General features: G+C 34.4%; 2 protein-coding genes, 2 long non-coding RNA genes and 1 pseudogene across 4 annotated transcripts; 4 read left to right on the top strand and 1 right to left on the bottom strand.

The window, feature by feature from the left end:
* Window positions 1-29,021: 29,021 nt before the first annotated feature.
* On the bottom strand, window positions 29,022-31,690 carry LOC120272485. The gene is made up of 3 exons (XR_005540206.1): window positions 31,368-31,690; window positions 30,546-30,598; window positions 29,022-29,209 (listed from the first exon to the last, which is right to left on the bottom strand). It is a non-coding gene; the product is annotated as an uncharacterized LOC120272485 (long non-coding RNA).
* A 2,114-nt stretch (window positions 31,691-33,804) lies between these two features.
* Window positions 33,805-36,242, top strand: LOC120272571 (SKP1-like protein 5). The gene is made up of 2 exons (XM_039279429.1): window positions 33,805-34,098; window positions 35,887-36,242. Exons 1-2 carry the CDS (start codon window positions 33,811-33,813, stop codon window positions 36,055-36,057), a joined length of 459 nt encoding a protein of 152 aa, XP_039135363.1. The 5' UTR covers window positions 33,805-33,810; the 3' UTR covers window positions 36,058-36,242.
* Window positions 36,243-37,534: 1,292 nt separating this feature from the next.
* On the top strand, window positions 37,535-40,009 carry LOC120272705. Its single transcript, XR_005540248.1, has 3 exons — window positions 37,535-37,727; window positions 38,648-38,699; window positions 39,836-40,009. It is a non-coding gene; the product is annotated as an uncharacterized LOC120272705 (long non-coding RNA).
* A 2,747-nt stretch (window positions 40,010-42,756) lies between these two features.
* On the top strand, window positions 42,757-44,632 carry LOC120271474 (SKP1-like protein 11). Its single transcript, XM_039278151.1, has 2 exons — window positions 42,757-43,019; window positions 44,427-44,632. The coding sequence occupies exons 1-2, from the start codon at window positions 42,780-42,782 to the stop codon at window positions 44,595-44,597; spliced, it is 411 nt and encodes a 136-aa protein (XP_039134085.1). The 5' UTR covers window positions 42,757-42,779; the 3' UTR covers window positions 44,598-44,632.
* An 8,708-nt stretch (window positions 44,633-53,340) lies between these two features.
* LOC120271612 lies at window positions 53,341-58,728 on the top strand (annotated as a pseudogene).
* The last annotated feature ends 12,844 nt before the right edge of the window (window positions 58,729-71,572 follow it).

Below are 71,572 nucleotides of genomic sequence, written 5' to 3' on the forward strand. Positions count from 1 at the left end.
CTATTAGTATAACTATCTCCGATGGAATTTCTGTGCAGAACATGAATATTGAAGGGTACTTTTAATGGTCATGGAAATTAAATTGGGTAAGGTGAAAAATAGAAAAATTGTTTCTTTTTAGGTTATATAATTGTTAGTAAAATATTACTAATATTAAAATTTAAGGTTGAGAGATATGTATGTTTGAATGGGGTATGTCTGAATTATAAGTCTGAAGAAATAGCTGGAGATTTAAATAGTACCCTAGATAATGTAAATTTCTGATATGTTATAGTCTTAGGTGTCTAAATTACTCAGAATCTTGAAATCTATCATTTGAAAAAGTATACATAAAGTTATGAGGGATTTAGTATTCAAAGGTCATTGGAATTGTTCAAATGCCCTTAGAGTGGATAATTGCTATTGTGCCCTCGCAACATCCATATTTGGGAGAGTAGAGTGATAGCTTGATCTTTGTATTTGTACACTTCTAAAATCTTTCTTACAAACCCATTATTATTGTAAAATTCATATTGTTGGTGAAACTAATAGGTTACTTCCCAATTTTGGGGCATAATGGAGGAAGTTGATTTGCCTTAGAATTCAGGTTGTTTCGGGTGTTAGTCAGGTAAGTAACACTGCATATAAATGTATATATATATATATATATATATATATATATATATATATATATATATATATATATATATATATATATAATTTCTAATTATCAACAATTTTGAATTAATTTAAATTCTTTTAAAGTTTGCTTATATGATATTAAAACATTTGTTGGGCTTTAATTTTGTTCTAGTTATTATTTACTTATTAAAATTTTGAATTATTTTTGTTTCCCTTAAATATTAATTCCCACATTGTGATCATATTTGTTAATCTTTGAACTACTATGCTTGTAAATTCTTTTGAATATATCTAGATTATTTTTACTATAAAGAAATGTTATAATGCTTGTTTGTAAGTTTGCTCGACATTATTTTGTAAATCTTGTTCTGCAAATCTTATTCTATCTGAAATTATGATATTTTTTTAGTTTTCAGAAATTGAAGTTATTTTGTCATAAAAATGTTTAGTCTCCAATAAACTATATACTAACCCTGTCACTAGGGGTTAGACACTGACCATGTCGACATGTAATTTTGTTAAGAGACAATAGTTTCCCACAGTTCCGTCAGTGAAGAATAATGGTCTCTGATATTCTGGCTTGGGTCACCAAGGGTAAACAAATAAACTCTGATATTCTGGCTTGGGTCACCGAGGGTATACAAATGAACTCTAATATTTTTGTTTTGACCATAGTTATTGGGAGACTTATACTATATTTATCTAAAAATTAGACTCTGTTGGGTGTTTTTGTTTTTTTTCTCTCAATTGTATTTTGGAAATTGTTTTGTTATATCATATTACTGATTTCTATTCTAATTTTTGAGACTTTATGATCCCAACATTTTTAGTGGGTTATTTACTGTGTAGTAAAGCTCATAATCAGGTTATAATTTTTTTTTCAGATCAGGAGTATAATAGCTTATTGGGAGTGAGCTAGTAGCATACCTATCCCTGGTCTAGTTAAGATCAAATCTTTGTCTATTTTGTAAAGTTTAAGATCTGTATTCTAGAAGTTTTGTATATTTTGAAACATGAATTTTGTAACTTATAGTATCATTTGATTGTATGTTCTATTTTGTAATAAGTTATGAGGCCTTGCATGCCTATTGTGCCATGCACTATGGATGTGTTGCCGTTTGTCAGCACACTTGGTCTGGCGAGCCAGGTTTGTGGCGAAACAGATTCCATCAAATTTGTCATTTTTCTTTTTTTTTAAATAAACTAATCAATCAAAAGACAATTATCTATTTGTTAATACATAAATTTAAATGTTAAAATTTATTTTTGAATTAAGAAATTGATAAGTTTTAATTAAAAATTTAAAATTTGACTACATCTTCAAATCCAAAATTACAATAAAAATTCTACACTTTGTATCTATTTATTTCCGAAGACCATTTTATTTAAAATTGTTTTATTTTTATGACATAGAATATCATACTAAAGTGACATTATTTTCCATCAAATGGACAACTGAAGTCTAAAAATGATCACTTCAACAAGTTGCACTTCTTTCTAAACAAATATAGAAATCATAGAAGTTATGTATGACATTTCTGACATTTAAAATGTTAATGATCTTCGATGCTTAAAAGTGTGTGAGAGTGAGCAGTTTACTACTAGTCGATGATGGAAATATGAAAGGCCTTTGAAAGGGGAAATCAAAGAGATTTTGCATGGACATATAAAAAAGCCTCTAAAAAAAGGAAATGAAAGACATGTATCAAATAGGATGAATTAATATCCGGTTCACTATGAGATAAAGGTCACTATTAATGAAGTTGTCACTTGCTAAAGAATAATGAAGTTGTTGTTTAATTTTGGGGAAAAAATTTAAAAAATGTGGTTTCCCGGTTTTGCGAAATAGCGACAGTTTTTCCCCATTTTTACACTATGTAGTTTCTCCTAGTAGTAAAAAAAAAGGAAAACCCCTTAATAATGTAAACTCACAGTGGCAAAGTCATCAATTCATTTAAAAATCATCTCATATGACATAATATATATATATATATATATATATATATATATATATATATATATATATATATATATATATATATATATATATATATATATATATATATTAAGTCAATAAATCTATCACAAAATTCCAAAAATAAAAAACTTCAATCCTAAAAATCAAACAAAATCATGTTAAAAATTAATTTTTTATGCCACATGACGGTTTTTTAAATGAATTTACTATTTTGCCCTTGTGAGTTAATACCGTTAATCTTGTTAACAGTTCGTATTAGTTGGAGAAAAAACATAATTCACCATTTTCAACTGTTTGCTGGAGAAACCACATGGTGTTTTTTTATTTTTCTTTTAATTTTCATTTAGTTTACAATTGATGTTTATTACTTTGATATGTACTTAATTTTTTGGTAGTAGTTCAATTTTTTTATACCTATATTTTTTATTAAATCTAAACATAATAAACAAATAATATCAACAAAAAACATATCAAAGAAACTATTTGATTACAATGAAAATATAGTCTTTGTGTTGAATTATACCCAAAGACTTTTTTGTGCATATTACGAGCTATTAATGTAAGATCCACGGAAAAGGGACTAATTTTCTTTTATTAACGCAATGATATCACCATCTTCACCAAATCTAGTAATGACTCTCTTTTCTTTCTTCTTCTTCTTTGATACCAAACATGTCTCAGAGTTCACTAGGAGTCTACCCTCGAAACAACTTTGCCAACTTGGAGCAAGAAAGATGTTTAGGACTAATGATGCAAAGAAAATTAGATGCTTGAATGTCAAAGTGAAAAGTTACTCACTGAAAGCAAAAGATCATGATGCAAAAAAGAGGAAACTTCTTGTTATGCTAATCCACAGAAGAGCTATGGATTGACGAACATACATATTCTCTAAACTTCTAATTAATCTAGTGTAAAGCAGTTATAAGATATGGAGAAAAAGATTGTATATCTCATTCAACAAGAAGGTTGGTGTATTAATACATTTTATGCATAATTCCCGTGATTTATCCACCAAAAAATGTAATGGCACCAAAAATAAAATATAACACTGCCAAAAATATAACGCTACCTAAAATAGAATATACACAAAATCACACAAACACAATATTTCGCTTAATCAAATATTCTATTCCTTAATACTCCCCATCAAGTTAGCAAGTGAAGATCTCACATGCCGAACTTACCCAAAAAAAAAAAATCAAACTATTGTCTGACCAAAGCTTTAGTGAAAATGCCTGCTAATTATATTTTAGATGACACATGATGCAAGATGATGCGACCTTCCTACAATCGGTCAAGAATGAAATGACAATCAATCTTAGTATGTTTTATCCGCTTGTGAAAGACAAGGCTCATCGTGATGTGAAAAGCTACCTGATTGTCACAATATAGCATGGTCGGCTCAATATGAGTAATTCCTAGATTAGCAAGGAAAGATTACATCCATATCAGCTCACTAGTCATCGTCGCTATTGATCAATATATTTTGCTTTAGCTGAAAACCATGATACTATACATTGCTTCTTTGGCTTCCATGAAACTACAATGTTTTGAAGCATAATGAAATACTCAAAAGTTGATCATTGTGTGAGTAGGCAACATCCCAATCTGAGTAACAATAAGATCGTAGCTTTAGATCACGATCAACTCATAGGAAAAATTACCTTGACCCAACTAACACTTCAAATAATGAACTACACTGATAGCTGCATCCATATGTTCTTGTCTAGGTTTCTATGAAAACTATGTTAAGATATGAACATCATAATAAATATCTAGACATGTGATTATGAGGTAGATCAGACAACCTACTAGATGTCTATAAATTGAGGGTCGACAGCCTTGAAGCCCACATTCAGCAATGATGTCAAGGGTATACTTCCTCTGACAAAGTGTTAGCCCATCAGAACTCTGGGCTACCTCAATTAAAAGAAAATACTTGAGTTGCTCAAGATCCTTGATGTGAAAACATCAATTTAGATAGTGTTTATATTGTATGCATGATGCCTCATTATTGCCTCCAAAATTAAAGTCGTCCACATACACAAGTTTGACAAGAAAAAGGTCACATTTATCGTAGGTGAAGAATGAAAAATCTGTGTGACTATTCAAAACCATAATCTCGCAAAGCAGGCAAAATCTTTGCAAACCAATTACATGATGCCTAATGTAAGTCATAAAGAGACTTATGCAATTTGCACATCTTTCTGATGGTCAAGGAGCCAAAACTTCGTAGAAGTTTTATATAGGCCTCCTTTTCTAAATCACCATGCAAAAAGGCATTATAAGAATCAATATGATGTAAGAACCATCCTTTGGTGGTTTCTACCACTAGAAAACACCATACACTAACTAACTTTGCTACAGGAACAAATGTCTCTTGAAAATCGATCCCTTCCACTTGTGTGAACCCCTTCACAACTTGTTCTGCCTTGTAGCATTCTATAGTGCCATCCGCATGATGCTTAATTTTGTAGACCCACTTGCAATCAATGGGTTTTTTCCATGCTAGTAAGTCGGTCACTTCCCAAGCTCCATTCTTTTATAAAGCCTCAACCTCCTTGCTGATAACGCCCCTTGCGTATGTCCCGCAAGTGCATGGGTTTGTCGTGTAATAAAATCCCAGGTGAGTGGGTATCATATCCACAGGGAGTAAGGAATAAAAATACTTCAATTTTTTCTTAACCAAGTGAAAGATGAATAATGGTTTTGTTAACAAGATGTAATGTAAACAAGAATAAAAAAGATAAGAAAGGGAAGCACAAGTAAAGGGGAGATAAGGCAATCGATATAAATGGGGTACTCGGATATTGTTCCGCCTAGGATGATCGGTTCAAGTATAAAACCCTCTATTATGCTTCCTAACTAATGCATTAATGAGTCGTGGAGATCCTTCAATACATGGTCCCAAATCTAAGGTCAACCATGCCTAACTCTATACATGTCCCGGAGGAGAAATCAAACAATCTCAACACCTCGCACTCGTATAGAATCGCAATGAGTTCTAGGGATTCCTAATGATAAATCCTCTTCCTAGATGTAAACCTAACCCTTTGGTCCAGGTGGAAGGTCCCTAGTCACAATTAAGCCCTAGGTGCTAAAATCACTTCAACGCTTCACTCCGTTGCCTCTTCAACTAAGCCCCAGCGGAAGGTCATCTCTTAGCCCATTCACTCTATTATGACCACAAAGAACTCAAGGAAATGGAGGTAGGATAAATCACACCAGAGGGGAAAGGGGATGCTCCACTACCTCTTGACTCACCCTCTCAACCCTCTCCAATCTAGTTTTGTCTAACTCTCGTGGTGTGTCACTCACTCACAAGGGTTACCAATAAGAACTCTCAACCCTAGTGTCACTCTAAGGAGTATTCGTTCAATCAAACATTCAAGATTGGAACTCAATTAAAGCATCAATTAATGAAAGCATAATAAAAGGTTTAATGAAATAAATACATCCTAGGGTTCACAAATCCAAGTACCCACTAGGTGGTTTAGCTCTCCATGGAGCTAGTTACAATCAACAATGAAATTGAATGTAAAAGCAAGTAATCCATAGAAAACCCCCTCCATAGTTGTGACGATGTTCTTGTGGAGAAGCCTCAATTCTTCCAAAGGTCCCTTTGACCGGCCTAGGATATACCTCGCCGGATCGATGACGGCGAAAGCTCTCCCACTAACCTTCTTCCAAATGGAGCACGATGTCGAAGCCATAGAACCTCTCTAAATCCCTTTCCAATACCTCTCAAAACCCTAGCCGTTGCCTTCTCTCAAGTTGGGGAAAAGATGGAGAAAAGGATTCTGAAATCAAGGCTGAAATCGGCCTTAAATAGGGCTGGAATCGGGCATCCTCATGCCCCTATGGATTCTCCACACGGGCCTGTGAGAATTCCACACGGGCGTGGATAATGTCTACACGCCTGTGTGGATTCTCTGAACTTTACGTTTTCAACCGACTGTGAACAGAACCTGCTATGATAACAACCCGAAACACTCCCGAATCCATGTTTTCATCAAGGTAACATAAACGGGCACACGTTTACGTCATAGATCGCCTTGCTTCTTCAATAAACGGCTTCATTGGTGAAGATCTTGCTATCAATGTACAAGCCGGGATACTTGAATGTGATTGCCTCTGTGCCCCTCCAAATCATTGTGCTAACTTGAATACAAAGAGGTTGGCACACATTCTTGCATCTTGAACCCGACTTATGACTTCGTGTTTGAACCCTCTCAAGATTTTCTCAAAATAGTGCCTTCACGACCTACATTGGCTTCTTTCTTTAACATTCGGCTTCACAACCTATATGCATGAAAGTAACATAAATGCACACATATTAGCGCTAAAACCTGATAAAAGTAATGCTCATCATAAGGAAAGAATAATTCTCATTCTTATCACACAAGCATTTATCACTTGGACATCGCCTCACACCACAAAGGATCCCATACAACCTCCTCATAGGTTTTAGGTTTAACATTAGTTGTGATAATTACTAAAAATTTTCTATGTGTAGGACAAAATCTATCATGTATGACATAATTAGTGAGTCATCATGCAACGGGAGAAATCTTGGAGGATCTAATTGTCTCAAATTGGTTTTATTGAAAACATTTGCTTCAAACACCATCACAACTTCGTTCCCATGTAAGCAAATAACTGGTGTCTCGACAACCCCTACTATGTGATGAATAAAACTTTGGTTTTCTTCTTTTTCTTCTTCTTCTTTTTATTATTATTATTGTTGTTGTTGTTGTTGTTGTTGTTGTTGTTGTTGTTGTTGTTGTTGTTGTTGTTGTTGTCGTCGTCGTTGTTGTTGTTGTTATTGTTATTGTTGAATTGGTGGATAACCCACACGAGCATATATTGAGCTATCCTATTCAAGGAGCTTGCATGGATATTGAGCTGCCATTCATCCTCACCCTATGTAATAGGAGCTTACTTTTCAACTGTGCATAAGGAAATATGTGGCACATCATATTATCTATGTGAAGAACTGCTGAGCACACTTAGGGAATAGTCATCTTGCTCAGAGTGCATGCTAATGCTTTATGGTCATGCTAATTTCTAAAATTGTAAAATCACAAATATTTAAGTTCTAAGTGCCACTAGTAAAGAACACGGACTAAGTATAGCCCAAGCACAATCATGCACTATCATTTTGCTGGCAATATAAATGATAAATGCTTGACAATACATATTTTTATATTGATTTGTATAGCGTGCATTGCTTGATCGATGATTAGTTTGATAAGATTTGGTGCTCAGTTTTGTTATTTTTCATGATTAGGGTCATTTTACAATTATTTAAGCAAAAGAAATCAACTTGAGAAATTTTTAGTTAGTGTCTACAAACAAAATGAAGAAGATGAATGAAACATGCCAAAGGAATACAACGGTGTTTTGATAGTATGGGTGCGTATATCTAGCCCGTTTTCCTGCTTGACAATTGCTGATTAAGAATCTGAATGGCTTAACATGCTCAATAAACACACCATGTTTAGTAGCCATGTTTAGCCTTCCAAAGACCCTATAAATAGTTGTTCAAGACCTATTTCAAGGGGAAGAAAAGGATTTTCTTGGAGCTTAGATAAGAGATTGGTCCTTGAAGCGATTTCAACTCTATCTATCATAACCTTGGCGAGAAGATTGAAGATCGAGAGAAGATTCAAAGAGGAGTATCAAGCATCAAAGGGTTCAGACTTATTCTTTAACTTCATTCTATTAATTTGATAGTGTTCTTCATGAAACTCTATTTCTTTAGTATTTTGACCATATCTTGTATGACATTTTCATCTATGCATGTGTAGATAGATACCTTCTTGGTGCTTGGATTTGATAGATATTGGTTATAATATGTTTTATTAACTTCTTTTAAATAAATCAAATTCATTTTTTCATTGAGATTCAATTGTGACAATGCATAATCTGTGAATTTTGTTAGTGAGAGCCCAAATTTGTGAATAGAGTTAATGAGTGAGAGCCTGATCTTATATTGATCACATGCTTATTTAGAAAGAGCCCAAGTGTGTGAACGATCTCCCAGAATTGAAAGAGTTTGAACTCATCTCCCAAAAGTGGTTCATGAAATCAAAACGCATTCAAGGGGAGAATGTGTGAAATATCTGCTCCACCTTGTTTAGGGGTTAGTCACTTAGAGATAAGGTCTAATCTATGTAAATAACTTCCAAGGTCTAATGATCATGGTGAATTAGGTTTAAAAATACATAAATAGTAGTCATTATCTTGAACAACCAAGGGAAATCTCATCCAAGCACCTTTCTCATTATCTTGATCTCTAATAGATTGTATTTGTGTTTCTTACAAGCATTATCTTGATTTTAATTAGTTTTCTTATTAAACACTTGAACAACAATTTGATCGGCTAGATAATGAGAGAAGATCTAGTATTAGTATTCAATATTCTTGTGGGTTCAACCTTACTTATATACACACTACTACTATTTGCGACAAGTGCACTTGAATCACTTTTGTCTTGCTTGAGGACCTCATCAATAAAATTCAACAATTAGATTTTTTGAGGGGACTTTGGCTAAAGCTCAAGAGGAAGCTAGGGTTTTGCTAGAGATAGAAGGGAGCCGATCTAGGAGAAATCCAAGATGACAATATCAATGTTTTACTACAAGATTGAGGACAAGAATCTTCTTTCTTTTGGCTAGCTAGGGTTTCATCCATTCAAGAGAAGAGAAGCATTTAGGGAGTTTTTAATCTATAATTTCATTTATGTTTGCCCTTTTGGGTTGTATTGCAAACCTCTTGAGCATGAGAAGTTAAATCTTTCCTTGGCATCTAGCATTTGGGGAACCTTGAGATGAATTTGTAGTTGGATTCCTATTTTCCTCTTATTGGTTATTGATGTGTTTCTTGTGAATCTTCAATGTCTGTTTTGAAACATTGTGTTTATACTGGTGAGAGCTTCTGACCATATGTTTGAATTGTATGATTAGGATTGAGAAATCGATCACATATAGATTTTGTATAGTTAATAGGGGGTTCAGTGTAAGCCTAGAGATAGGGTGTATGTTGTTGAAAATTTTGGATTAGGGTTAAACCTAATAGCAAGGTTCACATAACATGCAATGAAATCATAACGAGATTACATTTGTCGTATATGGTTAGGGGTTAGTCATCTTGATCTAGGATTCTCCATGGTCTAAAAACACTCAACACATAACCAATATAGAAAACTAATTGCATTCAATTCTCTAGTAGAACCATATCACGAGTGTCTTTCATTAATTTGGTATCCCCCTTGGATTTTATCTTCATCATTGTAGTCTTCCTTGTAGCTTGGTTAGTGGTCTGTAATTAGTTCAATTTATCAGCTAGATAATAAGAGAACAACTAGTACTAGGAGCATCAGCCTTTGTAGGATCAACAACTCTACCCTTGCGGTACAATTTTTTACTTATGTGCTCCGTATAATTGTGGAAATGGATGCATTGTTGGGAGCGTACAACAGGATTTCTTTATTCACTATTTTCATTTTATTTTCTTAATTTTAATTCTTCTTATTTAGGTGATAAGGCATTAGATAATGAAAATTTACCTAATTCATTAGGTTAAAAAAATCCTTAAATAACAAATAACTACTTTGGTCATTTTAAATATAATTTATTACCTGTATTAAAAAAATATTATGAATATTCTCACCAATGGTGAAATATAGATATAAAAGATCAATTCACTGTTTAATTGCCTAAGATTATATGCAATTTTTTTAAAACATTATGAAATCATAATTGGTTGATAGGTTTATATTTGTGTTAGGGAGAAAGGTGACAACGCCCCTTGCGTGTGATCTGCAAGTGTACAGGTTTGTCGAAGTAATAAATCCCAGGTGTGTGGGGTATCGTATCCACAGGGAATAAGGAATAGAAACACCAAGATTGCTACTTAACTAAATGGAAATGAAACAATGATGGTGTGGATAAAGATTGATGCAAACAAACTAAAGAAAATAAGAAAGAGAGGCACAAATAAATGAGAGTAAAGGCAATCGATAAAAGTGGGGTACTCAGATATTGTTCCTCCTAGGATTATTGCTTCAAATGCAAAACCAACTATTATGCTTCCTAACTAATACTTAATGAGTCGTGGACATCCTTAAATACACGGTCCTAAACCTAAGGTCAACCGTGACTAACTCTACACTATGTCTCAGTGGAGAAATCAACCAGTCTCAACACCTCACACTGTGTAAAGTTACAAGAAGCTCTAGGAATTCCAAGTGATAAACCCTATTCCTATATGTAGATCTAACCCTTTGGTCCAGGCGAAAGACCCCTAGTCACAATTAAGCCCCAAGTGTTAAAGTCACTTCAACGCTTCACTCTGTTGCTCGTGCAACTAAGCCCCCCAGCGGAGTTCATCCCTTAACCCTTCATTCTATTGTGACCGCAAAAAACTCTTGGAACGTGAAGGTAGGATAAATCACACCATAGAGGAAAGGAGACGCTCTGCTACCTCTCGACTCACCCTCTCGACCCTCTCCAATCTTACTTTGTCTAACCCTCATGGTGTGTCACTCACTCATAAGGATTACCAATGTAGACTCTCAACCCTAGTGTCACTCTAAGGGAGAAATCATTCAACAAGAATTCAAGATTGGAACTTAATTATAGAAATCAATTAAGGAAGGCATAATAAAAGGTTAATGAAACAAATGCATCCTAGGGTTCACAAATCCAAGTACCCACTAGAGGATTTAGCTCTCCATGGAGCAAGATACAATCAATATTGAAATCGAAAGTAAAAACATGCAATCCATAGTAAAACCCCCTCTGTATTCATGTCGATGGTCTTGTGGAGTGGCCTCGTCCTCTCCATAGTAAAACCGGGCTGAAACGTGGCTTAAATAGGGCTAGAATCGAACATCCACACGCCCGTGTGGATTCTCTCGAAACCTAATTTTCGGCCGGCTGTGAACAGTACATGCTATAGTATATTGCTGCAGTGATTTGCTATAGTGACCTTCTACAGTACTCCGCCAAAACACTCCCAATTCCACACTTTTCATCGAGGCAACATAAACGGGAACACGTTTATGCCGCTGATCGCAACTCTTTTTCAATCAAAGGCCTCATTGGTAAAGATTTTGCTATCAATACACAAGTTGGGATACGCAAATGTGACTTCCTTCGTGCCCTCCAACTCATTGTAATGACTTGAATACATGGAGGTTGGCACACATTCACGTATCTTAGAGCCTCACTTGTGTCTTCGCGTTTGTTCCTTACAAGATTCCACCAAATAGTGCGTTCACGATTTACTTTTGGCTTCTTTTCTTAATACTTAGCTTCACAACCCTAAATGCGCAAAAGAACATAAATACACATGTATTAGCACTTAAACCTGATAAACGTAATGCTCATCATAAGGAAAGAACACTTCGTATTCTTAACACACAAGCACTTATCAAACTCCCCCACACTTAAGCTTTTGCTTGTCCTTAAGCAACAATAAAACATTGAAGCATAGAAGAAGAAAAAATTGAAAGTTCTTGGCCTTAAGTTCACCAAAGCATGCAAGGAGAGCATTTTACAAGAAAGAGAACTTTCAACACTAAATACAAAAAATCAATGCTCTATCTAAAAACTTGAATAAAAAAGGACAACAAACCCGACATTGTGCAAGTGTGTGTAAACTCACTCAAGTAAACCCAAAGTATACTCCTCAAAGTTCTAAGTACAAGGGACTTATTTATCTATAAGCATAACAAAACAAAAGGATGGTAGTAGCTTCACACATCCTCTAAGGCAATCCTTTCTAAAGCTGCCGCTAAGGTGGTTTTCACACTTTCGAGGTGGTAGCTCTTTCTACCTGGGTGGTAGCTTTCACTTATCCCATGAGATAGCTCTTTCTCTCATTAGGGCATAACTAGCATCCGACTTATGAGAGTAGCTTCATACTTCATAGGTGGTAGCTCTTTCCATCCTTAATGCACAACTAAACAATCTATTTTTTTTCTTTCTTTTCGTTTTCCATTTTTTTTAGGAAAATAGAACAGGAAACAAAACTAATTAGTCCCTTAAACATTGAACTTGAGTTTCCAAAAGAGTTTCATGAGTGTGTGGTGCACAAATATTAATCAGGAAAAAATTCCTAGAAATTCAAGTAAAAATTAGAGCACGAGAACATTCAATGTTAAAATTTTTCCTAAACTCAAGAATACAAACATTACAACTAAGGTTAACTGCCATTGGCTACGTGAGCATGTATGTCAATCAAAACTTGTGTAAAAGACATGTGCAAAGTGAAATCCCCCCCACATTTAAGATGTACATTGCCCTCAATGTACACATGCAAGCACAATAGAAAGTATATAGCAATCAAGCAAATATGTGGGAGTGGGCAATTAAAACAATACTCCCCTAACTCTTAATGTTGCGTTGATGGAGCTACATCCATGGGAGTAAAGTTCCAAAGGGTTGTGAAGCACATAGGGCCCACATTGGCCGTGTCCATGACTAGTTCTCAATCCCATACTGACAAGACCATCTGCACGCATACACAAGAGGGTTCAGTGAAGCTCAATAAACAAAAAAAATAACTCGAGTATATAAAAATAAAGCAATGAAATACAACTCGAGACAAAAATAAAAGATAAACTCAGAAGGAAGATCTTTTCTGAGTATAGAAGTCCAAAAGATAGTATTGAAACTGAAAGATGAAAAATATAAACAGAAAGTAAAGCAAAGACGCATCAAGCGTCATTCTCCTCTGTGATCGACTCTACTACTGCATCTAAATCAACTGGTGCCAGGACGGGTGATGGTGGTGCTAAGGATGCCGAAGGGATCCGAGGTCTCATAACGAATGCTGATCCCACGTCTCGCTCTAGAAGCTGTTGTATAACGTCAAAACGCGCTATGAACTCTGTATGCTGTGCCCTCTATGTCACACGAACCTCCGCCACATCCGTCTGCAATACCCCTACCGTGCTCTCGAGCCTCTCAAATCGATCATTGGTTCGAGTCGGGGAAAATATCCGCACAGGTGGGGGCTCATACGCTGTAGAGGGTGCCACTGTCTGATCCTGCTCGGGCTGTGCCTCTAGCGCCAGCTGAGAGCCCTCTATTGTAACTCCCTCGGTCACAAATAGCTGTGGTGGGGGTACTTTCAGTGCATAAACCCCGTCCGAATACTTCTTGACCATGCCCATGAGCTTCATTGTCTCTAACCAGAGGGGTGTTGGCACTGTCGTCTTCTTGGCCCTTCTGATCGTGTCTCATAATTCCATCCCCAGGAGGAGTCTAGTGATGTATAAGCCGGAGAAAATGACACCAATCCGGGAATAATGTCCCTGATGTCTCGGGTACTCTGCTATGATGTGTCCTAAGTGAATCGGCTCGCTTCGCACCATGGAGTATAAGTATAGAAGTTTGTCTACTCAAGACTCCAGTACTGTCACCATGGCCATTCACTAATCTACTCAGGATGGCATGAAGATATCTGTAGCTAGGTCGAGAGAGGCATGTAGCCTTGGATATTCCCGGCTCATACCGACCCTGACCACACAGTATCCTATAAGCTTTCTGGGGGGTTAAGCTACCCGAAAAGTCAGTCGGCAGCTAATCGTACTCCTTAGTTTCAGTAAACGCCTCATCATATAACCCGAGTTTGACTGAGAACTGCGTGACGCTAATACTATGATGCTGTCCAAAAGCTCTGAATTGAATGGCATCGACGCTATTAAAATGGCGATAAAAACTGTCAAACTCAAATGTGGCAAGCACCTCCAATGTGAGCAGGCGGATAGCAGGATCACGGATAAGTAGCAGCCTGTGCCAACTACCCACTGACAATAACTCTTCAACCTCATCTGCCATGTCATCTGCTAATTGTACCTCCCTGAGCAAACTCTAATCCGGGACCCACGTCAAACTGAACTTGAGCTTCGACAGTCTTTCAAACCGAGCCCGATGCTCAAGAATGGCGAATTCCATGTTTTTTGGTTCAAGTGTAGGCTCTCGAGGATGCTTGCCAGTTGCTTTCTTTGTTCTGGGGGTCATACCTACAGCATTGAAAAAAATCGATCACAATCATTCACAAAACAATGCTGCAAGAATCGACATGGGCCTGTGGAAATTCCACACACCCGTGTGGGTCCACGGGGCATGGAAACTGCACGCTCCTTGTGCTCAAAACCCATAAATACATCTCCCAATTGCTTTAAAACCCATCCCAAAAAAATATCAACCATTTTTAGCACAAAAACAAGTCAAATTTTCCTATTTAAACAAAGAAATCAAAGAAAATAAAGAAATGGTGAAGAGAAGAGAGAAAAATAGGTTTACCGACAAGATGAAGTTAAAATTCTGTAAATCGGCCAGAAAACTCAAATGGAACTTCTCTAAACCAATGGTAGAAAGTTGGAAGAGTGTGAGAGAGTGTTCTCTGAGTGTTTAGACGTGTGAAAATGAAAAGGGCTCAATATATTTATAAAGGAAATCTTGGCCTTATAATTTCTGCACATCCACATAAGCGTGGGAAAATTGCCCACACTCGTGTGACACCACAGGAGAGCCTACAAGGGTAGACTCACACCCCTGTGTGCTCTTGTTAAAACACTCAATACTTATGAACGCAACCACACGGGCTTTCGGGAATTACCCACGCCCATGTGCCGATCCACAGGGGCAAACACGCGCTCCTGTGGTTCCTCTGTTTATCTGAGAAAAATCTCTAAGTGTTTCACACGCCCGTGCGGAAATTTCACATGGGCGCGGACCTTCATAGGACCAGCTCACAGGGGTACTTGCATGCCCCTGTGTATTCTCGGGATGAAAGAGAGCTCTTCTGCAAAGATCCACACGGGCATGCGGAAATTACCCACGTCCGTGTGTTTGTTACAAAACCATCTACAAGGGTGAGTCCACGCCCCTGTGTCTTCTTGGGAAAAATCTCTAAGTCTTTGTAGGATGATACACGCCCGTGCAGAAATTACCCACGGGCGTGGACCGTCACAGGGTCGTTCACAGGGGAGAGTCCAGGCTCATATGTCCTCTCGGGATGAGCTCGAAGTAGAAATGCACGGCCGTGTGAAAATTCCATATGGCCGTGCATTTTCTCTGGATACCTTAGAAAACTCTGCAGGCTCTTCAGAAAATTCCTGAACATAGTAATACACTCAGAGCATGCCCTATCATACAAACTATACCAGGGGAAAACATGAAAAACTCGCTTAAACGACCAATAACTTCGCCATAAACATTTATGCACACGATAATGCCAAAATGTCCATGAGAAAATCACAGGAATAGCATCTAAAAATCAAGACACCAACACTTAAAGCTTTATTCATGCAAACACTAACTAAAAACTAAGAATATAGTAAAAACTTGGGTTGCCTCCAAAGTAGCGCTTGTTTAACGTCACTTAGCTTAATGTACCTTCTCTTACCTCACAATGGTTCACGGAGAAAGAACAGTTCCTTTTCATCGTTACTAACCTCTCCTCCAAAATATAGTTTTAGCCAGTGTCCATTCACCATAAATGTACCCTTCTCCGGATGGATAATTACAACCGCACCATGAGGTGAAACATCGGTTACTGTGTAAGGCCCAAACCATCAGGACTTGAGCTTCCCCGGAAATAGGCGTAGGTGAGAATTGAATAATAACACTTGATCACTGACTTTGAACTCTTTAGGATTCTTGATATGCTTGTCATGCCACTTCTGAATTCTTTCCTTATATATCCTTGCATTCTAGTAGGCTTTTATCCTCCACTCATCTAACTTATTGAGACGAAGCATTCTTTGTTCCCCTGCCTTGCTCAAGTCAAAATTCATAGCCTTTATGGCCCAATAGGTTTTATGCTCAAGCTCCACAGGAAAATGACAAGATTTTCCATACACCAAGTTATAGGGAGTAATCCCTACTGGAGTCTTGTGTGTCATCCAAACGTTCTGACCAATCCCGCTTGCCTTGTTCCACAGACTTTGTTAAGATTCTCTTAAGCTCTTTATTCGTGACTTCCACTTGTCCACTCATTTGTGGGTGGTAAGGAGTGGCAAGGCGATGATGCACTCCATAGCGCTTCAATACTTTTGCAAGTTGTGTGTTGCAAAAATGGATCCCTTGATCACTAATGATAATTCTTGGGGTCCCAAATCAAGTAAACAATCTTTTTAGGAAATTTACCATGGTTCTAGCATCATTAGTTGGAAGAGCTTGAGCTTCCACCCATTTAGAGACATAGTCAACTGCCACCAGGATGCATTGGTTGCCATTGGACTTCGGAAATATCCCATGAAGTCAATGCCCCACACATCAAACACCTCACAGAATTGCATCGGATTCTGAGGCATCTCATCCCTCATTGATGGATTTTCGGCCCTTTGATGACTGTCACATCAAAGAAAAGACTGATAATAATCTTGGAATAGAGTCGGCCAATAAAAACCAGCAGCCAAAACTTTTTCAACAGTTCTACTTGAAGCGTAATACCCCCCAAATGGCCCAGAGTGGCAGTATGCAAGAATATTCCAACCTTCTTCCCTCGACACACATCTTCGAACCACATGGTCGGCACAGATATGAAACAAGTATCGATCATCCAAAAAGTAATTCTTCAAATCACTAAAAAACTTTTTCTTCTGTTGAAAAGTGAGGTCATGTTTCAGTACTTTCCCCGACATATAATTTGCAAAATCCGCGAACCATGACGTGTCTTCTGACTCACAATCTTGCACTGCATACAAATGCTCTTCAAGAAAGAAGTCATTAATTTCCTTACTAGACGGATCTTATCCTTCACAACCCTCTAATCTTGATATGTGACCCGCAACTATATTTTTGGTTCCTCTCTTATCTTTTATTTCCATGTCAAACTCTTGCAACAATAAGATCCAACGAATTAATCTCAATTTTGCGTCAACCTTGTTCATGAGGTAACGGAGTACCGAGTGATCGGTAAATACCATGACCCTAGATAAGATGAACTATGGCCTGAACTTGTCAAAAGCAAACACCACTACTAACAACTCTTTTTCAGTAGTTATATAATTCTCTTAAGCACTCGTGAGAGTCTTGCTAGCATAGTAAATCGGATGGAACTGTTTATCTTTCCTCTGACATAAAACTGCCAAAATAGCATAATCACTCGCGTCGCACATGAGCTCAAAAGGTTCGTTCTAATCTGGTATGGTTAAGATCAGTGCTTGCACTAGTTTTTTCTTCAACAAATTGAATGCGATCAGACAGTCATTCCCAAAATTGAAAGAAGTGTCCTTTTGAAGGAGTTTGGTTAACGGTTGCAAAATCCTTGATGACCCTTCTGTAAAAATCCGTATGCCCCAAGAAACTATGAACCCCTTTTACATTCGTAGTTGGAGGAAGCTGCTTTATGACTTCAATCTTCACCTTATCTATCTCCATCCCCACTTATGAAATCTTGTGTCCGAGGACAATGCCTTCTTGAACCATAAAGTGACATTTCTCCCAATTAAGAACAAGATTTGTCTCTTCACACCTCACTAGTACTCTTTCCAAGTTCTTTAGACACATGTCGAAGGAGTCTCCGAATACCAAAAAATCATCCATTAACACCTCCATTATGTCCTTGAGAAGATCATCGAAGATGGCAGTCATGCAGTGCTGAAATGTTATCGGTGCATTACACAACCGAAAGGCATTCTTCTGTAAGTAAAGGTACCATAGGGACAATTGAATATTGTCTTCTCTTGATCCTCTAGAGCTATTAGGATTTGGAAATACCCCGACATACCATCAAGGAAGCAACAAAACTGATGCCCTGCCAACCGCTCCAACATTTGATCAATAAACGGTAATGGAAAATGGTCCTTTTGAGTAGCATCATTAAGCCTTCTGTAGTCAATGCAAACATGCCAGCCCATGACTTTCCTGGTTGGAATTAGTTTATTCTTTTCATTCTTCACAACTGTCATTCCTCCCTTTTTCGAGACTACTTGCGTTGGGCTCACCCATGCACTGTCGGAGATGGGATAAATAATTCCCGCATCAAGTTGTTTGAATGATTAATTCTATGTAAGTTTAGTAATTTTGGAACTATATAGCGTAAGGATGATCAAGAACCAAATAGGATGGATTTTTTCAAGTCGACTCGCTATTCAGAGAGTAAAGGATGGTCAACATCTGAGGCTCAAATAGCTTATGTAAGATCTTTCACAAGAAGAATTTATTTATTTTTTAATAAGATTGCTTGTTAGTTAATATTTCTTTTTAATCTTAGGAAATGATGGAGGATAAATTAGCATTACTTGGCGAAGAAGGATCACAACAAGAAAACATTGATGCAATAGTTGATGAACTACTTGGTACTACCTCAGGATACATCAAAGGACTTGGATATGGACCTAAGCCTATTGAAAAAGTCTCAAATGCCAGCTTTGCTAAGTTAAAAGAAACTCTTACAGAGACACAAGATGAGCTCCAAGAATATAAGTTAAATTATGACGTGATTCGAAATCAAATGCAAGCTATGACTCAAGCTTTATTAGCTGCTGGAATCCAAGTGCCCATTCCTTAATTTTCAGGTATATGCATAATTAAACTTCCTTGTCTACTTTAAAGTTCAACTTTTTTTTTTAAATTTACCCTTGTTATGAATTAATATTATCATTTATTTGTTAAAGTTATTGATTCAAGGTCATAATGAGACAAGCTCTGATTCGACAGAAGTACCATCAACACAAGATTTAAACTAAGAGTTTGAATGGAGGCTACAGGAAATTATCTAGTTTGAATGCATCTTTAAAAGCTCTAAGTTTTTAATGTCATTAGGACATATTATGATATTTCAGTTTGTTAATCCATGTTACTTATTGATATTATTATTTTGAATTAAAATATTTATTTTATTTACTTATGATACATTTGACAAATTACTTATAATAATACAATGCCTTTAATATGTATTTGTAACATAGTATTATTTAATATTGACATTTTTATTAAAAAATTTTTTTTTTTTTATAATTGACATTATAAAATATTAATTTGTTAAATTTTCAAAACTACATGTGTCACAAAAACAAAATAGTTTGTGAAATTTAAAAATTATCAATAATAAGATGATATTCAATTAATTGTGACATCGCCAAAAAATTAATATGTCATATTATAAAAGTATCGCGAATGATATTATAGTCAATTTTTTATGACATTATATAACATTAATTTGTGACAGTTTTTAATAACTATACATGTCATAAAATATTTTTTTTGTTGTGACATTTATATTTTCGTCACGCTTGATCAAATAAAAATTTAATTTAATTACAAAAATATTTTTTATTAGGGACAAACTGTAATCATTACTAAAATAACCTCCAATTACTAACTATCATACTTTTTATGACGCTTTTGTTGTAAAATATGTGACAAACATTTGCGTCACTTATTATGTGATCATTAGAAAAATGTCACAAAATTTCAAAATTTTACTTCATATTTGGTGACAATGTATAACATTTTATGACGTTTTTGTAGTACAATATGTGACAAACATTTTCGTCACATATTATGCGATCAATGGAATAATGTCACAAAATTTTAAAATTTAACTTCATATTTAGTGACAATTTATAACATTTTATACCGCTTTTGTTGTACAATACACGACAAGCATTGTCGTCACTTATTATGTGATCATTGGAATAATGTCGCAAAATTTAAAAATTTTACTTCATATTTAGTGACAATTTATAGCATTTTATGACACTTTTGTAGTACAATACGTAACAAAAATTTCCGTCACGTATCATGTGATGATAAGAAGAATGTCACAAAATTCCAAATTTTTACTTCATATTTCGCGACAATTTATAACATTTTATGACAGATTATCATAATATTCTGTGACAACAATAAATGTCACAGATAATTATTAAATTTGTGACATGTCACAATTTTGTCATATAAAAGTTATGATTGTGTGACAACAATGTAAATTGTCACATTAACCCTTTAGCGACGGAGATTAGGCGACGACACGTGGTGACGGCAAAAAAACGTCACAAAATATTTTTAGTGACAAAAATATGTTATATAGTGACATTATTATGAATGTCCTTAATTTACAAATTTGTTGTAGTGCATGTTTGGGTTTAACCTTCTTTGGAGTTGGATCACATATTTATAATTATCCTCCATCAAGATTTTATGAGTGCAAAATGATGGATTGATGCCCTTGATATTCGAGATCTTCGAAGCAATAGCTGATTTATGCCTTTTCAACATGCTAACAAGCTTCTCCTTCTAATCTATAGACAAATTTGAAGCCACAATTATAGGGAGCTTTGATTCTTCCATTAAAAAGGCATACTCCAAATGTGCCGGCAAGGTTTTAAGCTCTAGTTCGTGTGGCTCCTCAATTGATGGGCACAATCTGCTTTCTTTCAATCTGTCAATTTCCTCAAAATTGCTCGCCTCCTGTTCACAGTCATTCTCCATCTCTTCCACTTGTGCATGTGCTTCTGAATGGTCTTCAACGACTATCAAATCCACCATCTTACAACTTTCCTTCCTTGACATTGACACACCCAAAGAGAAAAGTTCCTGTCTTTGTTCGTGATAAGATGAGTCAAACTGAGCAAGAACTCTCTCCAAACTTTCTTCTAAGTGATTATTATTAGATGCCAATGCAAATTTCTCAAACTGATCTAACACACTATCTAATTAACCATTCTGATCCTGAATTCTGAAAATGTAATCAACGATTGATTCTTCCACTTGATGGTGAATAGTGTATTGCTCTTGCAGAAGAAAACACGGCGTGGCTTGTACGGCAAACAGTTGAACTTTCTGTTATATTTATTCAACCATCCGCGTGATTGTGTCAAATAATTCGGGTATGTTGATCATTTTTCCTGTAATCAAAGAAAAAGAACAAATTAGAACAGTGGAAAAGTGAGAAGATGTGAAATAGAATGAATGATGAATAGTTAATATAACAAAGTGCAAAGTATCTTTAAATGCCTACTCGACGACAACGGCGCCAAAAATTTGACAATGCCCCTTGCGTGTGGCCCGCAAGTGCACGGGTTTGTCAAAATAATAAATCCCAGGTGAGTGGGGTATCGTATCCACAGGGAATAAGGAATAGAAACACCAATATTGCTACTTAACTAAGTTGAAATGAAACAATGATGGTGTGGATGAAGATTGATGCAAACAAAATAAAGAAAATAAGAAAGAGAGGCACAAATAAATGAGAGAAAAGGCAATCGCTAAAAGTGGGGTACTCGGATATTGTTTCTCCTAGGATTATTGCTTCAAGTGCAAAACCAACTATTATGCTTCCTAACTAATACTTAATGAGTCATGGACATCCTTAAATACACGGTCCTAAATCTAAGGTCAACCATGACTAACTCTACACTATGTCTCGGCGGAGAAATCAACCAGTCTCAACACCTCACACTGTGTAAAGTTGCAAGAAGTTCTAGAGATTCTAAGTGATAAACCCTATTCCTATATGTAGATCCAATCCTTTGGTCCAAGCGAAATACCCCTAGTCACAATTAAGCCCCAGATGTTAAAGACACTTCAATGCTTCACTCTGTTGCTCGCACAACTAAGCCCCAGCGGAATTCATCCCTTAACCCTTCACTCTATTGTGACCGCAAAGAACTCTTGGAGGGTGGAGGTAGGATAAATCACACCGGAGGGGGAAGTGGACGCTCCGCTACCTCTAGACTCATCCTCTCAACCCTCTCCAATTTTACTTTGCTAACCCTCATGGTGTGTCACTCACTCACAAGGATTACCAATGTAGACTCTCAACCCTAGTGTCACTCTAAGGGAGAAATCATTCAACAAGAATTCAAGATTGGAACTTAATTATAGAAATCAATTAAGGAAGGCATAATAAAAGGTTAATGAAACAAATACATCCTAGGGTTCACAAATCCAAGTACCCACTAGAGGATTTAGCTCTCCATGGAGCAAGATACAATCAATAATGAAATCCAAAGTAAAAACATGTAATCCATAGTAAAACCCCCTCTGTATTCGTGTCGATGTTCTTGTGGAGTGGCCTCGTCCTTTCCAAAGGTCCCCTTGTCAAGCCTAGGGCACACCTCACAGGAGCGGTGCCGATGAAAGCTCCCCCAATAACTATCTTCCAAGAGAACATAGTGTCGAAGCCATGAAACCACTCCAAAAGCCTTGCTAAATCCTCTCTAAACCCTAGCCGCCGGCCTCTCCCAAGTTGGAGAAAAGATAGGAAAAAGGATGAAAGATTCTTCTAAAATTGGGTTTAATCGCGGCTTAAATAGGGCTGGAATCGAGCATCCACATGCCCGTGTGGATTCTTTGGAAACCTGATTTTTGTCCAACTGTGAACAGTAAGTGCTACAGTATATTGCTACAATATTTGCTACGTTGACCTACTACAGTACTCCACCAAAACACTCCCAATTCCACACTTTTCATCGAGGCAACATAAATGGGCACACGTTTATGCCGTAGATCACAACTCTTCTTCAATCAAAGGCCTCATTGGTGAAGATCTTGCTATCAATGCACAAGTCGAGATACACAAATGTGATTGCCTTCGTGCCCCTCTAACTCATTGTAATGACTTGAATACATGGAGATTGGCACACATTCACGTATCTTAGAGCCCCACTTCTGTCTTCGCGTTTGTTCCTTCCAATATTCCACCAAATAGTGCGTTCACGATCTACTTTTGGCTTCTTTTCTTAATACTTAGCTTCACAACCCTAAATGCGCAAAAGAACACAAATACACATGTATTAGAGCTTAAACATGATAAAAGTAATGGTCATTGTAGGGAAAGAACACTTTGCATTCTTAACACACAAGCACTTATCAAAAGGCTCAACCATATACGTATATATATTCAGCAAATCATTTTATTTCTAAATTTTTAAAAAAATTATGATGATAATTCTGAATTATTTGACAAGATAGTTGAAAATGATTAGTAAAAAATGTTGAAGAATAAAAATATTGAAATTATAATCCAATAAAAAGCTTGTATCCTTGACCGTCGCAATAATCATTTTTATCCATAATAATTATTTTGTTCCTTAGTTTTTTCTACAATGAGGTTTAATATCATGTTGTGATCATTAGGACACTTGATCTGCAATGCTATTGAAATGATCTATTGTATTTCAAACGCCTCCTTGATCCAAATTGTATTAATTAAATGCCTTAAATCATAAATGGAGGTCTCATTTAAGTGATGAGTTTTGATAAGCTCTCATTCATGGTGATGAGTTCTTTCCTGTAGTGTTCTTGTGCTTTTGTTGTTTGTTCTGGTTCCCACCCCACCGTGGTGTTATCTCAAGACGTTGCCAATATCCCCTATCGATATCGCCAGATCAGTATCAAAGATTTGTTCGTTGGAAAGGTGATTGTAGATCTTTCCCTGGATCAAGTTTCAGGGGATGATATGGAGTGGACATTGGTGGACCGCTTCTTGTCAAACAGATCTATTAACTTTATTTCCATGCGCGTAACTTTACCAAATCTTTTGCGTTTGTTGAAAGTTACTGTTTAGAAACTCAATATTAGAAACGAAATTTATTCTGTTTGTAATTGCAATCAATTCACAACAAAATAACAAACATTTTAAATAAGGTCCTATTAACAACGACTTAGAAACGGTCATTTCAAAATATGATTTACAAAAATAATATAAAATGTCTGTTCCTGATAGAAAGGGACAACAAATGGATTAAAAAATTTATATTGTATCAAGATATTATTAAATGTAACAAAATGTATGTTTTCAATCCGTTCCTGATAGAAAAGGACTAGTAACAAATTAAAAAATTAATATTTTATCAAAATATTATTAAGTATTACGAAATGTCCGTTTCTAATAGAAAGTGAGTAGAAACAGATTAAAAAATTAAAATTTTATCAATATATTAATAAATATTACAAACTACACGTTTCTAATCCATTCCCAATAGAAAGGGACTTGAAACAGATTTAAAATTAATATTTAATCAAAATATTAATAAATATTACAAACTATCCATTTCCAATCCATTCCTAACAGAAAGGGACTAGAAACGGATTTAAAAATTAATATTTTATCAAAATATTATTAAATATTACAAAATATTTGTTTCTAATTTGTTCCAAATAGAAAGGGTCTTGAAATAGATTATAAATTTAAAATTTTATCAAAAGTATTAATAATAAATATGACAAGTTATCGGTTTCTAATCCATTGCTAAAAGAAAGGGACTAGAAATGGATTAAAAAATTAATATTTTATCAACATATTAATAAATATTACAAATTATCCGTTTCTAATCTGTTCCTAATAGAAAGGGACTTGAAATATATTTACAAATTAATAATTTATCAAAATATTAATAAATACTACAAATTGTCCATTTCTAATCTGTTACTAATTAAAAGGGACTACAATGGATTTAAAAATTAATATTTTAACCAAATGTTATTAAGTATTACCAAATGTCTGTTTTAATCCATTCCTAATAGAAAGAGACTACAAATGGATTTAAAAATTAATATTTTATAAAAAAAATATCTGAAAGATTTTTTAAATCATTAAATAAAATAAATATATGAAAATTTATGATAATCATTAAATTATTTTCAATTTAAATAAATATATTGTTATTATTTATGTTTTACTTAATTTTATACTTCGATTTACCTAATAAACAAAAATAAAAAATGCAGCAAGAGACCATTCCCCCCAAAAAATAAAAATAAAAAAATAGAAAATGCAGCAATAGATCGTTCCTGCTCTCCGTTCCTCAATCTCCTGCATCACCAACCCTTTTGTCTGTCTTCTCCATTTTCTCTTATTATATTGCATGTGACATGTGTGACATTGTGCCATACCTGACCATTGCTGCTTGTACTCTTTCATCCATTTGTAGTTAATCTTTTTCATGTTGTAGAAAGAGTTGTCTATTTGTCATATTTGTTTCTGAATTTGTGTTGCTTGAATTTGAATGCTTTTAGTTGCAAATGGCCTGTATTTGTGCTACTTGAATTTGAATGTTTTTAGATATGTTGTAGAGCTATCTAAATAAGTTCAGCTGAGGATATCGACATCATGTGAAGAACCTTTTCAGCAAGATGAATTAGAAGTTTCATCTATAGAAATCAATGTTAATGATAAAGAACAATCTCTAATTGATCGAAGTGGGGAATTGATTTAAATTGATGATGAAGACATCGAGATTGAAGATGATGCTATATTTGAATCCGAAAGAAATGATGAAGATGATGAGTTTGATGAAATTGAAAGTGGTAGTGCATAAATTAAGGTAATATATTTTATAATACTCCTAAAAGTAATGAACCTAAATAATAATACTTAATAATAATAATAATATTAGCATAAGTTGTTTTTTAGTTATTTTTATAGCATAAGTTGTTTTTTAGTTACTTCTGAATTGTATTCGTATATGTTCATATATAACAGTACTTGTTTAAGCACCACGAGAGGGACGGGTCGTAATGGAGGTTAAAGTTACAGAGGTTCACTCGATCAATTGAGGTATATGGGTTCATCCACAGATCAGAGGAGTCGACCTATACATGGTTAACATTATGACAATTTACGTTTGATAGCGCTTGATGCTCCAGCACCAGTTACGTCTGCACCTAATGTATTGCCGCGACCATTACAAGCATTTGTTGGCCATGCTTATGGGACATCATCATCATCTTCTGCTTCTAGTCCTTGTGCTAGTGGAGGGGTTACCCCTAATGGCAAGCCTACTATGCATGGTAGAGATACCCCGACATCATCCATGAATTGCTTGCCTTTTGCTTTTGATGAGTGAAGGAGACCACTCATAAAACTAATGAGTGGAATGTAAGTATTAAAATTGCTATTTTTTTTTATGTACAATTGTTAGTGATGAGCAACTTAATTTATTAATTGTCTTTGTATATTTGTAGGTTGCATCCCTCAAATGTATGTGCTCAAAAAATTACATTCATCTTTAAGGAAAGAATGGATGAGAATGGAAATAGTTGGAAGAATGTCTCCAAGGAGACAAAGGACTTCTATTGGAATGAATTTCAGCTATATTTATATAATATTTAAAGTAAATTTGTTTTCTTATATTTGTAATGTTTATTGAATTTGTAAATCCTTAACATGGTAAAAATAGAAAATTGATGTTGCTTTGTGGAACTAAATAAATTGAAAAGTTAATATTTTTATTGAATTATTAATTATATAGTGTCATTTTTCCTAGTCTAGATCTTGTTTGTAGGTATTTTTACTATAATTATAATTAGCAAAACATTAGTAGTTTAATACAAAACATTGGTTAGTATTTTTATTGAATTATTAATTTTATATAGTAAATTTCATTAGCTTAGAACTTATTGGTTATTATTTTAAATCTACAATTATATATAGTATGCATGTTTCTTTATGTTAAACTACATATATTCTTTGTATGGGATGAGTCAATGTCATCTGCCATTAAGATGGCATGGCAACGTAAAGCTGTGGAAAGGTATAGAGCATTGATGTGCAGTTTGAGAAAAGGGAAAGAAAAATCGATGCATGTGTTTGACTCTGCATTGGAAACATGGACCAAGGATGCCGGAATTTAAAACTCGGAGTGAGACAACTACCGCAAACTGATTCACTGAGATTGCAGGACCTGGATTTGGTATATCCTGACACACAAGAGGCTATATTTCTAATACTTCCCATGCAGATAGATTGGTAATATGTTTAATATTTATATAAATGTGTTTTTAAATTATAAAGAATTAGTTTAATGCTTATTGTAACAAAATTCAATTTGTTGTCTTATTCGGGTGATTGTGGCATGGCTGTGATCCTTGCCCTTTTGAGCTTTTTGAAGTGACTCATACAAGGAAAGGTACCTCCATGCTCGTTGATGCACGTGCTCAATCTATTAAGATAAGCGGAACATTTTTTGTGGGGTTTTCAATTATAGACTTTGTCTACAATGTTATTGTGGGTTTATATTTAGTTGTTTTAAGAATAATATTTAATGACTTGAGTTAATTAATGTAGTATCGCTGTCTGGAGCTTGTGGAGCAGGTATCTCAAACACAAGAAGGGCATCGTGAGCTTCCTATTGTGGATGAAATAGCTCTATACTATAAGTCTATGGGGGGAGGAAAGAAAAGTCGGGTTTATGGAATAGCTACGGTCCTTAACGTCTATCTTTTATCCATAGTCATCTTCAAGTTTGTCCACGGGTTCATCATCTGAGGTACTATAGGCTCAGGTTAGAAATTTGCATCAAACTCTTAGTCAAGTCCAAGATTGTGAGGAGAGACTTCAATAAATGCTTAGCCAAGTACAAGATAACAACAATGAGCTTCAAAAAAGTTTGCTTGAAATGAAAAAGGAGAGGAACCAATGTAATAAGGAGATGATGAGTCAAATGAAGGACATGATGATGAGTTTTGAGAAGAGGATTCTTTAGCGGTCGCAGTTACTAACGATCATGATGTTGACTTATAGTTGTATTTGTCGTATACTTATTATTTTGTATTGAACATATATAGTTTAACATTTCTTTTTGTATGAATTGATGAATTTATTTTATTTATTTGTATTCTAGGTTAAAAAAAAATTATGTATCAAGTTTAAAAAAAAATCAAGGATATAATTTTTATTTTATTTTATTTTATTTATTTATTTGAATGTTAAAAACGCATTAATTAGTTTCAATATTATTTTTCTTTTATTATATTAACTTTAGAAACGGATTAGAAACAAAAGCTCTTTTGTTTCTAATAGGCGGAAAAAAAATAAAACAAAAATATTCCATTTGGAATCTATTTCTAATTTTTGTAACGGCAACAATTTCTTTTCAAATTGGTTTCTAAATTTCGAAATGGAATTACAATGGAATTTATAAAAGGATTCACACCATACATTATTCCGTTTTAATTTTTCAAAAGTTACAAACAAATCGGTTCCTGTTTCTCTTCTGTTTCTTAATTTAGAAACATAAAATTTTCCAATTTCTATTTAAATTAGAAACAAGGATTTTCAAAACCGATAAATTCCATTTCAAAATCGTTTCTAAACTAAATTAGCAACATATTAGAAACGAAAAAAATGTTGTTTCTAAACAATAATTTTCTTATAGTGTGTGCGCATCTCCATGATTAATGCTAATCTATTCTTATTCAAGTTCTTTCATGTCTTTGAGTTTGAGAGAATCTCTAGCTCGGGGTCATGGACGTTTGATGGGAAGATATTGGTCTGGTCTTTACTAAAACCAGGAGAAATTCCTACTTCCCTAATCCTGAATATAGCAACTGTCACGCCTCGAACCCGGCTCGCCGGACCCGGTGCGTAGACAAACGGCCACAGATCTACAGGGCGTGAACCAAGTAGACCTGCAAGTCCTCAGGACCTGGTTTAGGACAAACAAAACTATAACAAACCAACTGGGTTACAAAATTACAGACTTTATAGTGTATACAATGCAAAGATACAAGAAGTCCAGAAATATAAAATACAGGAACGTAGTGATAGAAAATGACAAGAACTACAATTTCACAACAAGACAAGCAACATCTGCAGGCAGTCTTTCAAGATCCACGTCGATCTATCACTTTTGATCTGAAAAGGATTTAAAGAAAATCCATGAGCTCACTAGCCCAGTAAGTAATCCAGAAATTGTTTTAAAACAACAGGCTTTATGAATCTCGATTTCAGATATTAAGGATAATTCAAAATTTAAACATAGTTTAAACAAATACAAAATAAATAGTTCAATAGAGGTATAGTTCTTAAGTAGTAAGGCTATTCAAAATAACTGAAATCAAAAGATTATCAGGTTTCAGAACTGCGAATAATTATTCGCCAGAAATGAGCATATGTCTTCAAAGCATAATTTAAACAAAACAAAATACAAAGTGAAATATTCTAATAAAGAATATTTACAAATATGATTTACCGGAATTCAAAACCCAGAAATACGATATCAAAAATACAGAAATTTCAAGGCAAGGCAAATATTTGTGTTTTTGCAAAAAAAAAAAAAAATCAAAATCAAAAGGGGAAAGCCATAAAGTAACAGATTCAAGTGTGTGTCTCCAAATTCACTGTCAGTGCCAAAGGTCATTTGTTTATCCTCGGTGACATACCAGAGCCAAAATAACAAAAATCATTTATTTACCCTCGGTGACCCGAGACTGACTACCAGGTGGCCGTTGATTATTTCACCGAACGGACACGGTGTGAAACTGCAGTCTCACTTTCCCAAAATTACTTGTCGACAAGGTCAGGGTTTAACCCCCCACTGACAGGGTTGCATATCGCTCATTTGGAGACCAAAACATTCAGATACAAAAAAAAAATTCGCAGAGTACAAGTTTCAGAAATTTCTAAAATTCCTCAAGTTCATATATATTCAAAAATACAGATAAATATCAAAATCTCACTTTAGGGAAAAATAACTCGATAACCATAAATGAAATATAAACATTTAAGCACATGAAATATTTAAAATTACTCAAAACACCAGCTCCTTCAAAACTAAATTAAATGCTTATATAAATAAATAAATAAATAAATAAAGGAATTGACTAAGTCAATTCAAAAGATAGCAGAATCATCAACCCATGGCTATAAACAAATGAATTTTATAAATGTTGAAGTAATCATTTGAATGTAATCTCACACTTAGTATAAATAATAAATTAATAACTAAATTAAACTGAATAGAAATCATTTAATTAGCATTCCACCCATGTGGATTTACCCAGTCAACAACTAAATAAAAATAATTTATTTAAAGAAAATACCTCAAAATACATATTCCAAATAAATAATTTCAATACTAACAAAATAACAGATATTCAAAATAAAATAACAAAATACTAGATAATTATTTTACCGAATAAAAATAATTTCTCAAGTACTGAAAATACGGAGTTATCGGTGGATTACTTACCTGATATTAGCTTAAGCCCAAAAATGAGATCCAATGCCACTCCCTAAAACAATCTTAAAACCCAACGATTTACCATAGTTAAAACAAAATTACACTAACCGCAAGTTTAAACACTCATCAAGTAACTTTTACATTCTCTAGAGAGAGAAACCAAAAATAAAAAAAATAAAAAAATAAGATAAATAAATAAATGACAATAATTGTCTTGCATGCACTAATGCAGGAATTTAAAACACACCCTAAAGGCTTAAATAATTAACATGATTAAATTTAAAGTGATCCAATGCTTAACCTCCACTCATTTGACATTTGCCTTGAACTAATATTTCCACTTGATGAGAAATCTCCACCATCCAATCTAAACACATTCCACTACAATGCTTCCCTCATTCTCTTAAACTATCACTACTAATAATCACAAGAAATAAACATTGCTTTTAGCTTTGCAATATCATTCCACCAACTTAACAAATGCTATACAACTAGACCTATAGAATAGGGGTATATATATAACTACTTATACATATCCAACATATGAAATAAAAAGAATTTCAAAAGAAGGATGAGGGATGCAGTCAACATAGATTTTCCTATACTAAAAACACTAATGTGCACCAGCTGAAACCTAAATAAGCTTGGAAGAATACATGTATAATCATAGATCATGAAACTTTCACACTAATCCTTCTATGGAGCTATACACAATCATGAAGTTCAAAACATCTCATGGCAAGCTAAACAAAGATAGAAGTCCAACAACCATAAGAAAATTCATGCACTAAAGACATACCAAAACTTATCCAAGCATGGTTAGGGACTTACTTCGATGGTCGGAAAAGAGAGAAGTGAAGAGAGATGAAAGGAGAAACCATCTGAAATCCAAGCTCCAAAACCTCCTAGAGCTAGCAACCACCACCACCAATAATAGAAAGAAGAAAACAATAAAGTTAAATGGCTTGGTTATCAAAGGCATAGATGATTACTTTGGAAGAGTGATAAGATAAGGCGAAGAAAACTTGCAACTACGACTACAAGGTTCAGCACCGGAGGTTTGCCGGAAGTTCGCTGGAGGAGATCACAGCTCTCTCTCTCTCTCTCTCTCTCTCTCTCTCAAAGGATAGAAGAAAGGATGCTAAAGGCTTGGGCTCCATTGTCAATAACAAGATGGCAACAAGGACAAGTTTAAGACAAGCTTCAAGAAATTATGCAAAAGTTTGCATAACTTTGGCCAGGAATCCAGGACTCTCATGGCTTTTACAAATCAATGAGGACAAGGAAGCTGGGGCCCACAGCAACCTTCTGGGTTCAGTTGTATAACTTGCATTTTGGTTATCTCTCTAAGCAAGTTGGGCAACAATTGGGCAATGCTTTAGGCCATTTCCTTTGCTGTGATGCCAACTGTCTCTTGGGTGAGTGGCATGAGTTCCTTCGTATTAGGGTTAAGTTGGATATTACCATTCCCCTTAAACAAGGATCAAATTTAAAATCTCCACAGGGGAGTGGGTGCAATGTTCATCAAGTACGAGATACTCCCCAGGTTCTATTTTTTCTATGGTGTTACTAGCCATAAAGAATTTGGTTGTCATGCTTTTTTCCATCTACAAGAAAAGTACTAATGCAAAAACATACCCACATATACATTCATTTCTATAAAAAGAGTATTGCCCACATGGTGTTGTGCATGCTTCAACAATGGGTTTCTAATTAGCCATTAACCTCTCATATATAGTAAATTAATTTCGATATAAACTGAAGGTTCTCAAAATATACAAAAATATCAATATGTATATAAAATGTTCATGTAACTTCCCACTAAAAAAACTACCCCTATAGCTATAACTACATGTCAATGAAAGGTGGGGATGCTAGCAGATAAAACCAGCTGATAACATAAACATATATTTATATATATATACACCCACTTTAAGCTGAAAGGAAATGATATAAATATACATATATAAATATTTAATACTTAATATTGATTAGGCACATCTGAGCACCAATTTCACAAGAATCTAAATGTGTGTGTATATATATATATGCAAGGGAATTGAACGAACAACGAGGTTGCAGAAATTTAGCAAAAGTCATTAAACAAACACATATAATTATATTTTATATATGTATATATGTATATATGAAATCATACTCTATGCATGGTTTTTGCAGGTTGGTTCTATCATCAGAAGACAAGGTTCAAGAAATCTCCACAAAGTTTGGGTGAGCAAGAATCATGCAAACTTAGCACTCATTAAATGCTAGAAAGGTTCTACATATCTCATACAAGGAATGGCCAAATAAAAGTACTTGAGCCAACACTAAGCTCTAAGGATTTCAACAACAATTTTGAGCTATGATCTAGGAAAACAACAAGTTTGAACAACTCCGAATTTACAGAAAGCCTTAAATAAAACTATTAACATGCTAAGGTTTTTAAATTAAGGGGGACTGATATGCTACTCATGACAAAACTTGTAAGGCAATTCACTTACAAATCAGCCATACAACAAGCCTACCTCTAAAGCTATTGACAAGTTAACAGAGTCGGAAACCTATCAACCTCACCCACGCCTGCCGATCGAGAGCTTGTCAACACTTCAGTCTAAGGATCAAGTGGAGAAAAAGGAAGCAATGTTACCACTTCAGTCGTTGAAGGATCAAGTGGAGAAAAAAAAAACAAGCAATGTAGAGGAAGGAAGCAATGGAGGTAATAGCTTGGTTATCAGAAGGCAGGGATGTGATGGAAGCCTAAGAATTTCTCCGAGAATTTTTCATTATAGTTAAGTTTTCAATGCAAGCTGACAAAGAGGAAGGGATTAAGGGAAAATCAAAAGTTATGAGCATCCGAAGCATTCTTAGTACTAGGCGAGGTCCACAGAGTGGGCCTCAAGCGCTCCATCATATTTGTTGTCCACTTTGCAAGCCGATATAAATTTAAATTAATTAGGTGAAAAAAAACCTTAAACTTTTAGAATTAAAATAATATGTATCAATATATAATTTAAAAACAATTTTATTTCTATTTTCAGACGCTCAGGAAGACATCATGAAAGTTTTAATTATAGTATTATTTTAGTAAATCAAGTAATATATTTCAGCTATTTAATTTTTTTTCATTATTATCTATCCAAATTTAAAAAAAGAAGGAATATTCTATTTGCACGCTTGCTTCACAGTCTAAACTCCAACTATATAAACCCCTTCTCTAGCAACCAGCTCATTTCATTCTCTCTCTCTCTCTCTCTCTCTCTCTCTCGAGTGAACAATGGAGCAGGCAAGGAAGGTGATGATCAAGATTCGAAGCTCCGACGGAATGGAGTATCAAGTGGAGGAGCAGACGATGGTGCAGCAGTCAGCGTTTGTCCAGGAATTGTTGAAGTCCCCCAACGCCAGAGAGAATGGGATCACGATTCCCAATGTCAATACCAACATTCTCGCCAAGGTTCTGAACTACTGTGAGAAGCACGCCGAGACCGCCGACAAGGTTGAGCTCGAAAGCTGGGATGCTAAGTTCATCGATGTGGAGAACCACATTCTCTACGATCTCATAATGGTGAGCGAGAAGTCGCCCTGTTTCTACAATTCTTATGTTTCATCTGGTTAATTTCTATTTTCTTGGTCTATGTTTCTTTCATCCGGCGTGGTCTCTTTCTTACTTGTTAATAGCCCTGTTAGTATGAATTATTTGCTTCTTGCCTTTGTTTTGATCTTTCCTGAGATTGATTAGTGGATTTACATGGTTTCTTGTGACTCTTGTGATGAATTTGGAGGTTTCTTGGCTGAATCTTCTGTTGTATTTTGAATTAGATGATGATGATGACGATGATGATTCCAAATGTTACATCAATGTCCGGATTAATCATCTAATAATCATCAGCATGTTTTCTTTTGATCGTTGTGATGACTTTGGAGCTTTCTCGACTGAATCTTGTGTTGTATTTTGGATTAGATTATGATGTTGTTAAATGTTAGATTAATGTAAGGATTAATCGTCGGAGAATCAACAGCATGCTTTCTTGTCACTCATGTGATGAATTTAGAAGTTTCTTGGATGAAGCTTGTGTGGTCTTCTAGTTCAGATGATGATAATGTTAACTGTTAGAATTAGAGACACATCTGAGGATTGTTTACACCTCCCCAGGGGTTCTTTAGTAACTACCCTTGACCCTGAGTTTTCAGATATTTTTCAATTTCTTCCTTAAATCTTGGTGGTGATTACATTTCTTATAATCTCATCTTTATTTAGTTAATTATTTTATTTATTCTTTTGTTTGTTTAGAGTGTTTGTGATTGAGAAATGAAATGGGGCTGTTGCATAATGTGAAAGTTAAAGGGCATTTGGTTACTTTTATAAAAGAACAGGATAGTATCCAGTGACAGTTTTCTAAGTTGAATAATATTTGAGGGTAATTGACTGGTGATGCCTTTTCATTGACTAGATTCATTCCTAAGTTAATTTACTCATCCATTAATATTCTTGAATATTATTAATGATATGAATTTTGTATGAAACTATTAAAGTATTTTTTTTTTTATGTTGAACATGAAAGCTGGTACCAAGATATGAATAACTTCAAATATAGCTATTATTTTGACACTTCTGCAGCTGATGGACATTTCACTCTGAAATTTTTGTTCAGGTAGAATGAAAAATAGTTTTCAAATTATATTAGTAACTCATGATGTTCAATTAGTGTTTTGTTCAGAATTCTTGCCTTGCTTATTTTCCCCCAAGATTACAAGGCCATAATTGCTGTTGTACTGTTATGCTTAATTACCTATGTTGTTTTTGTCTTCTTTGAAGGAACAAATTTTGTTGTAAAATTCTAGTTATTTTCAGACATTAATAAAAAATTGTTAGTGCAATATCGTTGATGGTTGGAATTTACTTTTATCGAAGTTCTTTCTTTCTTTGCTGCCATAAGTACGCTATGATAAATTCTTTTATTGTATATGTTGGATTACTGTTTTCCTTCCTTTTGTTGAATGAGAAGATTTTGTGTGTTTAATTTATTTATCACTAGAATTCTTCTAGATCCATTCATCCTTTCCAACTGTTGCCATAACTTGATTCTAGTCCTTCAAGGCTACAACAACTGATATGAAAAATTCCACCCTGTGATCAGTGAAGATGAATTTAGGTTTGGCCCCAAAAATTTATCAATCTTCTTTGCACTGGCAGAATTAGCAGTTCTTATAATAAACATGTTTTTCTTAGTTATGTCTTGTTTATGTCATTGATTTTATAGTTCTAATTTGGATCAGCAGAACGAGACATTTCATACTTTAAACAGTTTCTGTTCAGTTTTCAGCTAATAATATTCAATTTGCATTCATTCAGGCTGCTGAGACTTTCCTCATCTCTAGTCTCCTGGACCTCTGCAGCAGAAAGTTTGCAGAATTGATTAAGGGGCTCACTGCTGATGAAATCCGAAATAATTTCCACATCCAGAATGATTTCACCCCAGAAGAAATGGAATCAGTAAGAAAGGAGAACATGTGGGAGTTTTAAAGATGGCTGTCAGCATTTGTTAAGAAAAGAAAATTACTCTCCTCATTTCATCTTTTTCTTGAAGTGTTAGTACTCAAACAATAGCATACACATATAATCTGTCTCATGATACACTGATTGACTGGTATGAACTCAAGACTACATTTCCCTATGGCATCAAATAGTTTTCACTGGTACTCTGTTTTGAATGGTTTTGATAACTCTTATAGGTAAAATCATAATTGAAATTCTTCTTGTGACCATATTTTCATATCAGCATTTGTTTCTAATGGTAAACCTGTACTTCTACCATCTTACCAATTAATTCGAGTTATATGACATTTCAGTTCTTTTAATTGCAAGCAAGGTTGTTCTTTACTCTTAATGTACAACATATGAAACTTTTATTATCTTGCAAGCCTGAAAATTGTGATACTACAGCGTGTTATTATTTCTGCCTAGAATTTGGTTTAGCATGTTATTATTTCTGATTTCATTGCCTATTTGTTATATCAAGGAAGCTGAAAATATAGTTTCAGTGATGTGCATTGAGGAGAACTCTACATTGAACTTTTTAAAATTCAAATAAAATGTTTATAAAAGAAACTGTTTTCACCCAAAAACCCCCCCCTCCAATTCAAAGCTTGGCATATGTAGTATCCTTCACCATCATAATAAGCATTGCTGTCTACAATGATTATTTTGTTCATTCCTTTTCCCTTATATTTTGTTTAATATATCATGTTGCAAACATCTTTAGGGGCACTTGATCTTATATTGTATATATATATATATTTATTTATTTATTTTTATGTCCTTTTCCCTTATATTTTGTTTAATATATCATGTTGCAAACATCATTAGGGGCACTTGATCTTATATTCTATATATATTTATTTATTTATTTTTATGTGAGTATTGTGCATTGTTAGTCAAATGAGCCATTATATTCCAAACTTCTCCTTCATCAAAGTTACATCCACCCAATATCTGAAATCAATTACGCCCCTTATTTGAGTTATTAATGATTTTACTATTCCAAATCAGTTATTTTGTTTTCCTTTTTACAAGGTGGATAAAACACAAATTTACTAAAGAACAAAGAATAGAGTACTAACATAGTAGCCAATCAACGTACAAAATAAGAAAGAAACAACACAAATGGTCGACAAAGGAGAAAATTGATAGATAAAGAATCTATGAGAAAGGACAAACTTACATGAATGACAAAAGAGGTCCCCTGATAGAAAAGCTTTCCTCCCCACATGGGCTAAGGTCTGCTCATGTACTAGTCAGACACTGAGTCTGCTACTTGCTCTTTAGGGTCTCGCTAATCTCGGACAGGGGCCCTAAAAACTAGACACTATTCTTGTGGACCCCACCCATAATTAGAGCCTGTTTAAGTTACTAAACATGCTTACCTTCCATTAATCCATTATTTTGGCTGCTTGCTATGAAAAGCTTGCGAAGTGAGGAAATTATGGAAGGATTCCCGGATTCAGTCCCATCCTTATCGGCTGGCAATAATGCCTCATCCCTTTGCCTTATCTCTATCCCTCCCTTGCTTCCTTCCACCCTTTAACCTCATTTCCCTCTCCATTGAAGCCTCAAGAGTGAAGAGCTTTACCGGAGCACTGTAGCGGCGACGATCAAACCGGGGAGGAGCTCTTCAACTTGTCAACAACCTAGAGGTATTTGCTGAAGGTTGTTCACCTTGTCCAGAAGCTAACTTCCCTTTCATGCATGATTGTTGTTAGCTTGTTGCTTATGTTTGCATGAGGTTGTTGTTGTTGTTTTGCTTATCCTTGCATGAAAACCCTCTCTTTATGCATGTTGAAACTTGCTCTTGTGCCTCTTGAATATCTTTAGTTCTTGGCCTCCAAGCTACATAAAGTTTTTACTCATGGAACCATCTATATGTTTATACAATTATGCTTGAAACCCAAGCCAAAAACCCAAGTTTTTGCATGCCTAATGAATGTATAGTTATGTAATTATGGCATGTGTGCTGGGCCTTGCAGATTTCTGCATCCTTGTGCATGACTTTCTAAGGCATTTATTTTTTTTGTTACCGGAAAAGCTAGTGAACTTGAACCCTTTCTTGAGCTTTGCATCCCTACTAGTTTGCATGGAAAACAAAAGATTAGAAGCCTCTAAGATGTGGTCCGATGTTTAGATCAACGTGCTTTTCAAACAAGGTTCATAATACTTCATATTTAGCCATTTCTTATAGCACGTAGTTGGTTGCATGTCCTGCTTTGATTCTATAACCATCAAGTACAATATAGATATTTATATACATATTGACTTTTTAGCAGCCTTTCGAATATAGTAGTATATATATATACACATATGTTGGTTCTGCAACCACAAATATGTGATAATATATATATATACATGCATGCATGCATTGATCAGCTACTTGTTCTAGGAGACTTATTTCCATCCTTGTTTCTCTCACCTCCTGTTCTTGTTAATCATTCTATGTTCCTGTTTCACATCATTGTTATTACCACTAGTATTAGTATTATGTTAGGTCTACTTGTAGACACTTTCAAATTGTTGTTGCTTTAATTAGGAACTTAAACATAGTTTGATGTCTTTATTATAGGACCACCGTGAGGCATTTATTTGGATCTCAATTGGGATTAGACTATTGTAAAGTAAGTAATCCCTTAAACCCTTGTATTTAAAATTTTGTTAATTTTAAATTTATTTATTTATTTTTATTTCATTTCTTTGAAATTTTCTGAAAATTATTTGTGATTTTTCATTGAAATTTATGTTGGGGAATGCCATCACATTTTATTGCTTATATCTTAGATAAATAACCCCTAGACTTAGTTGGAACATAGTATTTTTATCTTACCAATTTTTGCTTATTTATTTTCCCTTATCAACCAAATTTTTATAATAATATTTTCTTTACCATCCAATCATACAACATGATGATTTGGAATTAAAATCTTAGTCATACAAATAGAATTAGAGGGCTGGTAGATGTTGGGTAATTATTTATTCATTATAATTTTATCATTTTCTATACGAGATGTTTCTAGTGGAAATTTACCTTTCATTGCCTCTTAATGTGGGAGTCTGGCAAGATTTGGAAGTTGGGAATCTTTTGTGTATTTAGTATTTATTTTAATTATTTAATTGTTTTCGTTATTACATGACATTGTTTTGGCAAAATAATTTTAAATTCTTGTTACTATTTCTTCAGAAGAGGAGCTAGGTTAAGATTTGGAAAAGTTGGTATTTTCTTTTGCATTTAATTAATTGTTTTTATCATTCATGGTTTATTTATTTATTTACTTTATAATATTACCTGAATTTTTGGAAGATACGTGTGAAATTCCTGTATTCTTGACTTTGGAATCCGTCTGAACATTTTGGTCTCCAAATGAACAATATGCAACCCTGTCAGTGGTGGGTTAAACCCTGACCTTGTAGACAAGTAATTTTGGGAAAATCAAACTGCAGTTTCGCACTGTGTCCGTTCGGTGAAATAATCAACGACCACCTGGTATTCAGTCTCGGGTCACCGAGAGTAAATAAATGATTTTTGTTATTTTGGCTTGGGTCTGTCACCGAGGATAAACAAATGACATTTGGCACTTACAGTGAATTTGGAGACATACTCTGGATTTTGTTATCTATGTTTTATCCTTTGGTTTGATAATACTTCTTGGTGCTATTGATTTTTGTACAATGTGATATTTGAACATTTTGTTTTCATTTTGTCTTGGATTACTTACTGGGCTAGTGAGCTCATGGATTTATTTTAAATCCTTTTCAGATCAGGAGCAGTAGGCCCAGGGATCTTAGAAGGCTTCCAGTAGATATCCTCTTTGGAGTCATGTCTTTGTATCAGTTGTATTGTTGTTTAAGAACCTACTTGTAGGTCATGCTATATTTCATTTGCCTTGTATTTGAGTTTGGTTGTAAACCTTAAGTTGTACTCTTATTTGGTATTTTGTTAGTTTATTTTCTTCTCCTAGTCTGTGTTTAGATTTTGAGACCATGCAGGTTCACTGGCCCCGCCCTGTGGGGATGCGGCCGTTTGTCAGCGCACCAAGTTCGGGGTGTGACAATTATTCACTATTTTAGAAGAGATCTCCATTTTCTGTCCTTTGACTTCTAGAGCTTAAACCATCCGAAAAAGTATTGAGTAATGAATATACAAAAGAACTAAAGAAAGAGAAAGTGTTTTCAAATTAAAATGTGCTCATTTGTCGAAATCCATATATCCTAGGTTATAGCCCTAGCTAAGGAGTTCCAAGACTTCCTAATTGGAGTTTTGATTTCTTATCCAAAGTCCCCAGAGGTCCTTTTAGGGATTTAGGAAGTCAAGGGTGCTTGAGAGAAAGTGTGAAGTGAATCCAGATGGACTTTTAGAAAGGGTAGTGGTTGAGGTGATTTAAAGTTTTAATTGCAGTATAAAAGATAACACATATGGATGTTGGAAGCTTATTGCATCCCCTAGCAAAGAGGTTGTCAAGCATGAGGGTTTTATTATCCCAACCAAGCTAGATGAACATACTACTTTTCTTGGGGCAGGGGCTCTTAAGTTGAGTTGGAGTTACCAGGCGACATTGTTCCCCATCGATAAAGAAGCCATAGGAGTGCACAGTGAATCTACCATTAGGTGTTAGTTTCTAGGTTTTGCCATCATACCTTGCAATGATAGGAGTTGTCCATATATTTCCACTAGATAGGAGTTTGTCTCTATGGAGTTGTTAGCCAAAAAAGATTCAATGAGGTCTTTGACCAATCTGATGCGGGAAAAAAAGCTACAATAAGGAAAATATCTGGCACCGATCGAAGTCCACGAACGGATACAGGATCTAGCAACTCACCACCCTCTAGATCTACTTAAGGGATATATAGTTGAGAGGGTTCTCTACTCACTGGCCCGCAAAACCTGAGAGAAAAGAACAAGAAAGGGCCGCAACCTCCTGCTCTCTAGCCAAACAAAATACTTTCCTCTTTTTGGGATCCAAGTCAAGTATTAAAACACTTGGACCACCCCTCCAAGCATTGGGAAACTAAAAGATAAACAAAAGTATTAAACTAATACACACTTAGGAGATAATTAAAATTAAAAAGAGTGCTACAAAAATAGGAGGGAGATGAGATTTCCATGATTAGCAAACTAAAAGTTCCATGATTGGTTCTATCATCAGAAGACAAGGTTCAAATAATCTCCACAAAGCTTGGGTGAGCAAGAATCATGCAAACTTAGCACTCATTAAATACTAGCAAGGTTTTACATATCTCATACAAGGAATGGTCAAACAAAAGTAATTGAGCCTATACTAAGCTCCAAGGATTTCAACAACAATTTTGAACTATGATCTAGGAAAACAACAAGTATAAATGAGCAACTCTGAATTTACAGAAAGCCTTAAATAAAACTATAAACATGCTAAGGTTTCTAAAATAAGGAAGACTAATATGCTACTCATGACAAAACTTGTAAGGCAATTCACCTACAAATCAGCCAGACAACAAGCCTACCTCCAAAGCGATTGACTAGTTGACGGAGTTGGAAACCTCTCAACCTCAACCACGGCTACTGGGAGCTTGTCAACACTTTAGTCTTTCAAGGATCAAGTGGAGAAGAAGGAAACAATGTTAACACTTCAGTCCTTGAAGGATCAAGTGGAGAAAAAAGAAGCAATAGAGAGGAAGAAAGCAACGGAGTTAAAAGCTTGGTTATCAGAAGGCAATGATGTGATGGAAGCCTAGGAATTCCTCTTAGAATTTCTCATTACAACTAAGTTTTCAATGCAAGCTGACAAAGAGAAAGGGATTAAGGGAAAATCAAAAGTTATCAGCATCCTAAGCATTGCTAGTGTTGGGCGGGGTCCACAGTGGGTCTCAAGCCCTCCATCATATATATATATATATATATATTTGTTGTCCACTTTGCAAGCCAGTTCGCCATATGGTTTTTCTTAATTTTTATTTGAATTTTTTTATTTTTTACAAATTATGGATAAGCCACGTATGAAAAACATACACAAGCAGTGAGTTATTGTCTCCACATAACTATGCACTCACCGAGCTATAAGCTGAGGTTGGAATCACCTTATAAAACACAAACACCTTGCACAAGAAACCCGATGCCAATAGACCATGTGATCGTTGGTTAATTTAAAAATCTTTTTAATTAATTTATGTAATGTATAATATTAATTGTTTAGTAACAAGATTTCTCATGCCTAATCCCTATAATTTTTGGCATTTTAGTACCCTATAGTTTAAATCATTTGTAAATTTGCAAAATTTCTCAATAAAAATTATAACAAAAAAATGAGATTAACTTTAAATTAATCAGGAGAAAAAAAACCTTAAAATTTTAGAATTAAAATAATATGTATCAATATATAATCTAAAAACAATTTTACTTTTATTTTCAGACGCACTGGAAGACATCATGAAAGTCTTAATTATAGTATTATTTTAGTAAATCAAGTAATATATTTCAGCTTATGAATTATTATTTAATTTGTTTAATTATTTTCTATCCAAAATTTTTTTTTAAAATAAGAAATATTTTATTTGCGCGCTTGCTTCACAGTCTAACCTCCCACTATATAAACCCCTTCTCTAGCAACCAGCTCATTTCATTTCATTTCATTCTCTCTCTCTCTCTCTCTCTCTCTCTCTCTCTCTCTCTCGAATGAACAATGGAGCAGGCAAGGAAGGTGATGATCCACATTCGAAGCTCCGATGGAATGGAGTATCAAGTGGAGGAGCAGACGATGGTGCAGCAGTCTACGTTCGTCCAGGGATTGTTGAAGTCCCCCAACGTCAGAGAGAATGGGATCACGATTCCCAATGTCAATACCAACATTCTCGCCAAGGTTCTGAACTACTGTGAGAAGCACGCCGAGACCGCCGACAAGGTTGAGCTCGAAAGCTGGGATGCTAAGTTCGTTGATGTGGAGAGCCACATTCTCTACGATCTCATCATGGTGAGCGACGTCCTGTTTCTACTATTCTTATGTTTCATCTGGTTAATTTCTATTTTCTTGGTCTATGTTTCTTTTATCTGCCATGATTTCTTTCTTGCTTGTTAATGGTCCTGCTGGTATGACTCATTTGCTTCAGGACTTTGTTTTGTTCTTTCTCCTAGATTGTTTAATGCATTTACTTGTTTTCTTGCGATTCTTATGATGACTTTGGAGGTTTCTTGGCTGAATCTTGTGTTGTATTTTGGAGTAGATGATGATGATGATGATAATGTTAAATGTTAGAACAATGTATGTATTAATTAATTGTCTAAGAATCATCAGCATGTTTTCTTGTTTTTCATGTGATGAATTTCGAAGTTTCTTGGGTGAATATTGTGTTGTATTTTGAGTAAAATGATGATGATGATGATGATATTAAATGTTAGAACAATGTATGGATTAGTCACTGAAGAATTATCAGCATGTTTTCTTGTTACTCGTGATGAACTTAGAAGTTGCTTGGATGATTCTTGTGTGGTCTTCTAGTGTAGATAATGATAAATGTTAACTGTTAGTAATAGAGAACATGGAAGCAAGAACCAAGATATGAATGATATCAAACATAGTTTCTATTTTGACACTTCTACAGCAGATGGTCATTTCACTCTAAATTTTTGTTCAGGTAGCATGCAAAATAGTTTTCAAGTTATTTGTAACTCATCATGTTGGATTGGAATTATGCTCAGAATTCTTGCCTTGCTTTTCTTTTTCCTACCATTACAAGGCCATAATAGTTTCTCATGCTGTTTATACTGTTACGCTTAATTGCCTATTTGGTTTTGGACTCCCTTGAAGGCAAATTTTGCTGTGAAATTCTAGTCATTTTCAATATTTTTCAGAAATTGTCAGTGCACTCTCAATATTGTAGGTTGCAATTTACTTTCTTTCTTTGCTGCAATTAGTAGGTTATCATAAATTCTTTTATTGTAAATGTTGGATTACTATTAATTGCTTCTCTGTCTTGAATAGAAAGATTTTATGACTGAGAAAGGGTTTGTTATAAAGAATTAATGCAGTCCTTTCTTGCTATCTGACTGTATAAGTTTAGAATTTAGGACTTCGTAGATTTGGTGATCAAATCAGCCATGCATCCAGCTTTTCTCCGTATAGTTTCAAGTGAAGCATTCCTATTTCTGTGTGTGTGTGTGTCTGTTTTTAATTTATTTGTCACTAGAATTCTTCTAGGTCCATTCATTTTTTCAACTGTTGCTTTCACTAGATACTATTCCTTCAAGGCTGCATGTTCTTAGCTAGTCACGTCTTGTTTATATTGATGTTATAGTTTTAATCTTGATCAGCAGAAGCAGACATTTCATCCTTTAGACAGTTCTGTTCAGTTTTCAGCTAATATATTCATTATGCAATCAGGCTGCTGACACTCTTGGCATCAATAGTATCATGCACCTTTGCTGCAAAAAGGTTGCAGAATTGATCAAGGGGCTCACTGCCGATGAAATTAGGGGAAATTTCAACATCCAGAATAACTTCACCCCAGAAGTAGCAGAAGCAGTAAGGATGGAGAACCTGTGGGAATTTTAAAGAAGGTGGCAGTTGGTGTTGCGTTAATAAAAGAAAATTACTCACCTCATTTCATGTTGTTATGGAAGTGTTTGTACTCAATTACATACACATAATCTGTCTCATGATACACTGATCAACTGGTATGAACTCAAGACTACATTTCCCATTGGCATCAAATAGTTTTCACTGATACTCTGTTCAGAGTCTGTTGTTAATGGTTTTGATGATTCTCGTTGGTAACCTCATAATTGAAATTTTTCTTATCAATATAATTTCCTTAACAACATTTGTTTCTAATGGGCCTGTGCCTTTTCAATCTGATCCATTAATTCGAGTTATATGACCTTTCTCTTCTTTCAATTGAAGTTGATTGTCTTCTTTTATTGCATTTTCTTTCGTAGAATTGAAGCAATTTTTGTCTTTACTCTTAACGTACAACCCAAAGCTGGTCTTAAATAAAATGAGGCCCTAGGCAAGATATAATATAAAGTTAAAAATATTTTTATTAAATAAAAAATTACATAACAAAAATAAAAAAAAAATTATTATTAATAATAACAATAAATAAAATATTAACATGAACAAAAAATCTAGAAATTTGATATTCTTCTTTCGTCCATTGGTTAATTACCTGCAATGCAACCAAAAATTTAGTTAAAGTTCACTTTTCTTGCCTTCTTAGATGCAAAATTATTTATCAAATTTTGATATTTAAGTTGACATACTAAATTTTTCTCAATAGAAATAATGGTCAATCCATTTAATCTTTCTTGTGACATAGTTAACCGTAAAAATGATTTTATTAACTTTAATTTCGAAAAACTTCTTTCTACCAAAGCAACTGTAATAGGTATAGTAAATAATATTCTATAAGCAATCCAAGAATTTGAAAATGAGTTTGATTTTTGTATAACAATATGAGTTTGATTTTTGAAAATGAATTTGAAAATAATATTCTAGCGGTTATTTTATTTCCTTTTGAAAAACTTCTTTTAAAACCTTCAACTCATAAAATACCTCCAAACCATCAATATCAAAAGATGTGTCTTGTTTTAGAAAACCCTCAAGATTAATACAACATCTTTTCAATTGATTATCTTCTAACAACTTTAATTTTTCTAAATCATGTAAAAAACCAAAAACATCTTCATCTATTTTGAAATGTTCAAATCGACTCTCAAAAAAAGAAATAGCTTGATCAACTACACAAATAAAATAATTAATTCTAAAATTATCTTTAGGCAAATGTGTCACTTCATTAGTATCATTTTCCTCAAATTGTTTTTTTCTACGAATTACTCTTTTTTCACGAAACACGGGTTCTATATTCATTTGAGTTGCTATTTCTTTAGCTGAAATTAATGCTGCTACAAATCCATTTTCTCTATAATTTTTAAGAAATGTAAGAAGAGCTTTTAATTGATTAATAGCAACATCAATTTGCATATCTTTGGCTTGTAGTGTTTTGCTAACAACATTAACAACAACTAACAAATCATACCAAATAACCATGCCCAGGAAAAATTCAAAGTTTTCGAGCTCATATGAAGCCAAACAATTAGCTTCACTATTTGTTTTGGGATCAACACTGGCTTTTGCTAATTCACATAAAGCATCTCTTATTTCAGGATCTTGAAACCTAATTTTTTTAACACTTTCAATACCACTCTCCCAACAAGTTTGTGATAATGGTTTAATAGTTAAATTAGGAACATGATCTTTTAAAATTTTCCATTTTTTTGTGGAAGAGGAAAAAACCGAATAAATACGTTGTAAAACTCCAAAAAATGTAATAGCTTTTGGACAACAATTAGCCATATCAGAAAGTAACAAATTAAGTGAATGACAACCACATGGTGTAAAAAAAAGCTCTAGAATTGATATCAGGCAATCGTTTTGGTACCCCTTGATGTTTTCCTTTCATATTGGAGCCATTATCATATTCTTGTCCCCTTACATCATCAATATTAAGATCAAGATTTTTCACTATATTCATAAGCTCCTCAAAAAGCCCTTTCCCCGATGTAACTTCCACTTTTAAAAATTCTATAAAATATTCTTCTATTTTCACTGGAACCAATAAAAAATCTACACATCTTAATATGAGAGACATTTGTTCTTGATGACTTACATCAGGAGTACAATCAAGTATGAAAGAAAAATATTTTTCTTGCTTGATTTTATTCACAATTGTCGATTTTATTTCATTTGATAATAAATCAATCAATTCATTTTTAATTTTATGACCAAGATAATGATCATGTATTTCACCAACTTGAATGCGTCTAACATGCTCTTGCATTACTGGATCAAATTCTGGAATCATTTCAATAAGACTCAAAAAATTTCCGTTGCTATATCATAATTTTTTTTTCATTTGACCCTCGGAATGCCAAATTATTTTTTGCTAGAGTTTTGACAACTACAATAATTCTCAACAACACATTTCTCCTATGTTCTTTTTTTTGTTGATTTGATCTTGTAATTTTTTATCAATTGTTTTTTTCCTTTTGTAATCATACCTCCAATTCTATCCAAGTAGTCATATTAATAATATGTTCATTAGATGTTTCATATTGCTTGAGTTTGGCACTATGATTTTTCCAATTATTACACCAATCATTAAGTAATTGAGAACTTAAATGTGAATTTGAAAACAACTTGCAACAAAAGCAAAATACTTTGTCTAATTTCCTTGAATAAATAAGCCATTTTCTATCATGACTTTCTCTCCATTTGGCAATTTTCTAGTGTAATGTATAATGGAAAAGTGTGGACAATTCTCATCTTTCGAAAAATCTAAATTGTTAGTTGTATCCCTAATAGGTCCTCGTTCAACAATTAAATCTCTCAAGTTAGAATTGACATTTTTTCAATTTCCTGGATCATATAAATCTAATTCCACTTGTGAAGATATTTCATTTTGACATTCTTTATTTTCCATATGAAATGTAGTTTCTTCATTCTTTTCACTAGAAAGTGAAAGACTCTCAATATTGTCACTGGTGTGAGGATTTTGTTCATTGCACGTTTCATCTACTTCCAACACATTACAGTGAATAGATTTATTTTCTAAATGTTCATTACATGTAATATTTTGTTTACTACTCGAAAATTTTTTTTCAAGAGCACCTTTTTGAGATTGAATTAACTCATCTACTCTTTTTGTGTTTCTCATATCCGATTCATATTTTCTAGTAGACATTCTATTTAAAAAAAACAAACAATACATGATAATATTATATAAAATGGGAAAAAACACCTGATTAAAGTAGTGATCTTTTCCATGTTTCCAGGATTCCACAATTCCACGACCACTATAAGAAAATAAAAATAAAATCAATCAACTACTTAATGTAGTAAAAATAAGAAACAATGTATTTAAATTATAAAAAAAATATCAAAATAAAATTGAAACCATGCCTCTTTTCCTTGTAAACAATTAGGAATGGGGGTGGGGTGGGGAATCCCCTGCTCCCGCTGGGCCCCGCCTGACGGGCGGATTCCCTGAACATCCCCAGCGGGCGGGAGCGGGGAAAAAATTCCTCCCCGCCTAAGCGGGGCCAGGGCGGGGGCGGGAATGGTCTCCCGCCCGCTCCCTGGGATTCCCCAAAAAGAATATATTATATATTTTTAATATATTTATTAAAGATTATTTCAACATTAACATAATATTATATATATATATATAATCAATAAATATTTATTTGTTAATATTTTTAGTTATTATTATGGAACTCACAATTATTTCATACAACTTATTAACTATTTAAATTTATATATTTCATTAAAACATATTTATTTAATAAAATCTTAAATTATTTTAATAAAATTATTATATAATATATCTACAAAATTAAAATTCAAACTTCTAATTTTCAAATTTCTAATATTCATAAAAACTAATTATTTATTTAATTTAAATGAATTGGATAATTAGGTAATTGTAATTTGTCTAGATTTTTTTTATTCAAATATCCATGTGTTGCTACATATAAGCATTATATTTTTTTATTCAAATATCCATTTGTCTAGATTTTTTCATCATACATTATATTTTTTATTTTCAATTGTATATAGCATCTTTAGCATGTGTAACATAAATGCATTAAAAAAATATTATAGTTATTTATAGAAAAATTTTTATATTAATGTTTTTGGGCGTGGGCGGGGATTCCCGTGGGCGGGATCCCATGGGGAGTGAGCGGGGGAGAATTTTTTCCCGCGGGGAATTTTAACAGAGGAATCCCCGCCCCGTGGAGAGCTGGGATGGGACGGGGATCCCATTCCCCGCCCCGCCTCGCCCCACCCCCATTCCTATACATAATATCCTTACAATTTACGAATGAGAAAAGATGTTGATTGAGATTGAAATACTAAAAAAAGCAATATAGGAAATTTGTCACCAAATGAGAATGAGAGTTTTTGTGAAAAAAAGGGCATGTTTAACCCTTAGATAGATTTATATTTTAGGTTTAATTGCCGTACAGGTCCCTATAATGGTGTACTTTCTGCCTTTTTAGTCCTAATATTTTTAGGTACAATTAAATCCTCATATTTAGTCGAGTTGGGTCGTTCTAGTCCACGGCAATAATTTTAGGTACAATTAAGTCCTTGCAATTTTATACTTGCCCATCTACACTGTGGACTAGAATGACCCAACTCGACTAAATATGAGGACTTAATTGTGCCTAAAAATATTGCAAGGACTAAACGGGCAGAAAGTACACAATTACAGGGACTTGTACAACAATTAAACCTATATTTTATAGACTCATAGAGGTATTTTTTTTAAAAAAAAGGTAGAATGCTAGAAGCCTAAAAGGCATTCTAACGTTACAATCATAACGTTAAAATTACAATGATTCTAACAATAAGTTCATTATTCAATATCATAAAAGCTAAATTTATTACATATTGTATATTATCTTAAATTAATTAATTTTATGGTTTAAAAATATTAAATTTTCAAGATTATATTTATGTGCATAGATAATAGTAAATAAAAATTTTATTTAAAAAAAACTCTATAAAATTGTGAGTCCCAATATTTATTAATATTAATATAATCTTTATAGTTTTGGAAAAAAAAATAGTTAAGATTCTAAAGATTATAAATATAATTACATGGATATGATAATAATAAATATAATTTTAAATATAATTTTTTTTAAAATGTGGGTCCTAAAAAATTAGATTTTACGATAAATTAAGTTTAAAGTTAAAATATAAAATAAAATTTTCAAAACCATAACCACATAATTTATGTTAATTTGATAATAGTAAATGCAAATTTTACATAAGTTCAACAAAAAAGAAAAAAAACATGCATTGTGGAGCCCAAGAAAATTGTGAGTCCCAAAAAAATTATATTATCTTTATAGTTTTGAAACTAAAAGTAGTTAAGATTCACAAAATTATAATTATGTTGATATGATAATGATAAATAAAATTTTAAATATATTTTCAAAAACATGGGCCCTAAACAATTATTTATCATTAAAAAAATATATATGATTTTATGATTTAAAAAAAAATTAAAATTTTTAAAAACAATAAATTTATGGTTAAGATAATTTTTTTTTTTTTTTGGAAAATGAGGTTAGGATAATAGTAGATAAAACATTTTAAATATAATTTTTTTTAAAAAAAATTCCACATGGGGGCCCTCAAAAATTGTGTGGCCCTAGGCATAGGCCTTGGTGGCATATGCCTAGGGCAGACTCTGGTACAACCTATGAGACTCTTATTATCTTGTAAATCCTGAAAATTGTGATACTACACTGACCCAAATAGAAAGAAATTTAAGTGTAGAATTTGGTTTAGCATGTTATTATTTCAGATTTCATTGCCCAATGGTATTTTAGAGAAGCTGTAGTATAGCTTCAGTGGTGTGCAGTGGAGGACATTCTACAATGAAATTGTTAAAATTTAAATAAATGTTTTAAAAAAATGTTTTTAAAGAAAAAAATCACACACAAAAAAAAATAAAAATAAATAAGAAACTGTTAATTCTAGTGTATGACAAAGGTTTTGAAAAAAAATTTAAATAAAATTTACCAATTATATTTTTAGGTGCAAAATTAAATAAATAAATAAATTATATTGCTTTATTTTGGTTGTCATGAAATGCGAAAATAATAGTTGGTACACCCCGAAACCCCGCAATATTTTTTTAGGAAAAATTACTTGTATACCCCTGCAAAACCATGACACTACAAGGATGTTAAGCTATAATAGCATATACTAGTGGCAAAATTTAATATTAGCCTCATAGTTTTTTTAATTCTCTCTTTTCCAGCCATCGTAGTAAGCCCCTAGCCATTCTTGATTAAATTCTTTTAGTAGTGTTGTTTTTGGTAACTAAAACCATGACTTTTTCTCTATCCTTTGACTAGTTTGCCATGTCTTGTTTAATAGAATGTTAGCTCTTTTTATTTAGAAACCTTGGCATGTTGATGGCTAAATTCGGAGTTGTTCATGCTTGTTGTTCTCTTAGTTCATAGCTCAAAATTGTTGTTGAAATCCTTGGAGCTTAGTGTTAGCTCAAGGGCTTGTGCTTAACCATCCTTGTTTTGAGAAAGATTTGACCTTGGCATTAGTTTAATGAGTGTTAAGTTGCTTATTTCTTGCTCACCCAAGTTTGGTGGAGATTTTTGGACCTTATTTGAGGGTAGAACCAGCATGCTAAAAGCCATGCATATGGTGTATGTTTCCATGTATATATATATATACACACACACATATATTTTTTTTATATATGTGTTGGTTGTATAAGTAGATATATTTTTTTCATTTAGTTTGGTTCTACAACTTTTGTTGTTGGTGGAGTGTTTTTGTAATAGCATTATTGTGTTAATGTGTATGAAGACTAGAGCTTAGTTGTGAATCTGCAGAAATGTTTTTGTGTTAATGGTTTGCATTTTTTTTTTTTGTATTTATTAGTTTAGGCATTGTAAGAGAATGAGGGAAGTTTTGCAGTGGAATGTGTTTAGAATTGGATGGTGGAGATGTTCTCATCAAGTTAAAGTATTATTTCAAGGCAAATGTCAAATGAGTGGAGGTTAAACATTGGATCACTTTAAATTTAATCATGTTAATTATTTAAGCTTTTAGGGTGTGTTTTAAATCCCTGCATGAGTGCATGTAAGACAATTATTGTCATATATTTATTTATTTATTTTATTTTATTTTTATTTTCGGTTGCTCTCTAGAAAATGCTTAGGGTAATACTTGATGAGTGTTTAAACTTGCGATTAGAGTAATTTTGTTTTAACTATGGTAAATCGTTGGGTTTTAGGATCATTTTAGGGAGTGGCATTGGATCTGATTCTAGAACTTAAGCTAATATCAGGTAAGTAATCTATCGATATAATTTTTGCAAATATATTTATACATACTTCTTTATCATTTATCTTTTGAAATTTTTTTCAGAAAATATTATTTTTGTTAATTACTTAGTTATTTCTCTATAATTACTAGTTTGTGCACAAATGTGTTTTTCACCTTTTGATTAATTCATTTGGGAAATTATTTCCATTTTATTTAATTATTCATTTATATACTTATTTTTATTCTATTTTGGGAGAGTTATGGATAATCGTGAATAATTTAATGTTTTATTATTCTTTTCAAGCTATTCATTAAATTATATTTTTAGTTGTATTACCATTATATTTTATGGTTTGCTTTTTGAAAAGTTATTTCTAATTAAACTCGTTGGAACCATGGTCCCATTACTTTCAAATTATTATCTTTATATTTCCATTATTTAATTGACTTTGTATGCAGATACTTGAATTCAACCAAATGCTTTATTTGAAATTTTTCTTCCCTTTGACTTTTAGATTTAAATTTTTTATCCAATTATGGGATTGATTGTCTTAGTTGTCATATCTTATTATTATTCTCCAAAGCGGAAATCAGGTTATGGCTTGAAAATGGGTATATTCTTATACATATAATTTATTTTTATTTTAGTTTGAAAACTTGGAAAATATCTGTGAATATTCTATTTTCTTGGCTTTGAAATCTATCTGAATATTTCGGTCTCCAAATAAGCGATATGCAACCCTGTCAGTAAGGGGTTAAACCTTGACCTTGTCGACAAGAAATTTTGGAAAATGAGACTGCAGTTTCGCACCGTGTCCGTTCGGTAAAATAATCAACGGCCACCTAATATTCAATCTCGGGTCACCGAGGATAAATAAATGATCTCTGTTATTCTGGCTCGGGTCACCGAGAGTAAACAAATGACTTTTGACATCTATAGTGAATTTGGAGACATATACTTGAATCTGTTACTTTTTGGCTTTGCCCTTTTGATTTTGATTTTCTGCAAAAACTCAAATATTTGTCCTGCCTTGAAATTTCTGTATTTTTGAATCGTATTTCTGGGTTTTGAATTCCGGTAAATCTATTTGGAAATATCCTTTTATTAGAATATTTCACTTTGTATTTTGTTTAAATTTTGTTTTGAAGACCTATGCTCATTTCTGACGAATTATTATTCGTAGTTCTGAAATCTTGTTTTCTTTTGATTTCAGTTATCTTGAATAGCATTATTACTTGATAACTCTATCTCTGATGAATTATTTATTTTGTACTTGTCTAAACTCTGTTTAAACTTTGAATTATTCTTAATATCTAAAATCGAGTTTCATAAACCCTGTTGTTTTAAACAATTTCTGGATTATTTACTGGGCTAGTGAGCTCATGGATTTTTTTTAAATCCTTTTTAGATCAAAAGTGATAGACAGGCATGGATCTTGAAGGATTGTCTGTAGATGTTGTCTTGTCCTGTTGTCTTGTCCTGTTGTAAAGTTTGAGTTCTTGTTATTATCTATCCCTGTATTCTTGTATTTTGTATTTTGGACTTCTGTATTCCGATATTGTGTACTTTGTAGAGTTTGTAATCCTGTAACTCAGTTGGGTTATTATAGTTTTGCATGTCCTGAATCAGATTCTGAGGCCTTACAGGCTTATGGGGCTCACACCTTGTGGGTCTGCGGCCGTTTATCTGCTCACCGGGTCCGGTGAGCTGGGTTCGGGGCGTGACACCATCTCGGTAGGGTTTCAGTCAGATTCAGCGATAAAAAAGCTTGTGGAGGTGTTGTAATCTTTTTTCCGCCCAATTTTCATGTGGCTTCTTAATCCTGGAAATCTCACCGGAAACTCCTGTCGGCGTTACAGTAATCACCGGCTACCTCAGCGCCGGCAAGTCCACGGTGATCTTGCGATATCATTAATTTCTCTATTTGATCTTTAATTTAGAGCTTCTTATGATTAAATTTTGGTATTTTGGGGTTTACGTCTTGTTTTCCTGAGATTTTAAATGATTAGTTTGTTGAAATTTGAGCTCTAATAGTTGTTTGAATGGGTGATTTAGCGTTTACATGAAGTATTGATTCGATTTTTGTTGCAAAACTCTAATGTTAGGGTTTGTTTCCTTTTCCCTTACTGTGGAATTGAACTTCTTTGGATTTTCAAAGAAAATTTTGGAATTTAGAAGCAGTATAATATAATGAAAATGATTAGGTCTAGGAACGCATTGTATATTGAAAAGCTTGTGATAATGTAGTTCAAGAAATTTAGAACTGAATCCATGAATGATTTCTGAGTTACTGACTGGTGAATGTGGGGAACTTTTAGTTGGTTAGTTACATATTGACTGCAGAACATGGGAAGAAGATTGCAGTGATACTGAATGAGTTTGGGCCGAAGATTGGAGTTGAAAGGGCAATGATCAATGAGGGAGAGAACGGTGCACTTGTTGAGGAGTTGGATGAACATGCCAATGGGTGTGTCTACTGTACTGTTAAGCATAGCCTTGTTCAATCTTTGGAGTAGCTCGTGCAAAAGAAACAGAGGTCTCTTATTTTCTAATAAATCTAGTTATTGTTATTTCATCCACTGTTTGATTTGAGTATACATTTCAAAGCATAATGGAATGGTCTTGGTAGTGTTACAAGTTTGAAAAATATTGGATCACATTTGTTCAGTTTTCTGACTATAATTAAAAGGCATATGAGGAGTATAATCACGAGAATTGAATGGGATTGTGACATGTAGAGTTTTGGATTAGAGCTCATATTTCTTGGATATAGTTTTCATATTAAATTAATGACATAGGTTTTTTGCTTTATAGACTTGATCATATTTTGCTTCAGATGACGAGACTGGCTGATCCTGCTCCCATGGTATCAATTCTTTGGTTGGATGATCAGCTGGAATCATCAGTGAAACTTGACTCTATAATTACAGTGAGTTTTCTTCATCATATTGACCTATTTTTCATGCTTCCCTTGTCATTCCAGTGTAATCATGTTGACAGTGCCCTGAATTTACAAAATCCAATTGCGTCTCAAATTTTAGGTTGTTGATGCCAAAAATCTAAGCTTGAAGTTTGATGAGCATCGGAATTCCACTTCTTTTCCTGAAGCATTTCTTCAAATTGCATTCATAGTATCTCTCCTTTACTTTCCTTTCTCTGTTTAGGTTGTTTGTATGGTATTTAATACCATTCATTATTATAAGTCTTCTTATACATAATCTAGTGAGAGTGCCTTGCTGTTGATATGCTAGTATTCTACTTTCTTTATTGTATACAATATCTTTAATTACTATCGTTGAGTTGAACATGTGATAGCTCTTCATCACATCTTCAGGATGTTATTATTCTGAACAAGGTTGGCTTGGTTAATCAAGAGGATTGTGGATCTGCGGTCTCTGGTGTTATAGAAGACTTGGTGAAGAAAGTCCATAATATAAATTCACCAGCAACTATCATTCGTTCTGTCCGATGTCAAGTTGATTTAGATAAACTATTGGGTTGTCAGGCTTATGGCACTAATGTTAGTAGAACTCTCCCACGCATATTTTTTTTTCTTTTTTGTAATTGACGTTATATTTAAAATTTGTCTATTCATTCTTATCAGCATCTAGCTAGCCCGTTTGGAATCCCTGCTAGAAGATAGCAAATTTGTATCTGCCAAGAGTCGTCATGATCACAGTGTGCAAACATTATGCTTTTATGAACAAGAACCTGTGGACTTAACTAAGGTATTCTTTCCTTCATCTTTTAATGCTTTAATCTTGTGTACGTTGGACTTAACTAAGGTATTCTTTCCTACGTAGGAACATTTTTCACACACGGATAAGGTTTAGTTCTTTGTTATCTCTGAATGTTGTATTAGTCTCCAATTCTATGGCTTCATGTCACCAATGTTGCTAATATGAAAATATTTTTGTTGCAATTGATCAATAACGTTTCATTGAACTAGCATCAATTAATGTGCATGCCAAAACTATAGTCTGATGTATGCGATTTGCCTTGGCCTTCTTTTTAAGAGGTTCGCATTTGGCTTGAGGATCTTCATTGGGAGAAGAAAACCAACATGGATGTATATCGTTGTAAAGTGATTCTAAATATCCACAACTCTGATCAACTTCATACCTTGCACGTTTGAGCATTTTGAAATGCCTAAATCATGACAGATAACTACAGTTACCTATTGCCCATCTCCCAAGATGCACTAATCCTCATTGATTTCCAAATCTTGTGGTTTTTGACAATGATATACTATATGCATAAAGTACTAGGCTGAAAATATGGGCATTCTAAAACAACAGTTACTGTTACGAAATTAATATACTTGTAGGTTGTGGCCTCTATTGAGAAATTATAAGCTTGGACTTAACTTTGATGCTGTGTCTATTTTAACTTCCCTTGTCAAAGGCAATATATGATTTTAGTTTTTATGAGAAATAGAACAAAGTTTGGATCTGGTCTATTAGGTGAATGAATTGAGATTCTTCAATAATGGACACCAACAAATATAACACAGATGTTGTTCGCATTTCATTTTCCAACATGCAATCAACTTTGATATATGTAATGCCAACGACCTTCGGGTCTATTGGTATACGGGTCGCCGATAGAGCTCTCACCGAGTGGTGAGAGTTCAATTCTCGGCTGAGGGCACATTTCTGGGAGTTGTGAATAGTGGTTGTGTACGGGTGGTTCCAGCACCCACGTGAGCGCGGCCCCGTCCCCACTTGTTCTACCGAGGCTTGTGCACGTCCCTGGGTCTCTAGTGGGTTCGCCCCGCTCCTCTTTCCCAAAACTTTGATATATGTAATAGTCACTTTTTTTTCTTGGCATTGTCTACTAAACCCAATCACCTTAATTGATATGTGTTCAAGCATACAATCATTTTTTTAAAAGTAATAATAATAGTAATAATAAATTAACAATAAACAATCTAAATATCTGAACTGTCCCAGTTAGTGTTTTGATCAGGATTTATATTTCATTCTATTGGTCTTGTGAACGTTTATTGCCCAAATGTTGTAGGTTTGTTTGGTCTCCTTTTCTGCATTAGTTTTTTGAATTTTTAAGCTTTTTCCTTAATGAGTTTGCATAACTAAATTCTTGCACATTCAATTATGAGGGATGTATTCTATGACATCCCAGATACTAGAGGATTTGGTTGAGTTTTCATGCAAACTGTTAACACGAAGACCAGACTAAGCTAAATTTGGGAAATTATGGAGGTTATCTGTTGATTAGCATATAGCTTTCTCCATGTTAATTTAACTACTTTGCTAGAGATTAGATTAGCATAATTTGTGTGAAAATGGGTGAAATTACCGGTGAGAATTCTGGGAAATCATTTTGACCTAAACAGACACAATTTCAGCCTTTAGCAGGCAGTTCGAGAAGTATATAAGGTTTTACCTGCTCGAAAATGGCTTCAAATAGAGAAGCAATTGAACAAGATCGTCGTTATAGGAAAAGCTAGAACCCAGAAATCCTACTGTTTTGATCACATCTTAATTGTCATCGAGTCACCAGCGACCCTTTGTTCTTGTTGTTTTTCAGGTCGAGATCTGAATGAGGAGATTCTCACCCATACTTTCAGAGCCTGCACAATACTGTCATAACCAACATCATTCATGGTTCACTCGCATATCCAACTAATTAATTTCAACTAATTTCAACTCAACAATTAATACCAGCATCATTCAATCAGCTGTTTTCTGGTGATAATGCAAGTGCATTTTATTTTTTTGTTATTCCATGCAGGCTCCATTCCATCAGCAACTGCTTTTTTAAATGAGCCTAGTTCGTAAAGGAGACATCACTTGCATACACTCGCTAGAAAAATAAAAGATGCTGTGTTCCTCTCATCTTTTATGGTTGATGAGTAAGCTAGCTCCAAAAGGACAAATACCAATAGTATATTTTGATTTTTTCTTCAGAGGATATGTATATTAAATATTTTTTTATTTTACATTTTAATTTTGTATATAAAAAAAAATTGTACATAAATGTTCATAATTTTATTTTTAATTTTTCATTTACATGAATGTTGTGTATGAATATAATGATTTGTGGATGCTAATTTTTAGTTAAATGTCTCAAAATTAATAGCAAATATAAATATTTAGAGTTTGTTTGAATATTATAGGATTGGGTTTCCATTTTGAAGCCTGTAGCAGTGGATAAATCCGCCGCTATAGGCCATATATCAATTGTTGTTAATCCGCCGCTATAACTGCACATATCTTATACCGACTGAGGTTTTAGCTGCAAATTTTGCATCCACTGCAATTGGTCTATAGCGGCAGAAATACTACTTATAAAGGCTAAAAAAAATCCACCGTTATAGATTATGTTTCTTGTAGTGTGAAATTGCTTAAATACCCCCATAAAAATACTATTTGCTTGAATATCCCCATAAAACTAACTTTTTACTTATATATCCCTTAGTTACTGTTAGCCACTGTTACGGTTTATGAAATTAAACATAGTTCCCGCTTAACCCAACTTAACAAAATTACCAAATTACCCTTAACATCAACCAATCACTCAAAAAATTCCCTTCTCACCAATCCCTTCAAGCCACGCCATCTCACTTGACGGCTCTTTTAAATCGGCGTCAGAGACGTCTACGCTGTCCTCGGAGGTTTCAACCTAACTCTACTGGACTATCTCAACGGCGGCTACGCCCGACGTCGTGGCATCTGTGCATGTGCCGTTACCTTCATTGTTAGAGGTCTTAGTGTGATCAACGCCGTCGCCAGAGCTTACTCGGAGAACCTCCCAATCATGTTCATCGCCGGCGGGCCAAACACCAACGACTAATGTATTAATTGGATCCTTCACCAAACGAAAAATATGAATTTAATCAAAAATTCATGATTTTTTAATAATTTTTAAAAATAATTAAAGTTTATATAAAAAAATTACATTGGTTATCTATAATTTAAATAATTTAAAGTCTATAAAATATAACAAGAAAATTTGATGGGTATATTAACAAACCCATAATGGTCATTTATTAAACGAAATGAGTAATGTCGACAAAATAAGAAAAAAAAATTTAGAAGGGTATATAAGCAAACCCATTTTGGTAATTTTCCCTTATTCCATCCATTGATTTAATATCATTAACCTTAGGGGCATGTAAGCAAATATAATTGATTTGTAGGGGTATACAAGCAAATATCATTTTTATGAGGGTATTTAAGCAAAATCATTATTTTACAGGGGTATGCAAGTAAAACCCCCTATTTTTTATAATCAATATATTATTAAAATTAAATCTCATTTATTATAATTTAAAATTGTAAAACACCCATCTGAACATAGCTTATTGATTTTGTGTCTATTCTAATCTTGAAAATATTAGTGTTTGATAGGGATGAGAATATAAGCAAAATTTTGAAGACTTTAGAAATATATAGACAATTTATAGTTAAATGCATTGGAAGTGCGCCATACTAGCATGAGCATCAAGCATGTAACATAAACTCCAAGCACTCCAATATTGAACCTTTTTCTACCTGATAAATGGTTTGACGGCATAAGTCCCATGGAGATGTTGTAGGCATCATAGTGAGTCAACTAGTAAACTGCTTAGGAACTCGAGAGAGCTATTTATTCAATAAAAAACAAAAAGTTATACAGACAAGACCTGCAAAATACAAGAAAGCAAGAAAAAGAACAAACCAATACAACAATCTAAAGAACCATAAAACATGGGAAAAGGAGACCAACACAAAGACAAAAGAGCAACTCTAAAACAAGAAAAAGTAAAAGTAAAAGCCATCTTCACAAATTGCTTTCATGACCTAATGAGGGAGATCATGCCCAACATGAAATAGGGAAATTTGATGAAAGTTTTGCCCACTGCCAATAAGCTTAGAAACAAATCCCATCCAACTCCGAGGAACAACACACATATGAGGAGATCCCACAAGAACAGACAAACGATTGAAATCATTAATCCAAGGAAGAAGATCCCAGGAGCAAACTATATTTGTAGATCGGAGCACATCCAAAATACTTGAATCACCAATGAAGATAGAGTGGACTCACAGAGAATGATCAAGGGCACTTTGAAGAGCAAATATCATAGTCTAAAGTTCAGCAGCAATATGAGTTTCTGCAGCAGAAACAAACCTGCCAACCAAAGCAATTTTGTAATTAGAATTAGAAATATAAAAGCCTCCCTTACATACCTGATTGATACCATTCCAAATAGAGGTAGAGAAGAGAAATGGTCCCTTAGAAGAACAGAAATGATTGAGGATCAATTCCCTACAATGAGAATTAATAGCACCATATATATACTTAACTTGATTGACGGCCCTATGACCAATATTTGAAAAGTTAGGCTTAATATCCCGAAAAATGGCATCACATCTAGCTTTCCATAAATAATAGGCAGTAAGAGCAATGATAGATTTCAACCTCAATGAGAATCTGGAGTGAGTGATCCAGCTGCCTATAGAAAAACCATCGAGGAAGGAAATTTGAGAAGAAGTTAAATTAGAAACAAGATTCCAAGTGTTGTGAGCTTTGCAACAAGAAAGAAAAAGATGTTCAGTTGTTTCATAATCCAAATTGCAAAAGATACACAATCTTCGAGGGCCCAAATTAATGGAATGTAGATACTCAACAGAGGAGAGTCTACCATTAAAACTAAGCCATAAGAAATGTTTGACCCGAGGCATCACTTTGACGGACCAAACTTTCTTCCAACCCACCCAAGAAGAGGAATCAGAAATATTGCGATTAAGAAAATGATACACTGATGAAGCAATTTTATGATTTATAGATTTCAGCACTCAAACCCAAACATTATTAGAGGTATGAATAATAGGACCTACTCTAGATACAACTTCATCAGCATGAGAACCAAAGAGAATTGATAATCTTTTAGCATTCCAAGTATTTTCTAAACAAAAGTTTGAGCAAGAGAGTTCCTCAAGATTAAGGTGCATATTAATGTAGGTAGGCTTAAAAGCAAGGGGGATCTCAGAACACTAGGAGTCATAAAGAAAAGAAGAGACAGAAGGGTTGACAAATTTAATCCAGCAATAAGGCTTAAGAACATTAGCAGTGTTACACAAACCTTTAAAAAACCCAGAGCAACTCAGAGGAGGGAAGTCCTTCCAGAAGTTAAGAAGCACATATTTATGCTGTTAGATGTTCACCCAAATAAAATCCTCAGCATTGAGATAATTAAAAACATGTTTAGACTTAAGAGAGTGCTTGACCACTGACAAATTCTAGATAGCGAGACCCCCTCAGATTTAGAATCTGTAATACGACTCCAAGAAACCAAGTGGATGCCCTTTCCATTGCCACCTTTATGCCAAAAGAAATTCCTAATAGATTTGGTAATAGCATGGAGAATACAATTAGGAAAAAGGATAGATTGAAAGGTAATAAGTAGGGATAGCTAGAAGGGAAGAATTAATAAGAGTAGCTTTAGCTGCCGATGATAGTTTAGCATGCTTCCATCTAGAGCAAGTTCGTTGAATTCTATCCACCAAGGGTTTAAAAAAATTATTATTCAGCTTCTTCGGAGAGATCATCACACCCAGATAAGACATGGGAAAAGAAGCAAAAGAGAAGTTAAGAATTGATTTGATGCTTCTGGCCACTCTAGAATTGAACCAACAAGGTAAATAAATAGTTGATTTAGCAGGATTAGCCTTCTGTCCAGAAAGAAGTGCATATATATTTAAGCATAACTTAATATTCCTAGCAGCAAATCTAGAAGCTCTAGAAATAATAATCAAATTGTCAGCATACATAAGGTGGTTAAAGTTGTAAGGGAGGTTTGAATCAAAGCCAGGAATCATGCCAGAGTTGAGAGCTCTATTAAGGATGGAAGAAAGATTTTGGGAGACTAGAATAAATAGGCAGGAGGAAATAGGATCTCCCTACCTGACCCCACAGGAGGAAGAAATCCAAGTAGAAGGAGACCTATTAATAAGCTGTGAGAAAGAACTAGAATTGAGGCAAGTATTAATCCATGAAATCCAAATATTTGGGAAATTCATCTTAGCTAAGGTGGCAAGAATTGCACTCCAACTAAGCGTGTCATAAGCTTTTTCAATATCAATTTTGGTTATCATCCTAAGGGGGTCTCTACTATCATGCTTAAGCGAATGAACAATCTCATTTAAGGCAATAATATTGTCAAAAGAGCACAGTCCTGAAACAAATCCAACTTTCTCACGGCTAATAAGCTTTGGAAGGACACCCTTAAGATGATTAGCAAGAATTTTAGAGATAATTTTGTAACAAACATTGCACAGCAAAATAGGACGACAGTCAGACACATACCTGGATTTATCCTTTTTCAGAATGAGAGCAATATAAGTTCTGCCCCAGGAGGAAGGCATAACAAAATTATCGAAGAAATAATGAATGTCAATCACAAGTTTATCACCAATACCTGTCCAAAAGAATTAAAAAAAATTCAGCATTGAAACCATCGAGACCAGGGGACTTACTAGAAGGAAGCTCTTGGATAACTGAAAAAACTTCATCTCTAGTAACTTCTCGAGTGAGGAGAGAGCCATCAGAATCAGATATAGTAGGAAGATCATTGGGGAGGGCATTAAAAATCTCTAAAACATTACTATTAGAAATATCAGACCATAGATTGGTATAAAAATTAACAAAAATAGACTGAATATCAGACTACACAGAAACTATAAAGCCATTTGAGTGAAAAATTTGAAAAATGCAGTTATAAAGTGAACTAATATGAACAATGTTATGGAAAAAGGTAGTTTTTTTATCACCATTGTTGAGCTAGAGTAAATGTGCATACTGAGCCCAACGAATGGAATTTTGATTTTGAAGAGATGCAAACCTGGTATAGTAATCCATGAGTCTAGCAATGTTATCGGAATCAAAGGAATCATCAGCCTCAAGGATACGAATGTCTGCTTCAGTGTCTGTCTTCAATAGCAACATCAAAAGGCGTGAGGCCTGCATGACTCCAGGAGAGAAGATTAGCACGAGTACGAGACAATAGATGAGTGAAAGCGTGCATAGGACTACCATGAGGAGAAGTCAACCAAACTTCTCGAACCGTATCATGACAACCAATGTAATCAAGCTAATAATTATTGAAATGAAAAACATTTTTAAAATGAGGGGGAAATAGAGAAGCAGAGAGAAGAAGAGGGGCATGGTCAGAAAATATACGAGGTAAATGAGAAAGAGAATAAGTGGGAAAAGTAGAGAACCAATCTAGATTAACCAGGTATCAGTCAAGTCGGGCCTATCAACGAGACATTCCAATTTGGTTATTACACCAAGTAAAATGAAATCCTGAAAAATTAAGATCAAAGAAATTATTGCCATTAATAAAATTAAAGAACGCAGAAGCTTTACGTGAATAATAACGAAAAGGGCCACCTTTGTGCTCATTATGGCAAACAATGGACTTAAAATCACCAATAATGAGCCAGGGATAACCCAAAACGGCTAATTTAGAGAGTTCCATCTAGAGAGCACATTGAGAAGCAAATCTACTAGAATTATAAACAACAGAAATAACCAAAACACAAGAATTAGTAGAAGAAATAACAAGGTGGAAGGCTCTGCGAGAGACTACAATGGGATAGACCTGACCAAGATCTTTAGTCCAAAGCACAATAATACCACCTGAAAAACCATCTACTAATAGCGCAACCCTCTCCAAATTTTTGGACATTCTCTTACATAAGCAATCAACTCTGATCTCATTAGCCCGTGTTTCAACCAAGCAAATGATCAGAGGACGGTAAGTCCTAATAAGGCTAAGAACGCGAGAATAAGTATCCTTAGACGAAATCCCCCTGCAATTTCAACATAAAATCTTAACACTGGCCATTGAAATAGTTAAAATATAGATAACAGAAAAAATAAGACAAAATACTTCCATAATTAATTTGACAAATAGAGAGATGGAGAAGAAAAGGTTTAAGAACTTGGTTCCCCAACTTCAATCCTTCTCTTCTTCTGGGAAGATACCATCACTAGGGTACCTTTTCTGATCAGGTTATATCGTCGAACTTCATTCTGGAATTGAATGAGAGTCATTGAGTCATCTGGACTAGCATCATATATCATATCATCATCCAACTCGTTTGAGTCACCATCTTCCGAGTTATCTCCATCAAGGGTAGAGAGAACCCGATCTACTGCCATGGAATGAGGATTCTCCGGAAGGGATGGGTCCGGATTAGAAACTTGGAGAATAGAGGATTGAATGATAGGAGAAGGGGACCCAATATAGGTAATCGGGAAAGTGGGGTTTGGGGAGACATGAATAACAGGCGTGTCAGAGTTATAGAGATTTTGTGAAACAGTAAGGGTAGTCGGGACTCGTAAATGATTTAAAAGTGACCCCCTTGTGTTAGAAGGAGCAACAGTAGGGTTAATGTCTCGAGGAGTCAGAGAGCTAGAAATCTCAACAAGCAGGTCCCTAGGGACCATAGATTCATCCTTGGGTACTTGATCCGTATTATAATATTGAGAACGTGAGGCTCGAGATGAGAAAGACACACCATGACCACGACTTTTCACATCAACCTAGGTACCTCGGGATGAGACACCATGAGGGATTACAAGAGTCTCATTCTCCTCGGTTGTAGCACCAATGGACACCGGACCAGAACAAACGGCCAAACCACGGGGCCGGGCAAGGCCATGCCGACGAGAAACAATCATTCAAGATCCAAACTCGAGATCCTATTGAGCAACATCTGAGATAACTGATTCCTGAGGATCAGCAAGAACAGAATCTATCGCAATCCCCATAGCAGCAACATCCTCGGTTTGACTCGGATTGACCGCCGGCCTCCATGCCTCAAAGAGGGGTGGAGAATCACGATCATCCCCTGTTGTTGCCGCATGGGAGGAGGACTTAGATCCATGACCAATAACCCTAGAGGTGTAACAAAAGGTAGGAAGTCTCTCAAAAAGAACCACAACGAACACCTTATGAATATCTTCACTAACCCAGAATCCACTATAGAGAGGCTTAGAGAGATCCAACTCAATACAGACCCTAGTGAACTTGGATCTAGATAGGGAAATAGTTAGATCATCAATCTTCAGGAGATTTCCCAAGTGAGAAGTAACCGTATCGAGGGACTCACCATCCCACAACTCCACTGGAAGGTTGTGAAGTTGGACCCAAACAGCGGCAGTGGTAAGTTTAGCAAAAGCAGACTCAAAGAATGGCTGCCATGGAGAGGGTTAAAGAGTTAACCCATTAAGAAACCAGGGGTACCTCGGTGAGGAGGTGTTGCATAGCATCGTGTGAAGCACAAAGAATTAATAAACCCCCATTAGGAAGATCAGAGATATGGAGCTCACCGAAAGTAGCCCATTTGGCCATTAGAGATTTCTTCACTTGGTTAAATGGTGGTAGGGGGGGGGGTTCAGAAGAACTTACCGAACAAGGCATTTTGGAATTTTTGCCGTGAAAGAGATAGTAAGTCACCGTCTATCTTGACAAAGGGGGTTGAAGAACTTTTTAACTTTTCCAGTAGTTGACGATTGTGAAGAGGAGAGGAATCAGGGAAACGAGTAGATGCAGAAGCAACTTGAGCCTAAGAGGGAGGAGAGGGGTGGGAAGGTAGGGGATGGGAATCATGTTCCCCACTCGCCATGGCAAGGGGGGAAGGGGAAAGGGAAACTCAGGAGAGCTAGTTCTTGTTGAGGTTTTAGGAAGAGGAGAGCCTTAGTGAGTGTGACTCATTCTAGTAAACCTGCTTTGCCTCCTCTTTGCTTTACTGAGCTCTGCTTGGACATCACATAAAGCAGCGTACCTCTCTTTTCTCTTTTTCCTGTGACCTAATCCCAAGCTTAGCGCTCCACTGCCATGCTCCTCCTCTCCTTGGGCACTCTGGCAGACACTCCATGGCATGGCACTGTAACGTAGCGGATACCTAGTTATAATTCAAGAACTCACACTCAAAATAGAGTAAAAAAAATTAATTTCAATTCGTCCCTCCCCTTTCACAAACCCGAAAACAAGTATTTATAGAGACCTTGACTAAGGACAAAATAGTAAATATAACTAAAACAATTACAAAATACTATATAATTAAATAAAACTAAAATAACTAATAAAACTAAGATAATTATAAAACACTAAGATAATTTAAAATCCTAAAATCATTAGACACCATGCTGCGTCACAATGTCAGAGGCTCAAGTTTGAAAAAGGTTAAGCCTCTCCATTTTGGATCCCTAGTTCAGCCTTGCAAGTGTGTTGAGCTTTGCTAGGAGCTTGGAAAGGTTCAAGGGGTTGTGGCTTGTCTCATTTAGCTACCCAAGTAAGCAAGTTCCTTTCCTTATTTTGGCCTTAGACTTGATCATTTATCTTGTTCTTGTTTTGTTCCACTTTATGAGTTGGATTTTGTATTATAGTTGTGTCTTTTGAAGTTGTTATACTAAAATGTTGCTCACTTTCATTTAGCATTGTACCATCAGTCGTTGTTGTGTGTTGAACCGTAAGGTTGTTGCAAATTATAAGATGCTACTATTTTAGTCCTGAATTCTATATGCCTTTTATCATGTTAAGACATGATGCATTTGAATTGTCATTTTTGGTGAGACTGATGGTGGGTCATTGAAGCAAACATGACCTGGCTTCTATAACATTCCTTATCTCCATAGGGTATATGTTTCAATTACTATTGTCTTGTTACTTGTGATTGCCAACATTCTTGATTATGTTGGGTCTAGATCAAGTGTTCTTGTTGAATTAAAGAGATTTGTCTCTTGGAATGGGTTGTTGGTAGATCACTTGCGCAAGTATCATACTTGTTTTGTTTTCTTATCTACCGATTGTGTTTAGGGTGGCATGTTTGATTATTGGTTTTCTTGTGAACCTAGTGCTCTTTTTGTATATCCAATTGATAGCCCCTTGCTGAATGTTTGGTTGTGTTTTGATTGCTAGGCCACTATATTAGTATTGGTTCTTAGGGGAAAGAGCCTCCATAGTAGCTATTTTATTAATAATCAGAAAAAAAAAGGTTCACACAAACAGACACAAACAGTAGGTTGAAGAAACCCACAAAAACAAAAACATAACATAAAAAGCTAGAAAAAAACCAAACAAACACAAACAACAACTTAAATAGAGAAACCAGACTGATGAAACAACTTCATCAGTCAATTTGATTTTTCCATGCCCATATGAAATAGAGAAAGTTGGGAAGCATGAATCCCACGGCTGACAAGAGCAGAAGCAACCCGATTCCAGTGATGGGGGATAAACTCGATCTGAGGATGGTTCATCCGATTGTAAGCAGGTTATCCATAGTATCACGATGACGCCAAGAAACCACATCCTCATTGTAGAGTAATTGCCTCCAAAGTTCCTTTGAACTGATAAATATGGTAGAACATTTCTCCCTTGATTCAAGTAGGTGGCTGAGAGCCCAACATAAAGCCTTCAAATCCAACTCCAGCTTGCCTACTAACATAGTTGAACAAAAATCTGCATAACACACAAGAGCATTAGAATTAATCATTATAAAACCCAATCCACCCTTACTTGTTGCATTGTTCCAAGCAGGTGTAGAGAAAACACGCAGACAACCAAGACTGGGTCTGCTGTTCATAATGTAATTCCTCATCAAGGAATTAACTGGACCAACGGAGAAATCTTTAACATGCAATATAACCAAATTGGCAATTTTAGAAATATTAGGGATATCCTACCGGAAGATTTTTTTACACCTACTTTTCCAAATTTGCCATAGAGTAGCTGCAATGATAGAGGCAACATATTTAGAATTACCATTTATATTGAAATCAAGCCACTCACCACCAGCAAACATAGCAAGAAGATTAATCTTAGTATCAGCAATGGATTCCACCAACCTCCAAACCCCGATATCGACACGGCATGCTCTTAAAAGATGATTAGTGTTTTCCAAAGTCAAGCCACAGAACACACATGGGTTAGGGGACCAAGATTTAAACAATACAAATATTTGTATGTTTTAATTTTATCATGCATCAACATCCAAATAAAAGTTTTTGTTTTAGGAGCTACATTAAGTTTACAAATGTTGGACCAACCACACCACTGTTGATCCACCTCAGGACTCTTGTTAAGAAACTTGTAAATGTTGGAAGAGAGCTTGACGCCACGAGATTCTGGAGACCAGACCCAATGATTGGCATTATCATAGCTAATCTTACCATACGAAATGATTGGAGAATCCCAATTGTAGCCAAATAACAGATTAAGAGCATCCACATATCAAGTATTATTATCTAGCAAGTCACAAATGTGAAAATCCTCAATATTAAAATTCATATTGAAAAAGACAGGCTTGAAAGCAATAGGAATGTCAAAAATCCAAGGATGATATAGAATAGAAGTAGAAACAGAGTTAAGACAATTAATCCAAAGGAAAGGCTTAAGAACATTAGCATTACAGAATAAGCCTCTGAAGAAGGCTGAGCAGTTTGAAGGAGGTTTCATGGTCCAGAAATTGTGATCACCTTGTTCTCTAGCTTTTGAGTGTGAATTAAAGAGGTTGCCTCCTATGCATGTTTATGGCTGATAGGATGCAGATATTAGCCACTTAAGTTTTCTTTTCATGTTATTTTATTATGCTAGGGAAACTCCAAGTGTGTGATAATGTGAGTCTTGCTAGCTTGGAAGAGTTGTTATGTTATGTTTTCCTTGTTTAAGCTTAGCTTGATGCCTAAGTTATAGTTCTTCCTTCCTCTAAGTATTAGACTTGGGTTATGCTATTTATAGGATATCTCAATAAGGTTTGATTTGGCCTTAGAAGTGGGTTAAAGTGGGAGCTATATATTCCAAGTAAGTAATTCCACATATAGCTTTTCAAATATATTTTTGTTATACCTCCATAAATTTCAATTATATGTATTTTTAATTATCTACTTGTATATTATTTATTTTGTACTTGAACATAAATTGTTGAAGGCTTTGATAAGTTGGATCTTGTGAACTTTGGGGTTTATCATTCATTTCACAAATGAGAACTTGAATACTGTTACTGTAGAGTTGTTCTATTAGTTTGATACCAGGTTATCTTCTTTAAACTATTGGCATGGAGAAGTACTTCACTTGTATATTGAATTTTAAAATATTGATTTTCCTTTTACTAGTTTTCCTAACCATTCATGCTAGTATGTACATGTATGTATACTACTTATGTGCTTGGATTACTCTCATTACCATACACGTACCTTTGTCATTCTCAATGTTTTAAAGCATTCGCAATTGTTATATTATTAAATAATTCTCATTAGTTTAAGCTTGAGGGATTACACACAATAAGTATGTTTTTTTTAATTGATTGTTTTATTTCTCGTTAGTATATACTTAGGACCCGTTTGGATAGGGGTAATGGAGCCCTAGGTATGGGAAACATTACCCCCATCCATCTATACCCATGTTTGGATACCTCTAGGCATGTTTAGAATTCCAAGGAGAAGGCCATGTGATGGGGGTCAACTAGCTCTTGTCATTACCCCACAAATTGGGGGTAATGCTTGGATTGAGGTGGGAATTGACAATTTTAGCCTCCTTGCTTTATCATCCATCTTGTGTATTACATATAAAATATTTAATTATAATAAAATTTTCATATGAGCAATAATTTAAACTATTTATAGACAATATTAAACATAATTTCAACAATAATAAAATTGTAAAATAATTAATTCTAATAATTATTTATTCTAAATAATTAATATTAAAGTGAATAATGATAAAAATAAATTTTTTATTTTAAATAATCATTTATAAAAATTTATAAATATATAAATATTTATTTATATGTACTTATTAATATATAAGTTTTCATTATTTATATTGAGGGCATTAAACTAATTTACATACAATTCTCTATCCCACTTTTTCCATTCCTAATATTTTATTCTTTCCAACCAAACAACTTTTTCATTCCCATTTCCATTCCTATTCTCATACCATTACCATTACTATTATCATTACCATTCCTATTCCGTGATCCAAATGGACCCTTAATTATTCATACACCAGCACCTGCTTGGTAACCTATTGATCAACTTCCCTGGTTATTTGTTTATTTATTTATTACTTATTTATTCGTTATTTTAAAAATACTGTTTAGTTTCTCTAAAAAGTGGGATATTGCAAAAATTATTTCAATAAATAAATTAATCTCCAATTAAAGCTAAGTTTCTCACATAGTCAATAGGGGTCAAATATTGACCATGTCAACATGAACTTTGTATCTAAACTATAGTTTCACACCACGCCGTCGACGAAATAATAGCAGTTTTAAATTTCTTACTTGGGCCACCAAGGTAAAATAAATGGAGTCTGTTATTTTTTACTCAGGCCACCTAGGTAAAACAAATGGGTTCTAATATTCTGACTCGAGTGCCACTGAGATAAACCAAATGGCCGCAGTAAATTGAAGACACTTAAATATAGGAAGACTTCTTTTCTATGTTTCTATATTTTGCTAAATATTTTATGGATGCTGGTATTGGATTTTCTTAATGTTTTCGACTTGAGAATTAATTTTTTGTACCTGGTATAGGTTTTTGCTAAATGATGCTATTTTAAATTAATGAACTCTTTTCATCCATATTTTAATTTTAGCGGATTACTTATTGGGTTTTTTTTAATCTCATCAAGTTGTTGATTATTTCTTTTAGATCAGGATTAAGGTTTTGCAAGGGTCAACTTAGCCGGTTCGTTGAGTAGCACGTATCCCTTTTTGGGTGGTGGGTGTCTTAGCTCTTGTTGTTGTAGTTTGTCCTTGTACTAGACCTTGGCTTGTATCAAAACCCTAAACTACTAGTTGTCAAGACTTTATGATTTTGCTATTTATATATTTTGTATATTGTGTTTTTTTCTACTCTGTTTAGGTGGTGAGGCTTTGCATGCCCATCAGGTCTCGACCGAGTGGGTGTGTGATCGTTAGCCCATGTTCCAGGCTTGCTGTGGCGGGCTTGGGGCCTCTTTGGCTTCAGTTCATGTGGTCCTTAATGATCCGGCTGCCCTTTTCCTTATTTTTTGGGGATTCTTCCCCATTAATGTTCTTAACCTCCCCAATATCTCCGGCTATTTCAAAGTCTGGACTTTAGAAAGTAATGAGTTGTTTCTAGTTAATTCCTTTCATTGATTTCTAGATGGCAGCAGGTTAAGATCACCACAACAGAGCAATTGCTAGAAGAGAATTTGTCCTCGTTCTTAATCTTATTAACTTGGCCAAGGAAGGTTGTATCAGACTACCTACAACCATCTTCATACTTGAATCCTTCATCTACCTATGGTTATGCAGATGCGGAGTTCTCGAATCACCTTTTAACTCAAGACTACATTTCCCATTGGCATAAAATAGTTCTCATTGATACTCTGTTGCTATGTATTTTGATAATTCTCATAGGAAACATCTAATTGAAATTCTTCATATCACTATATTTTTCAAATCAACATTTGTTTCTAATGGTATGCCTGTGTTTTTTCCATCTGACCAATTAATTCCAGTTATATGACCTTTCCTTGTTTCAATTGAAGTTGATTGTCTCCTTTTATTGCATTGTTTTTCATAGAATTGAAGCAATATTGTTCTCTACCCTTACTGTACAACCAATAAGGCTCTTATCTTTTTGCAAAGCCTGAAAATTGTGATACCAC

This window comes from Dioscorea cayenensis, chromosome 11 (assembly GCF_009730915.1).
Source record: "Dioscorea cayenensis subsp. rotundata cultivar TDr96_F1 chromosome 11, TDr96_F1_v2_PseudoChromosome.rev07_lg8_w22 25.fasta, whole genome shotgun sequence".
Lineage (NCBI taxonomy): Eukaryota > Viridiplantae > Streptophyta > Magnoliopsida > Dioscoreales > Dioscoreaceae > Dioscorea > Dioscorea cayenensis.

Excerpts from the sequence above, each read along its gene's own strand:
- LOC120271474 (XM_039278151.1), top strand. The coding sequence starts at position 42,780 with ATGGAGTATCAAGTGGAGGAGCAGACGATGGTGCAGCAGTCTACGTTC. Across the intron at positions 43,020-44,426 it reads TTCTCTACGATCTCATCATG|GCTGCTGACACTCTTGGCAT; the intron begins GTGAGCGACGTC and ends TTATGCAATCAG.
- LOC120272571 (XM_039279429.1), top strand. The coding sequence starts at position 33,811 with ATGGAGCAGGCAAGGAAGGTGATGATCAAGATTCGAAGCTCCGACGGA. Across the intron at positions 34,099-35,886 it reads TTCTCTACGATCTCATAATG|GCTGCTGAGACTTTCCTCAT; the intron begins GTGAGCGAGAAG and ends GCATTCATTCAG.